The sequence below is a fragment of the Asterias amurensis genome, chromosome 4 (assembly GCF_032118995.1).
Source record: "Asterias amurensis chromosome 4, ASM3211899v1".
NCBI classification, from domain to species: Eukaryota; Metazoa; Echinodermata; class Asteroidea; order Forcipulatida; family Asteriidae; genus Asterias; species Asterias amurensis.
Genome location: NC_092651.1, coordinates 18,072,587 through 18,133,345, shown reverse-complemented (window position 1 = coordinate 18,133,345; position 60,759 = coordinate 18,072,587). Strand labels below are relative to the sequence as shown.

General features: G+C 38.9%; 2 protein-coding genes across 2 annotated transcripts; both read right to left on the bottom strand.

The window, feature by feature from the left end:
* Positions 1-18,061: 18,061 nt before the first annotated feature.
* Positions 18,062-30,122, bottom strand: LOC139936439 (palmitoyltransferase ZDHHC15B-like). Its single transcript, XM_071931257.1, has 5 exons — positions 30,095-30,122; positions 23,279-23,408; positions 21,926-22,044; positions 21,317-21,430; positions 18,062-20,537 (listed from the first exon to the last, which is right to left on the bottom strand). Exons 1-5 carry the CDS (start codon positions 30,120-30,122, stop codon positions 20,494-20,496), a joined length of 435 nt encoding a protein of 144 aa, XP_071787358.1. The 3' UTR covers positions 18,062-20,493.
* A 6,812-nt stretch (positions 30,123-36,934) lies between these two features.
* LOC139936438 (uncharacterized) lies at positions 36,935-38,338 on the bottom strand. Its single transcript, XM_071931255.1, has one exon. It carries the CDS (start codon positions 38,336-38,338, stop codon positions 36,935-36,937), a length of 1,404 nt encoding a protein of 467 aa, XP_071787356.1.
* Positions 38,339-60,759: the final 22,421 nt, after the last annotated feature.

Below are 60,759 nucleotides of genomic sequence, written 5' to 3'. Positions count from 1 at the left end.
GTTAGAGGGTTTTAAGGTTAGAGGGTTGAAGAGTTAGAGGGTTAGAGAGTTAGAGGGTTATAGGGTAGGAGGGTAAGATGGTTAGAGGGTTAGAGGGTTAAGGGGTTAGAGGGTTGCAGGGTTGGGGGTTAGGGGGTTAGAGGGTTACAGGGTTAGGGGTTAGAGGGTTAGAGGGTTAAAGGGTTAGAGGGCAGGGGTAGAGGGTTAGAGGGTAAGGGTTATAGGGTTATACGGCTAGGGGGTAGGGGTTAGGGTTAATTGGTTAGGGGGTTAGAGGGTTAGAGTGTTAGAGTTATTGGGTTGGGGGTTAGGGTGTTAAGGGGGTTAGGGGTTAGAGGGTTACAGAGTTGGAGGGTTGAGGGTTAGTGGGTTAGAGGGTTAGAGGGTTAGAGGGTTAGAGGGTTAGAGGGTTAGAGGGTTAGAGGGTTAGAGGGTTAGATGGTTAGAGGGTTAGAGGATTAGAGGGTTAGGGGGTTAGAGGGTTATAGGGTTAGGGGAATAGAGAGTTAGAGGGTTATTGGGTTGGGGGTTAGGGGGTTATGGGGTTAGGGGTAAGGGGTCAGAGTGTTAGGGGTTAGAGGGTTAGAGGGTTAGAGGGTTACAGAGTTGGAGGGTAAGAGGTTTAGTGGGTTAGAGGGTTAGAGGGTTAGAGGGTGAGAGGGCTAGAGGGTTATAGGGTTAGAGGGTGAGAGATTTAGGGGTTAGATGGTTAAATACTTAGAAACTTACATACTGTAACGGTTTCCAGTCCCGTTTTAAAACTTACATAATTACATACTTATTTATTGTAACGGTTTCCAGACCCGTTTAATACTTAAATACTTACAAACTTACATACTGTAACGGTTTCCAGCCCCGTTTAAAACTTACATAATTCGAAACCTATTTCTTGTAACGCCTTCCAGCCCCGTTTTAAACTTACATAATTACATACTTATTTATTGTAACGGTTTCCAGCCCCGTCTAATACTTAAATACTAACAAACTTACATACTGTAGCGGTTTCCAGCCCCGTTTTAAACATAATTACATACTTATTTATTGTAACGGTTTCCAGCCCCGTTTTAAACTTACATAATTACATACTTATTTATTGTAACGGTTTCCAGACCCGTTTAATACTTAAATACTTACAAACTTATACTGTAACGGTTTCCAGCCCCGTTTTAAACTTAAATACTTACAAATTTACATACTGTACGGTTTCCAGCTCCGTTTTAAAACTTACATAGTTACATACTTATTTATTGTATTAAAACTTACATAATTACATACTTATTTCTTGAACGGTTTCCAGCCCCGCTTAATACTTAAATACTTTCAAACATACATACTGTAACGGTTTCTAGCCCCGTTTTAAACTTACATAATTACATACCTATTTATTGTAACGGTTTCCAGCCCCGTTTAATACTTAAATACTTACAAACTTACATACTGTAACGGTTTCCAGCCCCGTTTTAAACTTACATAATTACATAACTATCTCTTGAAACGGTTTCCAGCCCCGTTTAATACTTGAATACTTACAAACTTACATACTGTACGGTTTCCAGCTCCGTTTTAAAACTTACATAATTACATACTTATTTATTGTAACGGTTTCCAGCCCCGTTTAATACTTAAATACTTACAAACATACATACTGTAACGGTTTCCAGCCCCGTGTTAAACTTAAACATAATTACATACCTATTTATTGTAACGGTTTCCAGCCCCGTTTAATACTTAAATACTTTCAAACATACATACTGTAACGGTTTCCAGCCCCGTTTTAAACTTACATAATTACATAACTATCTCTTGAAACGGTTTCCAGCCCCGTTTAATACTTGAATACTTACAAACTTACATACTGTACGGTTTCCAGCTCCGTTTTAAAACTTACATAATTACATACTTATTTATTGTAACGGTTTCCAGCCCCGTTTAATACTTAAATACTTACAAACATACATACTGTAACGGTTTCCAGCCCCGTGTTAAACTTACATAATTACATACCTATTTATTGTAACGGTTTCCAGCCCCGTTTAATACTTAAATACTTTCAAACATACATACTGTAATGGTTTCCAGCCCCGTTTTAAACTTACATAATTACATACCTATTTCTTGTAACGGTTTCCAGCCCCGTTTAATACTTAAATACTTACAAATTTACATACTGTACGGTTTCCAGCTCCGTTTTAAAACTTACATAATTACATACTTATTTATTGTATTAAAACTTACATAATTACATACTTATTTCTTGAACGGTTTCCAGCCCCGCTTAATACTTAAATACTTTCAAACATACATACTGTAACGGTTTCTAGCCCCGTTTTAAACTTACATAATTACATACCTATTTATTGTAACGGTTTCCAGCCCCGTTTAATACTTAAATACTTACAAACTTACATACTGTAACGGTTTCCAGCCCCGTTTTAAACTTACATAATTACATAACTATCTCTTGAAACGGTTTCCAGCTCCGTTTAATACTTGAATACTTACAAACTTACATACTGTACGGTTTCCAGCTCCGTTTTAAAACTTACATAATTACATACTTATTTATTGTAACGGTTTCCAGCCCCGTTTAATACTTAAATACTTACAAACATACATACTGTAACGGTTTCCAGCCCCGTGTTAAACTTACATAATTACATACCTATTTATTGTAACGGTTTCCAGCCCCGTTTAATACTTAAGTACTTTCAAACATACATACTGTAACGGTTTCCAGCCCCGTTTTAAACTTACATAATTACATACCTATTTATTGTAACGGTTTCCAGCCCCGTTTAATACTTAAATACTTTCAAACATACATACTGTAACGGTTTCCAGTCCCGTTTTAAACTTACATAATTATATACCTATTTATTGTAACGGTTTCCAGCCCCGTTTAATACTTAAATACTTACAAACTTACATACTGTAACGGTTTCCAGCCCCGTTTTAAACTGACATAATTACATACCTATTTATTGTAACGGTTTCCAGCCCCGTTTAATACTTAAATACTTTCAAACATACATACTTTAACGGTTTCCAGCCCCGTTTTAAACTTACATAATTATATACCTATTTATTGTAACGGTTTCCAGCCCCGTTTAATACTTAAATACTTACAAACTTACATACTGTAACGGTTTCCAGCCCCGTTTTAAACTGACATAATTACATACCTATTTATTGTAACGGTTTCCAGCCCCGTTTAATACTTAAATACTTTCAAACATACATACTTTAACGGTTTCCAGCCCCGTTTTAAACTTACATAATTACATACCTATTTATTGTAACGGTTTCCAGCCCCGTTTAATACTTAAATACTTACAAACCTATATACTGTAACGGTTTCCAGCCCCGTTTTAAAACTTACATAATTACATACCTATTTATTGTAACGGTTTCCAGCCCCGTTTAATACTTAAATACTTACAATTTTACATACTGTAACGGTTTCCAGTCCCGTTTTAAACTTACATAATTACATAGTTATTTATAGAACGGTTTCCAGCCCCGTTTAATACTTAAATACTAACAAACTTACATACTGTAACGGTTTCCAGCCCCGTTTAATACCTAAATACTTACAAACTTACATACTGTAACGGTTTCCAGCCCCGTTTTAAAACTTACATAATTGCACACTTATTTGTGGTCTCATGGCGGGACAAGCTTGCTCACTGAAGGATGGGTAATGAACATCCCCTTGATCAGTTTGCTGATGGCCCCGTTTTCCGAGACGAAAGAACCGTTCGGGAACCCGGGTTGGATTGCAGCGACGGCTGACCGGTAATTCCTTACCGTTCCCATGAAGAAGAAATACCAGGAAATCTACCAGCTCCCCTACAGACGTATTGGGAGGACGTTACGGTAAGATCACCGAGCGGTGGAACAGGAGCCTGACAAGTCGTGGAAACCACTATTGGCGGGGCCAGAACAGGGCTATGAGGAAGACCCTGAAGTCCTCCTGCTCGATCTTGGTCAGTACCCAAGAGACAAGTGAGATGGGTTGGAATGCATAGGCCAGTAGGCCATAGCATGCAGTGGGGTCTTGGCCACTTGCGCAGTAGTTGGTTGTTCGCATGAGAGAGGTACAGGGTCACCTACGGCCGGTCGATCAGGTATAAGAACGATCTGGCCACTTGTGGGAGCAGCGACCACTCTGTAGGGGCAATCCAGCCCCTTGACAGAGCGTTGGCTGTGACGTTCTCCAAGCATGGAATGTGGACTGCTGACAGTGCTGTCCCCCGCTGTGTATACACCAGTTCTGACCAGAGATCGAATGTGGACTGCTGACAGTGCTGTCCCCCGCTGTGTATACACCAGTTCTGACCAGAGATCGACTGACCATAGACTGACCATAGACTGACCATAGACTGACCATAGACTGACCATAGACTGACCATACACCGACCATAGACTGACCATAGACTGACCATAGACTGACCATAGACTGACCATTGACTGACCATAGAATGACCAAAGACTGACCAAAGACTGACCATTGACTAACTAGAGACTAACCATAGAACGACCATAGACGTGCGATCGTTGCAGCCCGTCACTAAAGGCCTGCTGAGCAGAGAGATCACATGACAGCACCCAGCACGTCAGGTGGAGATCCCCCAGAGCCGAATGGATCATCCCTGAATTGGGCTAGTACATGAGATCCGCTTGGCCCGGTAAGATCACCCAGCGGTGGACCAGTAGCCCGACAAGTTGTGGAAACCACAGTTGGCGTGGCCATAACGGGGCTATGAGGAAGCACCTGCAGTCCTGCTCGATCTTGGTCAGCACCCGACAGACGAGCGAGATGGGTGGGAATTCATAGGCCAGTAGGCCAACCCATTGCACTGATAGAGCATCGATTTTCCATGCGTTGGTGTCTGGACCCCTTGCGTAGTAGTTGGTTGTTTGCATGTGAGGGGCACAGGTCCACGTGCGGCCTGTCGATCAGGTGAAAGAACGATCTGGCCACTTGTGGGAGCAGCGACCACTCCGTTGGGGCAATCCAGCCCCTTGAGAGAGCGTCGGCTGTGACATTCTTCAAGCCTGGGATGTGGACTGCAGACAGTGCTGTCCGCCGCTGTATACATTAGTGGATGAGGTCCAAAGCCAGTGCACACAGGCTCCCCGACCAGGTGTCCCACTGGTGATTGATGTAAGCCACGACTGTGGCATTGTCGCACCTCACCAGGACCGCATGTCCCCTGCCATCCGACTGGAAATGTCGCAGTGCATTGGCGAATAATAACATCTCCAGGGCGTTGAAGTGGGATGATTGGTGCTCAGAACCCCACACACCCGTGGTCTGCCACCGCTGGAGGGTTGCCGCCCATCCAAGGTGCCAAGCGTTACTTGTGAATGTCAGCGACGGAAAGGCCTGGCGGAAAACATGGCCCTGCGAAATGTTCGTTTCGACTAGCCACCATCAAAGGTGGGGCACTAGCCAGGGCGTGGTTGGCATTAGGTGGTGGATTGGGTGCCGGATGGGCAAGATGAAGTTGAATTGGTCTCATTCTCAGCCTGCAAACCATACTGGCCAAGAAGCCCAACAGCCTGAGCCAGGCCAGAGCCGAGGCAACCACCGCTGGCAGGAAGAGGGACACGCACTGCCAAAGGTTCAGACGGGGTTCCTTTGATGGGCGGGCCAATCCCTTGCGCAGGTTGAGGGACGCACCGAGAAAGGTGGCAACCTGCGAGGGGATAGGGTGGGTTTCTCAGTGTTTATAATAAGCCCGTCCTTGTTAACAAGAGTGCCGATTCATTTCGAGGACCCACCGGTTGGAGGTAACTTGACCCCACGACCCCAAGAACTTCTGGAGGTGGCCCCCCACGGGTCCGTCGGTGAGAGAACGCCCGGAGATATACATGGTTAAGTCACTTACCCTACGCTCCGGTACAAAAGGTCATCCCTGGGCACTGGGGTACTTGCGTGTGCATTACGGCTGGGTTTCATGGTTTCATGAAGTAGACAGACTGAGAAGAAATGAGTCAAAAGCAAGATAAGGAAGAAGACAGCTGAGGGGGTAGAGGTTGCTTAAGGCCCCACTCTGGTATAGACCAGCCTCTCACACAAGATAGATCATGCTTATATTACTTATTGATACTCAAGTACTACTACATTAAGGTATCAAACTTAACATGCTTTAGTGCAGTTTCTTGACCCAAATTGTCATATTGCTTGAATTTCAATCAGACAAGAAGCACACAAAGAAAAAGGCATCGAGGACAGATGAGCCTTGCTCAAGGCAGTTGAATTATTGACTCTGAAAAAAGACCGCCGCTGTTAAAACCCACCCGTATACACAGTGCGTAATGTGTATTAACCAAATCGCACGACACGACGCCCCCTGTACAAAAGCTGTATGCGAAGGCTGTAGGCTGACAGCCTTGTAGGGTCTGTGTTGAAGCCACTGACTCGTTACTATAATACACGCGAAGAAAGAGTTCCCACTCATTACCATAATGTCAGTGAAGTTGGTGAGTGGCAGACGTGGTGAGAGAAATCGGAGAAATAACTCACTCGATGTATAGCAGCTACACCAACATCACTGGCATCAAATACCAACTTAAAAGGTTTACCGAAATCAGCAGCCAACAGTACTGGTTCAAAGATCAAGACACCCTTAAAGATCGGTCGAGTTGGTCTTTGAAAAAACCCGGTTACAAATGCTCTTTTAATACAGACCAACTCGCAGTGTTCTCCACAGACTTTTTTTAGGAGGGCGGTATGACGTAATCAAATTGCATAAACAATCCGCACGCTGTGATTGGCCGTTGATAGATTCCAACAAAATACGCACGTTCAAAAACTTATTGTGAACGTGCGTATTGTGATGCTGTAGTTTTGAAGTTGGTTTTGGCTTGTCAGTTACTCGTTTGATCTTATTAGATGCATGCATACAGTGGGTATTTCCATGCAGCGACGTCGACGGTGTGCGTGGTATGAGCCATGTGGCCATCTGTACAATCATCATGTTTTAACAATTGTTTACGATCGCATTGCTGATGTTGCAGGTTTGAAGTAGGTTTTTTGGCTTGTCAGGAACTCGTTTGATCTTATTAGATGCATGCATACAGTGGGTATTTCCATGCAGCGACGTCGACGGTGTGCGTGGTATGAGCCATGTGGCCATCTGTACAATCATCATGTTTTAACAATTGTTTACGATCGAGTTGCTGATGTTGCAGGTTTGAAGTAGGTTTTGGCTTGTCAGGAACTCGTTTGATCTTATAAGATGCATGCATACAGTGGGTATTTCCATGCAGCGACGTCGCCGGTGTGCGTGGTATGAGCCATGTGGCCATCTGTACAATCATCATGTTTTAACAATTGTTTACGATCGAGTTGCTGATGTTGCAGGTTTGAAGTAGGTTTTGGCTGGTCAGGAACTCGTTTGATCTTATTAGATGCATGCATACAGTGGGTATTTCCATGCAGCGACGTCGCCGGTGTGCGTGGTATGAGCCATGTGGCCATCTGTACAATCATCATGTTTTAACAATTGTTTACGATCGAGTTGCTGATGTTGCAGGTTTGAAGTAGGTTTTGGCTTGTCAGGAACTCGTTTGATCTTATAAGATGCATGCATACAGTGGGTATATCCATGCAGCGACGTCGCCCAGTGCGTGGTATGAGCCATGTGGCCATCTGTACAATCATCATGTTTTAACAATTGTTTACGATCGAGTTGCTGATGTTGCAGGTTTGAAGTAGGTTTTGGCTTGTCAGGAACTCGTTTGATCTTATAAGATGCATGCATACAGTGGGTATATCCATGCAGCGACGTCGCCCAGTGCGTGGTATGAGCCATGTGGCCATCTGTACAATCATCATGTTTTAACAATTGTTTACGATCGAGTTGCTGATGTTGCAGGTTTGAAGTAGGTTTTGGCTTGTCAGGAACTCGTTTGATCTTATAAGATGCATGCATACAGTGGGTATTTCCATGCAGCGACGTCGCCCAGTGCGTGGTATGAGCCATGTGGCCATCTGTACAATCATCATGTTTTAACAATTGTTTACGATCGAGTTGCTGATGTTGCAGGTTTGAAGTAGGTTTTGGCTTGTCAGGAACTCGTTTGATCTTATAAGATGCATGCATACAGTGGGTATTTCCATGCAGCGACGTCGCCGGTGTGCGTGGTATGAGCCATGTGGCCATCTGTACAATCATCATGTTTTAACAATAGTTTACGATTGCATTGCTGATGTTGCAGGTTTGAAGTAGGTGTTGGCTTGTCAGGTACTCGTTTGATCTTATTAAATGCATGCATACAGTGGGTATTTCCATGCAGCGACGTCGCCGGTGTGCGTAGTATGAGCCATGTGGCCATCTGTACATCATGTTTTAATAATTGTTTATGATCACATTTCTGATGTTGCAGTTTTGAAGTAGGTTTTGGCTTGTCAGGTTCTCGTTTGATCTTATAAGATGCATGCATACAGTGGGTATTTCCATGCAGCGACGTCGCCGGTGTGCGTAGTATGAGCCATGTGGCCATCTGTACAATCATCATGTTTTAACAATTGTTTACGATCGCATTGCTGATGTTGCAGTTTTGAAGTAGGTTTTGGCTTGTCAGGTACTCGTTTGATCTTATAAGATGCATGCATACAGTGGGTATTTCCATGCAGCGACGTCGCCGGTGTGCGTAGTATGAGCCATGTGGCCATCTGTACAATCATCATGTTTTAACAATTGTTTACGATCGAGTTGCTGATGTTGCAGGTTTGAAGTAGGTTTTGGCTTGTCAAGTACTCGTTTGTTCTTAGTATGCATGCAAACAGTGGGTATTTCCATGCAGCGACGTCGACGGTGTGCGTGGTATGAGCCATGTGGCCATCTGTACAATCATCATGTTTTAACAATTGTTTACGATCGCATTGCTGATGTTGCAGTTTTGAAGTAGGTTTTGGCTTGTCAGGTACTCGTTTGTTCTTAGTAAATGCATGCAAACAGTGGGTATTTCCATGCAGCGACGTCGCCGGTGTGCGTGGTATGAGCCATGTGGCCATCTGTACAATCATCATGTTTTAACGTTTGTTTACGATCGCATTTCTGATGCTGTATTTTTGAAGTCCGTTTTGGCTTGTCAGATACTCGTTTGATCTTTATTAAATGAAGTCTAAAAATTGTCTCTCTGTCCTTTTTTTGGCAGGGTGGCCATTAATTTTAACAGGGCGGCATAAATTTTTAGAGGGCGGTCTGCCCTGCCAATTTACGTGTGTGGAGAACACTGTATAGTATGGATACTGTTTGATCGGACTTGCACTACGAACATCATAAAATAGCTGTGAAGTTCTACCTGGTTTATCTACAATTGCAAATATCATTCGAAAGTCGCAACCGTTTTTTAAAAATCTTCTTAGGTACAAGTAAGTGACACAGTTTGGTGCTTAGATTTGCTAACACATCAGATTTTTGACTCATGATAGAACTCTTAAAACTAATCGATTCAAGGCTTATTATCCCAGTAGAATCTAACCCCACTTTGATCAACGTCGTCCTCTGTGACTTCTAGGGATGGGAATGTTACAACTATGGCTTTTATCTCCCCGGTTCTCTTATGTTGTTTCTTTAACATATTATTCATGTGACAAACCCTCCTAAATTTTCTTTTCGTAGTGAATGATGCGACTGCCTTGAGCAAGGCTAAGGACAGACAGATATCATCAGAGAGTAGGCTGTTACATACAGTAATGAAACAGCCTTCATGAAATAGAGAATGAAATCGAAGAGCGTGGTTACTTGGATTGTTCACAGAGCTAACAAGAAGAGCACAAGCACCCTAACCCACACCAGACACCAAAAGCCTCCACACACAGCCCTTCATTCCACCATCTACTATTCCAATTCGCACTGCTCAATGGCTACAAGGCCTTCAGTTTCATTCGTCTAGAGTCAGATAACTCCCACAAAGAAAAAGACAAAATATTTATGACTCTACTGGGTGATAGTGAACCTTACTACACTCACATTCAGTATCATGTCATGTTACTAAACCTCATTGAAGGCTCTGTTTCATTCAGGGGGAGGTCACTCCAAGACAGGTTATCATCCAAGGCTAACGGGCCCTGTTTACTTGAGGAAGATAAGTAATTTAACCCAAAGAGGGTTGTGGAAAACAACCCGACTTTCCTGCCAGCAGATACTCCCACTGATGTCAATGAAGTGTCGACTATTACGGGGTCCTCGCGCCTATTACGCTAACTGCGCTAAACAAAAACTAAAACTAAACTGGCAAGATGCTCATTGAGAAAAGAAAAGGGAATTGAGAATGAGCACAGTGAGAAGAAGTGAGTCAAAAGCAAGATAAGGAGGAGGACAGCTGAGGGGGTAGAGGTTGCATAAGGCCCCAATCTGGTATAGACCAGCCTCTCACACAAGATAGATCATGCTTGTAGTACATAATGATACTACAATTTACAATGTATGTAGTCATTGCCTGGCCCACTCTAAAAACTTCATGTGAATTATGATATAAATGTGCCATTCATCTTGAATGGACTTACAAAGTGATGCTGTACGACTTCTGCAGTATTATTGATACAAAATTTCAACACTATAGGCAGTGCATGTATAGAAATGGTATTTTAGAACAATCATGACTGATTTTGACAATGGGCAATATTTTTGATCGCGTAAGGGCGCTCTCAATCACTGAGTGATTCAAATACTATTGAGACTGCCCCCTCACGCGGTCAAAAATTTGGCACATTGGATCAATTTTTGGATACATTATTCCTGACCTGAATCCATTTTCTTCTTGCAAGTTGAGTGCAGATCCGACACAAATAATGACAATGCTTCATTTGATGATGATGCTTCAGCTGAGGAGCATGTGAAGATAATGGCAGGCATCTTGGTAGTTCAACCACATCTGCAAATAAAGTATGAAATTAAAAGTGAGAACTTCCACTTGAAAGGGCCAAACGTGGTTATTTTAAAATTACATCATCATGGATACATGTTCCCGCAAGTTTACCATTATTTAATAGTTTATTCATATTTTCTGTAATGAAAATGGAGAGCAGTATAACAACCACCTGATATACAAAAGTCTATTAAATGCCCTTGGGTTCTTCTATTGAGGAGGGGAATGTTGTATCCTTTTTTCTATCACTTATTCTTCGTCATTGATGAGTACACTTGAATTTTTTTAAACTACATCGCACTGTTATTTTTCCTCTTAAAAGATCTCATGATCTTTGACACTGCAAATTGCAGAAAACAGGATTCAAAATTCCCCTCCTCAATGGAAGAACCCAACTTCTGCAATTTATGTAGTGACTGCCCGGCCCATTCAAACATCATGTGAATTATGGACCATTATCTTTAATGGACTTACTTGTATTTAAGGAGATGCTGCACGACTTCTGCAGTATTATTGTCACAAAATTTCAATACTAAAGACCCTTTTGCAATTACCAATTGCGCAAGCGCAAACTGTTAAATGGGATACATGCTCGTCTAGCTAGGAATCAAACACGATCCCTATAGCTAGACCAGCATGCACCTCAGTCAATTGGCCTGTTGCGATAACATACATGTACATGTAAAGAAATAGTAGTTTTAGAACAATCATTACTGATTTTTACAACGGATCATGTGTTTGACCGGGTGAGGGCACTCTCAACCACTTTCGGGGGTATATTCATTCATACCAATAACAGTTATGAACTACTGGAACAGTTCATTACCACCCCAGACATCTACTCCGTCACGGACAATAAGACTATTGAACAAGCCATTCATTTTTAATCCACCTCTAAAGCAACTTCAAACTACTGAAACAAAAGTGATGGAACGCCTATTACAACTGTGCAGGGCTAATCGTGTTTACTTCCGAAAGTGATAAAATTACTATTAAGACTGCCTCACACGGTGACAAATTTGACGCATTGGATCCATTTCTGGATATATTCTTCCTTACCTGATTCTTGCAAGTTTCAGTGCTTGTTTCAGTTGATTTCCCATCACATGAGAAGCATCTTGGTAGTTCAACCACATCTGCAAATAAAGTATGAGAAATGAGAACTTCCATTGAATGGGCCAGATGTGGTTATTTCAAATACAACATCATGGAAACATATTGACCATTATTTTTTATAGTTTCTGTTTCTGTATTTTCTGTTATGAAAAAGGAGAGGCAGTATAACAACCACCAGATATACTTAAGTCTGTTAAATACCCTTTAGTTCTTCCATGTAGGAGGGGAATTTTTTCTCCTTTTTCTATCACTCATTGTCCTTCATTGATGTGTATATACTGGACTTTCATTTTTTTAATCAGGAAGGTTGCTTTCTATAGACCATGTTTTAACCTTGTTTACAGCAAGTGTGACCGTGTTCTGATAGGCAATATACTACACTGGTCCTATGGGAAAGTTGACATTTTGTGTCATAATTGCCACAAACATGTACATGTACAACCAAGCTAAGTTTATGATTTCCTATGTATCCTTTGTAGTCATGTTTTTTAGGCCAAAACTATTGAAATTGCATTCTTTATTAATTCTTTATTCTTTTAGTTAGACTGAAAAAGCGTCGTTAAAAAGTACGAGATCATAACCTTGGATCATTGTATTCTACTTTATTGTGCAATTCCCATCCAGTACACACGATGTTACATTAAGCCGAGGGCATCATTCTGTTGCATCGATCAGCGGTACGCCAATTAATATATATATATATATATTTTTTTTTCAAAATATTCATTTTTAAAACGTCAGTACAAATGAACATTAAGGAAGTTGTCAGTGCAACTTTAATGCAAAAATTATGTTTATAAGTGTCTCCCTGGATATTAAACCTTTTATCCAACTAAAAAATATGGAACTTAATTTTTTGGGGCCTGAAACGGAATTCATGTATTTGTTGAGACTTTTCAGCAAAGGCTGAAAATGACGGAATTCCAGAAGCCTTCTCCCTCTCAAAGAGTCTCCTCTCCCTTGATCAAAACTTAGAATCACGTAAGGCTCCACTGTGCACTTGTAAATGCAAAAAGTTTGGTATTTTAGGCATTTCTACAAGGTACAAAAATATGTCATAATGTTGAGGCCATATAAAAATATTTGCCCACCGAAAAAGTTTCATCAAACACTATTTCAATTCACAAATCATGATGATCAAACCATGTGACTGAATATTTTACTGAGCATTCTGGAAAAAAAAAATACAGAGGCTTAAAGAAGCCATGTGCCTTATATAATTTTCTAATATTTTTGGAGATTTTGTTTTAACCCTCCGATCAATATTATTATTTATATTAAAATTCAATTATCACTGTTTATTTATACGCTTTATTCTTAATTTTAAGAGCAAAAAAAACGGGGGAAAATAAATAAAAACCAGATTTGAAAGCCAATGATTATTCACACTTTTTAAAATTATTTATTTTTGTTATGTTTTACAAATTACCATGGTAATTTAAAATTTCATTAAAAAATATTTTGAATAAAACGAAGACAACTGCTGGGTATAGAGTAATACACAGAGTCTCAAAGAACACTTGTAGTCACTGTAGATGTTTCTTCCATGTATGGCTTCACCGGGATACTATGCTTTCTTGTTTGCCGTGAAAACAGGAAAAACCTCAAAACAAATGGGGCCAGTTGAAGTCATCGAAGATCGGTGTGTGCATTGGTGTGTGGTGTGAACATTTCAATGTCCATCAAGTTTTAATATATGTTTGCATACTTCATATTAACAAATGAAGATAATTAGGGCATCGGTTGATATATGGCATCATTATTTTTTCCCCAATTCAAAGAAAAAGGCATACACCGTGAAAACTGGTAAACGGAGGATACCCTTTAAGTGTAAAGAAGAACCAAATAGTACCGTTCACGGAGGTACCAGTGGTTTTACGGAAGTGCATTTCCACAGGAATTAAAAACAAAATTTAAAATGTATTACCCTTTCTTGGTGTGTTTTGGAACTTCGTCATCAGTTGTCGGCGTCCTTACCAGCTCACACAAGATGGCGACCAAACAACAAGGGGTCTCTTTGTAAAGCCCACACAACAACAGCAGCAGCATTATTGTCCATGGTGTTATTGTTGTACTGGAAACATGATGTGTCGTATTCGGTATGATCTTGTGGAAATCAACTGCCAAGCACACCACACAGAAGCTCAATACCAGACTTGAGGACATGAATCTCGCTTCTACATCACACATTGCAGAAATCAGGTATATTATGTAAAGAAAAGTTAAGTACATTAAGTAAATAATCATCGTTCTTTCCACGCACATACAGACTGGAACCGCTTGAATTCGAAGCTCACAGACATGTGTGACGAAATGGTCAACACTGAGGGCGCCGTGCGGCGCGAAAATCAAAAAACTAGTTTTTTTTGCTCGTCCCCAGCGCCTTGCTTTGATAGACTGCGGTATAGCCATGAGAAGGAGCTCGAAAGACTCACAAAACCGCAGAGTAACAAAAGAATACCGGCCTGACAATGCCCCAGTCTGACCAGTGGAAAAAGATAGGAGACGGCCGATTAACGAGCAGGATTAGATCTCTTTGTACAGAACGTGCGGTATCGCAGCTCTGCACCGTTGCTTTCGTGTAAAGTTGAATCATTGGAGACAAGAATTGTGAAAATACACGCTTTCATTTACCGTTTGTGGTGTTTCGCTGAAACATCATGGCATATTTTTACCTTTTTTTTTATCAATAGCAGTGGATCAAAATTTAGGTATAGGCACAATAGGGGGGTTGGTATTCAATTGTGTTAATCGTTAAGGTGTACAGTAGCATCCAAATTAATGTTATCGCGTCTCAAAAAAGTAGTTTTCCTCTGTTATATCATGGAGGAATAAATTAGTTTCCTCCATGGTTATATCCATACGACATACGACGCTATAGTTTGACGAAGAACCAAGTGCGCACGCGCCAATTCACAAACGCCAGAGAGGTATGTGGATGATAACGAGGTGTCGTTAAACAATGCGGTTCCACGGGTTCGACTTTTGAAGTCCATTCGTCGAGCTCCTTCTCTTCCTTCCTCCATGATTATAACACACCTCTTGCCTTTTCTGTGTTCTTGTAAGCTGAAACACATATTGACTGGCAATGAGGTAACTAGTGTATGTCTATTCCCCCGAGGGACTTTGAGTGATCATAAGAGGGACCTAGTTACCGAATTATGCCAGTCAATATATGTTTAATAACACAGCGCGCGTGTGGCCCCCGGATCCCCAGGGACCACAGCACGCACTGCTCATCGGATCCACTGACTGCAACATTTTGTAATTTCCGCCCCTCCCCACTTCACTCTTAGCCCAGACGTGGTACGATTAGCATCACCATAACATCTCCGAGTATACTTGTACATTGACAAATTGTAAGTTATGATCGAGCTGTGATAATAACCAAAACAGATTGAAACTTCAGTCCATCTATTCTCCTCCTCTAATCTCTCTCTCTCTCTGCTCCTCTGGCGACATCTACACCATAATCTACTAACTTGTCAAAGCCGAGCATCTGGACAAGGGGTGAGGCTGGCGACGACGGTGGACGGTTTGTGTGTAAAAGGGTGCTAAATAAGTACAAAAATAACGATTATTAGAGAGGTTTCGCGTGACCTCACAATCATCAGTTTTTGACACCCGCCGCAATGTTGAGTACTCTTATCAGCTGGACTGTTGCAAAAATCAAACCAAAGCAGTTCATGTTAAATGTAAATCGCAAACCAGGAGACCGTGAATATTTTTTTTCGGCAACCATCGATTATTTAGAATCAAGCAGGGCCTAGCAAAGGCTGGAAAACAATCTGAACCTGTTTAAACAGCCCCGGAGGACGACAAGGCATGGCTTAAATTAAAATGAGGATACATCGGAAATGGCTTTGGAGAGAGCATCTCGACGACAAAGAAGTTGCCTAAACACAGGACAAACAGATCGTCCACGTGTCAACATAATTATAAAAAACAATATGAATTTGAAGGAAACATTAATGAAACAATTTTCTTAGACAACCTAGTCCCCTGGTTTCTGACATTTTAAAATATAAATGAAAGAAAGGGAACATTAAATTAGACGTTATCTCCAAAGCATGGAGGAAACAAACCTTACTCATCACCTGCCCCAATGCAATTCGCTTGTTTTGTTACGGATATGTAGACACACCGGTGCATATAGCAGCCAAGATAACATTGACTTAATTTCGAGTCTTTTGAGATGACACTTGAGTTTTGAACTTCCATTCCAGTCCCAAATATGTTTTTGTTCAATACACTATAGACACTATTGGTAATTGTCAAAGACCAATCTTCTCACTTGGTGTATCTCAACATATTTTTATGCAGAAAATAACAAACCTGTGAAAAGTTGCGCTCAATTAATCGTCGAAGTTGAGAGGAAGCAATAAAAAAAGTCATGTGCTTTCAGATGCTTGATTTCGAGACCTCAAATTCTAAATCTGAGTTTTCCAAATCAAATTCCTGAAAAATTACTTCTCGAAAATTGCGTTTCTTCAGAGGGAGCCATTTCTGATGTTTTATACTATCAACAGCTCCCCATTACTCGTTACCAAGTAAAGTTTTACGATAATAATTATTTTGAGTAATTGCCAATAGTGTCCACTGCCTGTATCGTTGTTTTCTCTCTAATTTCACTCTTTTAAATTTAATTTTGACTTGCTTAAGACATCTTTGCTTTCTTCAATCTTGTCCTTGTCCTTGTGTATACTAAAGTTTTTAAATATGTACATGACATGTACAAAATGTTTTTCGGCCTCTGGCCGAGAATATTTTTGTTTTATTGTGAATAAACCATTTAAAAATAAATCAAATCCCCATGCCAATGCATTTTGTCAACGTGAATCGCCCCCTTTAGATAATTGAATCTAAAATATACCAGTGTGCCGATAAAGGCAAGCCAAATACCGCACTACCATTGCTGAAAACAAGTCATACAGTTACTTTTTTGCTAAAATCCCAGTACTGATTTGAACAAAAAAAATTTGTTTTCTTCAGTGGTGGTACCGTGATGGGGTAGGTAGTTGGTAGCCATGTCCACGTCCATACAAAATAAATAATGTTTCGCAATAAGCGCGGCCTCAAGAGTAAAACTGCAAAGTTTCTTTACTTTCACGAGCAAATTGTCCTCGATGTGCACCTTTACCTCCGTCACCCATCCAATTTCATTGTTTAGTGCATCAATGGACCTAAATGCGCTCAGAGTAACGGTATTTAATAACATCTGGCTACGACACTGCAGAGACAAGTTCAAAGTTTGGAGACCAATCGGCAGGTTTGAATTCATAATAATGTATTTTTGTTGTTTTAAAAAAAAGTTGTTTTAACGAATGAATTCGTTAGTATTTTTCTCACAGTATCGACCGGCGTTGACTTGCATTATCCGGAGTTAATATTATGTGCTTGAAGTAATTCAATTGTTTTAGCAAGTAAAATACTGAAAGAAAACCTTCACCAAATATTTGTCAATCTGAAAAAAACTAACTTTCTCGGTTACAAAGGTGCGTCTGCTGTTGCGAGCAGACGACGCGTTACCAACAGAAATAGTACTCAACATGGCCGACGGCGCGCACAACGATCTTTTTGCGGCGTGACGCAACCTCATAGACCTTTCTTTTGCGACGTCAATGCCCGAGTGTTTGCCAACCCAGATTGGAAAACTATGGAAAGCCATAGGTGCAAAACAAGAAAAGATCGCTATTTTTGGAATTTTTTTTACCAAATTTGTTGATTTTGTTTAAAACAAAACAACAGATTATTATAGGTAGCTTGCCTAATTGAAAGTGTGCAGAAAATGTTCATTTTTGTTAAAAAAATTGTTTTTACGATTTAGTGTTTTACTAACATTCGACCGGCCATGCCAACCAAGGCGGTTTGTTTATCAACAAAAGAAAGGTCTATAACAACAAAAGCTTAAATAGCGCCCTCGCCGAGGTCAAAGAAAGATCCACCACTGGCTGAGGGTTGCGTGTTGCACAAATACTGGCACATTTCCATTGTTTGACAATGATGGCCCTTGCAAGGGTCTACATTTAATAAAGAAATGCACATTATGGACAATTCATACAAACATTATGTATTACAACGCATCATCAAATACAAAATAAAACGGTACGGAGTATTTTCTTTGTCCGAGTATAATTTTTATTCTTTTAACCTTTAGATATTCCCCTAGTATGATCCTACTTTTTTTGGTCTTAACTGTTCAACACAATCCTTGCGATTCAAGCTGATTATATTAGCGACCACAAAAAATGGACAGCAAAAAAACAAAACAAAAAAAACACTCAAAATCTATCTATCAATGAAGTTGTTTTCTACAAGCCCGTATGGCCATATAGTGGGTAGTGGGTACACCAGGAGCGAACTTCATAGATCTGCTTACCTGTAAGCAAATTTTTCTGCTTAGTTGCAGGATAAATTTGCTTAAACAAAAAGACTTGCAGGGTCTTCCGTTCAAGCCACAAGGATTGTAAAGGCAATAATTCTACACTCAAAAAATATTAAGGATTTATTCCAGTTCCTTTGAGAGAGCATAGTCTAATAAAAACCAAGGACGTGACAAATTTTGCATGCAATATTCCATTGAGTCTTACGAATACAACTTTATATTAATTTTTTGTTGGAAGCTTCTTCAAAAATGGAGGATTTCTTTAACACAAATTCAACAATTGTGAAGCCAACAGGATTAATATTGCAACATTAAACATACCGGAATTTTTTGTTTCACAATTCTTTCTTATAACTATTAGACAGAATATACAAGTAAGACTAAATGACTAATCTCACTTTTAAAAACAAACATTGGTTCATTGTCTATGATTATGAATTGCACAATACAAGAAATTGTGATTCACTAACTAGATGACAATACTTATTCTTGTTTTGGTGGAATCAGCAGTTCGCTTGATGGGATTCGACCTGCAGTCTAACCACTGGACCACAGTTGCAGTGTGGTCGGTTGCAGTTTATCGTAGCAGTATAATCAGGTTGTAAAAGTTCAATTGGGTTTCTGGTCAGGCGTTTGCCCAAACACGCCCCCTGCTCCCAATTTTACCAAACTCTTCCTAACTTGGGATTAATCTTTGGACTTGGAACGATTTCAGTTACGTAACCATGTTAGGACACATTGAACCCATCCTAAGTTGCATGTAGGACCAGTTAGTCTTCCTAACTCGAGAAAGGATTAATCATAGCGTTTTGTGAAAACGGCTGCAGGTCATTCTAGCATAGGGGCAGAATTATGTATCCCTACCCTCGGAGGACAACAGTTTGCATTTTGAGTTATGGGTTTGGTTTCTGTCGAGCGAGGTAGAATATCTGGGTTTGCACATGACATGTGTGAGGTCTGAGACATCAAATAGAAAACTGCCTCCTGAGATAATTTGATCTACCAAGGCAGTAAGAACATGATAAATATACCTCAAACTCTATGATTAACAATGGAATCTTTTCATATTTACAGATAATTTGAAAAATATTGATTTTGAATTCAGTACAACAGGTTCAAATACACTACTTTAAAACAGTATATATACACACGCCAATGAGGAATTTGTTCAAAATTTGTATTAACAAGTAACTTCATTCTTTAATATTGACAGTGAACTAAACTAACGTTGCTTTGCGCATGCTGAACAAAAAAAACCATGCGATAATGGTCAACAATTATCTCTACTACAAACTCAGGTTGTTTTGTGTTGTACACAATCTGGGGTGCATTCAACTTTGACAAACAACACAAACGTTGGCTTAATTACGCGCACATTTTCAAACTGGAATGCAAAATTTTCCATGAATGTTGGACTAAGGTCACCTTGGGTCTGGGTAATTTTTGTAAGACACAAAACAAAAATATACACAGATTTACTATAAACTTACTTGGTTTAAAGACAATGATGGTAGAAAGCTTCCCTCAAAATATTACTAGCTGAGATGCTGTAGTTTTTGAGAAATGACAATTTTCTTCTCAGTGAGATGAAAATTAGTTTAGCATAGTATACGTGTACATCAGATTTATGCGAATCTCCTGAAAACATTGTTCTGTGATTTTCACGCTTTTCTCAAAAACTTGATGACTACTGAAACTTCTACGTGAAAATAGTACAAACATTTTCATTCACAGTGAGTAGGGATTCATGTCATGCCCAAAAACCTGATCTACAAAAGGTATCACAACCCTTTTAAAATAGTTTTTTCACCGGATTGTTTGTAGTAGTGTTCATTATAATATGTTTATAATTCATAACTAGTACCCTTGTTTATGTGTGTGTGTTGCCAGTTTAGCTTCAATAAAAGACTCGGCTAGAATTGAAATGTCAGGCCTATTTTTAGGCCTGAAATTTTCAGGCCTGAAAGCACACAAATGTGTGCAACAAGGGTGTTTTTCCTTTCATATTGGAACACACGAAAAGCCTTGAAATGAGTTTGAATCCTTAATCCTACTTAATCTACATACCATTAAATAAAAAGATGTTGTTGAACTCAAGGAGATGTTTATCTTTGTAATTCGCCGTCAACTCCTAAATTGATCTGTGCACCTAAAAGAGAGAAGGGTACAACAACAGTAGTAGATGAGGTTAGAAACAAGTATCAAGAAAATGTTTGTAACAGGTTAAGTAAAACTTTGAAAGGTTGATTATATATAAATTGTTGTATATATATAAATAAATATAAAGAAGGTCCAGTTTGGATCGAAAGCTGAGGCCATCTACCCTACTCATTATATAAATAAATATATAAATGTAAGTCTAAAAGTACACAACAAGAATAAATACAAATTTAAACAATATTCAAGAAAACTTGCACAACATGAAAAAAGAACAATTTCAACACAACATAAAAATAGTAAAATCACAACAAAAGGAGTACGGGTAATGCACAAATGATATCTTCATTCTCTATAGATCCAAATTCAACACCTTATAAAATATAAAAGTGAACATGAAACAAATTACAAAATAAACATTTCCACACAAGGTTTAAATAGTACACCACAACATCACAACAAGCATCATTTAAAAGAGCGGGATTGGATCTCTCCAGGGATGGTAAAACAAAAAAAGGTTGCTACTAATTTATGCAATCTCTTCAAAATTGGAGTTGAATGATCCAAAATGCCTAATGCCTACAGAGCGCTAAATGGCTCTGTACAAAAAAGTGTTCGTGATTACCGATTACACCAAGAAAAGAAAGACAAAGAAAATCGACATATATTATAATAATAATAAATTTTGCATCAGACAGTGCAGTCACCAGTGGTTGTATTTGTCTAAACAATTCAGTAACGAGAGGAATTTAACTTGACAAAATGTTGTACCTTCATCTGGATCCATATGCAGAGCAACATGATCCCCGCCTCCAGCTGCACCACCTGTAGCCATGGTAGAGTACGATGGGCTGGTCTTAATGCTATCTCTTATACCTTTCTTACCTAAACCAGGCGGGGAAAAATAAAATAAAAATAGCAATAGGAATAAAACTTTGAGATATGTATAGCAACTTCCCAGTAAATTGAGGGCTGCTCTTTCCCATTCTGAAAATCTCAACGTCAACTGATGAATGGTTTGAAAGATACACTCTGTTGGCCTGTAAAGCTCAAGTTTGTGACTCTAATATACAAAACGCAGCATCTCACGCCTACTTTTGTTTGAAAAGCTGAAAATAAAGTAAAGCGCTGGATTTCTGACTTACACCACTTGAGAAAATTAATCAATCAATCAAAAAAATCTAACATTACTATTTCATAATGTAACAACAAATAAAAAGAGTAGTCGATCAAATTTAAAACCCAGTTATCTCAACATGGTATATTATAAGACGCTCAATTTTACCGATAACAGGGCTGCAGTGTTGGAGTTTCACTGAATTGGACAGCGCCATCATCATTTACCATATACCAGATACACGATAAATAGTGTGGTCTTACCTGCTCCCTTGTCTTCAGTCTCTGGGCCGCTGCCGATGTCACTCTCAACATCTCCATCTAGAAGACGATCTGAATCTTGGTCCCTGGCTTGGATGGGATACGTCACCCCATCACCATTGCTGTAAAAAACAACATCAGCAAGAAAACGTCTGATTAAAGTTCTGCTCTACAGGGTAGGTTATCAAGAGTTCTTAAAATATTTGAAGGTACTGAAGTTCTTAGAAATGGATGCATGTATTGTAAAACGAAAAGTTTGATCCTAGATTGCAATTGACCTTCCCATTAAACAATTATAGTTAAGTATCTTGCTCTAGTGCCATGACCATAACCAGAAACCCACAATCTGACATTTTGACCCAACCTGAACTTGAGTCTGGTTAACTAGACCAAGACACATAACATGATAATATTAATTATTAATTATTTAGAAAGAGGCATAAACATTACAAAGCACTGTACAATTAAAAATCAACAAGTTCTTAAAAAATAAAGACAACAAGCAGTCAACATATAATGACATGTAGTCAAAAAGTGTACACTGCTCTCAGGAACCAGGTAGTTTACAGTCAACCAGGGCCCAATTTCATAGAGCTGCTTAAAGCGAAAAATTCATTGCTTAGTAAAATCAGATTACCGGCCAAGACTCCACTCAATTGTTATGCTAAGTAAACAACAGCTAAATACTAGTCATAAGCAATGTATATGGCATGACATTTTGGCCAGTAATATGTGTAAAATAAGCGAGCTATTTTCGTGCTTAAGCAAATTTTTTGCTTAAGCAGCTCTATGAAATTGGCCCCAGGTCTAGACCATAAAATCTTCAAGAAGAAAAGCAATTCTGGTTTCAATTTTTCTATTATTTTCTAACGGGATAGAAGAGCAGTGTTAGAAAACACATTTATTTGTGTTATCACAATCTTCCTTTTGCATGAAGTGTACATAAGTAGTTGGTTGCCTCGAAGTTGCCTGTAAAAGTTGCCTCGTGCGACAAAGAAAAAGGATACATATTTGGTTTGCAGTAACACCATGTGTGTATCTACTTGCTAGGAAGATTTTGTTATTTAGAAAACTGTCTTGCTTTTTATTCTACTACCGCGGAGTAGATATTTGGGATTTTAAGAGACTTCTCAGTTCTGAAAAGAACTATCCTGCTTTTAAACTTATACCTGGGCAAAAGGTAGAAAAATTGACTGCAACTACTACTTTAGCCTCTAGTGGTCCGTTATTAACTTCACTACCGCGGAGTCAAGGGTCTCTACGCTTCGACTAGCTTGCGCTAGTCATCGTCAGGAGACTTAAGAAAAAGGACCCAAGAATCATCCCATTCTGCCAATACAAGTAACCAAAACCTACCTGGTGAATATAGGAAGCAGCCAGTATTTCTTTTGATATCCGAAGACTTCCTTGAAGTTATTACAGAAACTTCCCCGGCTGAACCCTTCCTTGTCCGGGCCGTGACGGAAGACCGGGGGTCGGAATGACTCTACAGATATCCAGAACAATTTCAAGTTACATACAGCAATCAGGCTTTTTGAAGTATGGTGGAAACTATTACAGTGCACAGTTTGGATTGGGTGCATACAGAAAAAATGTATCCAAACCACCTAGTGCAGCAGTGATGTGTCCATCATACCTCAAAATGGTTTATTGGCTGCCACAGCTATAGCTACGACTGTTACTAAGAACACTTAAAGACACTGGACACAATTGGTAATTGTCTAAGACCAGTTATCTGGCTTAGTGTATCTCAACATATGCATAAAATAATAAACCTGTGTAATATTGAACTCAATTGGTCATCGGAGTTGCAAGATAATAATGGAAGAAAAAACACCCTGTGTGCTTTCAGATGCTTGATTTCGGGACCTACAAATCTAATTCTGAGGTTTTGAAATCAAATTAAACTAATTTAGTGGAACATTACTTCTTTCCCGAAAACTACGTTACTTTAGAGGAAGCCGTTTCTCACAATGTTGTATACTACGTATCAGTAGCTCTCCATTGCTTGTTACCAAAAGTAAGTTTTTTATGCTAACAATTATTTTGAGTAATTACCAATATTGTCCAGTGCCTTTAACACAAGACATTGTGGTGGTAACGTGCCTCTTCATGAAAACATTTATGAATTGTTTGTAAATGCTTCTAAAATAATATTACATTACATGGTGCTATGTAAAATGAGTAGATAAATAAATATCATAATTCAAACATAGTCCCACACACCTTGCAGGAAATACTGTATACTAAAAGCGCCTTAAGCGTCACTGAGTGACGGATAAGTGATGGATATACACGCTATAAATAATAAGCCACTATTATTAACTTCAACCTAAGCCATGTCCTGGGATGACTAATTTTTGGATTGTAAATTGACAGGGGTGATTAAATGAGCCTTGATTGTATGCATTTGTAGTGGCTACAACAATCCACCTGACCTTAAAGGAACACGTTGCCTTGGATCGGACGAGTTGGTCTATAAAAAGCGTTTGAAACCGTTTGTTATGAAATGTATATATATATATATGATTAGAAAGGTGTTTTAAAAGTAGAATATAATGATCCACACAAGTAGCACTCAATATTGCACGGTTTTTTTTGTACGTCGCAAACTATCACGGTCGGCCATTTATGGGAGTCAAAATTTTGACTCCCATAAATGGCCGACCGTGTTATTGGACGAGGTAAAAAGAAAACCACGCAATTTCGAGGCATATTTGTGTAGATTGTATTGTATTCTACTTTTACATCATCTTTCTAACCATATGCATTTTATAACAAACGGTCACAAAAAGCTTTTCAAAGACCAACTCGACCGATCCAAGGCAAAGTGTTCCTTTAACTTGACCTTTGTGAAAGTTAACGTCTGTCTGTTTGTTTGCATTCCCTTTTTTTGTTTTTTCCTGTCATTCTCTGAGCGCTTTGTAACCTTAAGAAAAGGCGCTATATAAATGGTATTATTATAATTATTATTGTTTGGTTAGATGATCTTCCTAGCAAGCGAACTCGGCAAGGCTCCTTTAAAGGGTCTGTGTACTTTTTGTAGGACAAAAAACACAATGTCCACAGATTAACATTAACCTTACACAGTTTGAAGATAATGATGGTAGAAAGCTTCTCTGAAAATATTACTTGCTGAGGTGCTGTAGTTTTTGAGAATGAGTAAAATCATGTCATGAAAATAACTTTTGTCTCAGTGATAATGAGACGAAAAATATTTTAGCATGTAAAAACGTATTTTCATTACATTGTTTTACTCCTTTCTCAAAAACTACAGCACCTCAGCAACTAATATTTTAAGGTACGCTTTCTACTATCATTATCTTCAAACGGTGTAAGTTTTATGTAAATCTGTGGACATTGTGTTTTGTGTTACAAAAAGTACCCAAATCCTGTTAGAGGAAATAAGCTGGCAACAGCCAATCTCTCATCTAACGTTTAATGTCTCATAATAATCTATTGCACAAATAAATAAATTATGATCCAATAATTAGAAAAACAAGTAGGCCTAATACTTATTACAGTCATTGTGAAATCATTGTAACCCAAATAAAAATTGGGTAGTTTTGACTTGTGTATGCCTTGACTGCAGGTATGATTTGTAAATCTTTTATTTGCAATTTATAGAAAAGTAATAGTTTAAAGGGAAGGTACACGTTTGGTAATTACTCAAAACAAATATTAAAGTAAAAACTGACTTGGAAACAAGCATTGAAGAGCTATTGATACATTTAGTATAAAACATTGTGGGAAACGACTCCCTCTGAAGTAACGTAGTTTTTGAGAAAGAGGAAATTTTTCACTCAAAATAATTAAAGACTTCTAGCTATAAGTCTTTTATTTTTATCTGCAAGCACACAATTTCGTCCAACAAGGGTGTTTTTTCTTTCATCATTTTCTCCCAACTTCGATGACCAATTGAGCCAAAATTTTCACAGGCTTGTTATTTTATGGTTATGATGGGATACACCAAGTGAGAAGACTGGTCTTTCACAATAACCAAAAGTGTACCTTTAAGGCTTAAAATGAAAGGCATTACAAGTTATTTTATTACAGGGCACTGATAGGGTTAAAAGACCCCTTGCATTGGCCGCCATCGTGATGAAAATTTGCTTGCATGAAAGGCTATCATTGGCTGTGAGTCATGCGCAGAACACGCGTGCACAGTTCCATTTTAACATAAATGGTAGTGGCCATTGCAAAGGCTCTATTAATAAAATGATAACTTAAAAAAATATAAAAAAATATGGTAATCCATTAGAGCTCCGTCATCGACATGGGTGTTTGAAATATCGTACCAATTATGTCTTTGAAAACATATTAGGAGAGTAACTCCTGCTACTTCCAGTTTCCCCAACCCCATATCAAATACTGTCGTCCACAGAAATCAAGTAATTCATCTTACATGTATTACAACAATGGGCAGTGCACTTCTAAAGAACTGTGTTAGCAAACTAAAGCAACAATGTTTAGTCATTACTTGCTACCACAAAGTAAAACCTGTCAGCTCAGCTCTAAAATTATTGTCAAGGTTGTTTTAAACTTTTAATGTAAACGTTATGAGAAGCAAAAAAACGAGTGAAAAAAAAAAAAAAAAATAAAATAACAGTGTTTGCATGAAGTAGGATTTGAAACTATGCATGGTGGGAGTATAATCCGGTGAGTTTTTTTCCGAAAGCTCCATGTGTAAATCTCTTTTGAGTTGTGTTGGTTCTGGAAATAGACAGTGGTTTTCAGATAAATGATATTTCAATGGGTTAAACATAGAGGTTGAACTGTATTGCTGTTACAGCATACAATGTGCAGAATTGTTTTCTGTGTTTAGAAAATAAGTGTGCTCAGTACCTCTACAAACCTGGCCCAATTTTATAGAGCTGCTACAGCATCAAAATTTGCTAAGTAAATGAAAATTATGCTTACGAGAACAAGGTTACCAGCCGAACTACCATGTCACATGTCCAACTTGTGAATGGTATCCTGCTTGTATCTACTAAGCAAACACATTTTAAGCAGTATTTTCTGCTAAAGCAGCTCTATGAAATTGGTCCCAGGGTTTTAAAAAAACCTTGCAAAACAACAACACTTAGAGCTGAGCTGACCCAAAGAGTCACTTTTCTACTAGTTTGGCTTACCGAGCGTGCTTCTATTGGTGAATGAACACAGATTTGGAAAGCTGACTTTCGGTCATCTGGATGTGTTCATGTGTGTGGTATAATGTTTACAGTACATGTACTGTGGATACATGTGGATGTACTTGCATGTTATGTTGGTGTAGAATTTGACTGCAGATCTCAATGTGAAATGAATGTAGGTTAGAGGTGAATGTACGTGCTGATTTAGAGGCCGGTCTCTGGCATTGTTCACGAGCCTCGAAGTGTGACGTCAGTAGTTCAGGCTATCAAAGCAAGGTGCCTGCTTATAGATTAAATAACAGAACAGTCTCCTAGACCCATGGTGGCGCTGTTGCCAATTCTTCTGATGGACACAACCTATCCGTCACCACATGCGCAGCGCACAGGATAGGCCAATGTGCATTTTTTGCTTTTCACCTCCAGGCAAATTAATGTACTCTACACAAATGACGTCAGTAGGATTTGAAACTTTGCATGGTGCAAGTACAAACTAAGAGAGGTTTGCGGTAACACCATGGGGATACATACATAATTCATCATTTCTCTATTAAACAGCTCTTTTTTACATCTATTAAAGCTCTTTTTTAGTTAAAGTTTTGTTGACAATAATTTGTTTTAAAGACACTGGACACTGCTGGTAATTGTCAAAGGATAGTGTTCATAGTTGGTGTACATGTATCTCAACATATGCATAAAAGAACAAACCTGTGAAAATTTGAGCTCAATTATTGGTTGTCGAAGTTGCGAGATATTAATGAAAGAAAAACATCTTTGTCGCACCATCGTCACACTTAGTTGTGTGCTTTCAGATGCTTGATTTCGAGACCTCAAATTCTAAATCTGAGGTCTCGAAATCAGATTCGTGGAACTTGATTACTCCTTTCTCGAAAACTACGTCGCTTCAGAGGGAGCTGTTTTTCCAATGTTTTATACTATCAACCACTCCCCATTACTCATAATCAACCAATTAAGGTTTTATGAAAATATTTATCTTGAGTAATAACCATTAGTGTCCACTGCCTTTCAGTTAAACATTTTCAGACAACCGGAAGTCATTGAATTAATGCATGATTCATTTTAAGGGCTTTTGCATAGTTCCTAATGAACGATTGCAATGAAACTGTTTTGATTAATTTTGCACCTTTAAGTAATAAATTGCTTACTGAACGTGTTATATGCTAAATAGGTTAATTTAAATAGGCTGGATAGATCATAATTGCTTTCAATACAAAAATAACTTCAAATTCAGTTGAGTAATTTGAAATATTATGTTATTAACGAAACAGGTATGCATTTGTGCACAAATGCAATCATGCACAAATGCAACCATGTGTCGTTAAAACTTGTTTTTAAATTCAACACATCTCAAAATTCAACAACTTCCATCACAATAATTAAATATTCATTAACAAGTTCATTAACAAATTACCTTTGGTAATTATCAACGATAGTATACAACATTATGAGAAGCAGTTCCCTCTGAAGTTATGTAGTTTTCGAGAAGTTTTTCACAAAATTTGATTTTGAGACCTCAAAAATAGAATTTGAGGTCTCAAAATCAAACAACTGAAAGCAAATTCGTGTCACAAAGGTGTTTTTTCTTTCATAATTATCTCTCAACTTCTACGACCAATTGAGATACATCAAGTGAGAAGACTGGTCTTTGACAATTACCAATAGTGTCCAGTGTCTTTAAGTGTAAGGTAATTCAACATTTGCCAATTTGGGCAACAAAAGCGTTTGTTATAATGTGAATCTGGGTGGAACATGTTCTAAGAAGTAGGGCTACAAACTATTTACACTGTGTTCAAATCTGTGTGGATTTGTTTTCACCTTGTGAACTAATGGTCTGCAAAAATTGTTCTTAAAAAAAGGGGGAAACCACACACTTTCTTGGGGGGGGGGGGGTGTTTCATAAAGCTTTACAGTTAATTTTATCTGCCAATAATCAATCTTATCTCCCAACAATTAATCTTAAACTACTCAAATTTACAATTAATCTTATCTCCGTTTTATAAAGAAAGTTCAGATCAATATCAAATTTTATTTCACTCTGAATCAATCTTGGCCTCACACGGTCCTAGATCAATTGTAGGAGTAAGACAATAAATCTTAAGTGACGTGAAAAATTCATGAACACTAAAATTAAACTTTTTGGGGAACTGTGTGTAGTGGGGTAAACAAATCATCTCGACAAAATGATGGCGTTTCAACTTCTTGAAGGGGACGAGAAGAACCCTAGTAGATGAAGTTTAGTGATTTGCAAGTGGGATTTATGGCTGCAGCATTGCGAATACACTGCATCAGGGCATGGGCGTCAATCAGGAGTAGGACAGGGGGACATGTCCCCCCCCCCAACTTTGGAGGGTGGGGGACACAATATCAAATGTTCCCCCCACCTTTTTGACCACCTTTATCATGAAGCCCAAGTTTTGCCCTGTGTAAGACGAAACCCGGTGTCCCTATATGGGCATTAATCCTGTGGACAAAGATGACACAATTCTTTCAACAGTGGGGGACACTATATCAATTGTTCCCCCTCAAAATTGGCCCTAGATTGCAAAAACTTGCTAAAACTTGGTTCAAAGACCCGCACTTGAAGATGCTGTCAACCCAAAAGGTTCTACTGCTGCTCACATTTTACAGATGTTCTGTTACATTCTGTATGCCTCTTATTGGCCTTAGATTGCACCACAGAACATCTAGAATGCAAAATTTTCCCGAGCCCTTAGGCCTGGACCCAAGGCCGTAAAAGGCTTCGTGTTCCGCTTTATAGCAGGCTCCATCTTTAATACCCACCAGGGATGAACTGCCGTCTGAGCATTAGAATGCAGAAACAAAATGGATATTACGATGCTATAATTGAGTTGTTTTTAGGTACAATAACCATGCTATAGCAAAAATAGGTGCATCATAGCTTGAAATAGGCATTAAATCTGAGAGGGAGGAACATCACCCCTCAGACTCCATAGATTGCACCAGAGAGCATCTACGGACTAAAAAATTCGGACCCCACGCCATAAATGTTATGTCCCCCCACCTTTCAAGACGGATTGATGCCGCTGCATCAGGGTAATAATAAGGACAACTTTATCATCTGAGAAATTAATAATATAATTTTCATCAAATCCAGCAGCAGAGCAAGATACACAGAGAGGTTGTTCATCAATGCAGGATAGGAGAACATTGTAGCAGCTGCAGCTGGGGATTTGGTTAGAGCAAATAATGAGTATTTGCATAATCTTTGTTTAATTCTTGAATTCATGTAAACACTGTAAGAAATACAAAAACAAACCATTTTATTTGCGATTTATTTTCTCTGAAGAAGCAACTCTTTTTCAGATGTTTATTTATAAAAAGAATTTAATGTTACAAATGCTTTTTTGAAGAGATAATTTATGTTGTACACATTAGTATTTAAGGCTTTGCATGGTGTGCATGAAATAAAATGTAACCACTGCAAGACAAACAATATTGTTGCTTCACTTTGTAAAAGCTTTATGTTAAGTTAAATAAAATTTGCAGATGCAGTTTGAGTAATTTTTTTTTACGAAGATCAGTTCACATTTGTACAAATTTATTCTCGTTTACTTGAATTAGGTGAACACATGGAAAGGCTCACAAAAGGCATATTATTGTGAAGTTCATAATGTATGCTTAAATAGATAAGCTTATTTGTCCATACTTAAAATGAAGACACTCTTAATAAATAGTAATTAAGATAAATACATTGAATGTACTGTTTAAAGGAACACGTTGCCTTGGATCGGTCGAGTTGGTCTTTGAAAAGCGTTTTGTAACCGTTTGTTATAAAATGCACATGGTTCGAAAGATGTTGTAAAAGCAGAATACAATGATCTACACAAATATGCGTGGTTTTCTTTTTACCTCATCCAATAACACGGTCGGCCATTTATGGGAGTCAAACTTTTGACTCCCATAAATGGGCGACCGTGATAGTTCGCGACGTAAAAAGTAAACCATACACTTTTGAGTGATACTTGTGTGGATCATTATATTCTACTTTAAAAACATCTTTCTAACCATATGCATTTCATAACAAACGGTTTCAAATGCTTTTTATAGACCAACTCGTCCGATCCAAGGCAACGTGTTCCTTTAAGATATTGTCAAAGTATTTTCAAACAACAATTTCTAGACCAAACAGACTACAAGTTTACTAATGCAAAGAGTTACAGACATACATGTACTATCATGCCTCTCTGGACATCCAAAGTTTCTTACATAAGCTCAAGCTGCCTCTGTTTGTTGATGTTGCTGCTGCTGCTATTCAACTGTTCACTTGGCTTGCAACTCTTGAGAAATTAAAGATTCCGAATCCTAAAAAATAAAAAATAAAAATACAAATCATAATGGTTCTGACACTTTTTATAAAATGATACAATGGTGATTGATAATTATATACATGTATATAATTTTTATATCCAGAATTTCAACTGAAGTTGAACCCTTTTTAAACTCCTCTATCTTTTAGTAATTGGTTCTTGATATCTACACTCAAAATGTGCTAAAAATACACAGCATGGAACAACATCCCTTCTTTCATTAAAGCCGCTAAATCCACAGACCAATTTCTGAAAACACATTTTTCCCTATTTGAGCTTTCTCTTTTTCTCATTCTTTTCAAACATTGTGTATGTAGCTTTTCCGATAAGATTTTGTTGTTTATTGTGCATTTCAGTTTTTGTAAGCGCTGTGATAAAGTTTTCTATGGGGAACGTCTCTAAATACCTGTTATTATTATTATTATTGCTATTACAATGAAAAGTTAACAAAATAAAATGAAGTGAAACTGACACTTAAACATTTTCACCTAATATCACCAGTGTAAACTTGACTTGAAGTAACTGGGTCTTACCTTCTGCACTTTCAGATGCCAACGGGTCTGTGTTTGACTCATGTCAATAGATTCCAAATTTGGTTTGAGGAGACAGGGCATCTAGGAAATGTTCAAGAAGAGTGTCATCAACAGGGCTTGAACCACCTTCTAAAAATATAAAGAACATTCATATGTTTATAAATTCAAATAGTAAAATAAACTTATGGAGGGAATTTAAATTTGGAAGTAACATCATAGTATTATGGTTTGCCTACTATAACAACAGGCATACACTGAACTGTGCACATAATATGCCTCACATAGTAGGCATACGTACATCTTTTGCTTGCCAGTATGGCTGTAACATTTGAGTATAAGGCAAAAAATTGTAAGCAATGCACTTGTAGGGACTACTGTTTTTCAACTACCAAGTTGATCGTGCCGCTATGACTACTAAAAACATAGTCATGACTACTTCAAATAATTATAGGCTGTGACTACCTGAACCAATTGTGTTGTTTACGACTACTCACGACAACATAATTTACTCAGACTTAAGTGGCACAATCCTTCAATCCTTTCAACTTGAACTTGACTACGTTACGCCTGCGGCAAACATTGCCACAATCAACACATGCTGCTTGAGAATTAAAAATTAGTCTCAACTAGTGTCGTAGTCGCAACTTGCGACTTGTCGAGTACAGTAGTACATTTAACTAGTCGCCCAGCCTACAGTGTACAACAAAATTAGTGGCAAACTTACTTGCTTACGACCAAAATATAATTAACAAATGAATTAAAAACAAATTTACCATGAGTGAGCAGTGTGCTGACTTTTCAAAGAGTATTTTTGTTATTTCCCGTCACAAACCCAGCAGGAACGCGTTTTTCAGCTGTACAATTTTATTTCCTGGTTTTCACATATCTTTCCCTGCTGAATGAAACAAAATATTTGTTATCATTGAAGGCTTTAGTTTTAGTACTTTAAAAAAATAGTAATTACTTGCAAGTATCTTTGAAATATCCATGTATAATTAATTCACACCTACAGACAATTCTGATCACTGAAAATTCGAATATATTGGCATTTGAAATTAATTATGAGTTGACTGGCTTTCATTATTTTATATATAGGGCCTAGCTAGAGTACTACTACTAGATAGTAAAATAGTATACAAATACTAATTAAGTTAACCCACTTGTCACAAGTCCTCACAATATAACACCTTTTATAAAAATAATCAACAAGGAGACACATCAATTGATCATTATCCCATCATTATCAAAAGTATCGTTTGTCAGACATCCACAATAAATAAATATTTTTTTTCTCCAGAACAAATAGAATAAAATATACCAATTCATTTTAAAGTCATTGGACCCTTTCGGTAAACAGTGTTTTCCAAGGCCCACACTTTGTGTACCACAACTTCTATATCAAATAACAAACCTGTGAAAATTTAGGCTCAATTGGTCATCGGAGTCGGGAGAAAACAACGAAAAAACCCACCCTTGTTTCCACGCGTTTCGCCGTGTCATGACATGTGTTTCAAATAAATCCGTAATTCTCGTAACGAGAATTAATAATGTTTTGCTGTTTTCTCAAAAACTAAAGCATTTCATTGAATAATAATTCAAGAGAAGTCTTTCACCACTGCCTTCTGTAAACCCTGTAAGTTATTTGTAAATCTGTGAACCTTTTTATTTTTGTCTGAACCGAAAGGGTCCAATGGCTTTAACAACTATACATACAACAACAAACAACCTCATCAATATTCTATTACTGCCTGAAAATCAATATAATGAAGTCAAACCAACTAAACAAACTTCATAGCTATAAAACTACAGCCACATCCCCCTATATTGTGTGCACCGTAATTAGCAGAACGTGTTTTGATGGGTCACTATGCAACAATTGCAACAATAGCCCCCACGCCGTCACTGGCGATTCACGCTGAAAAACAGCAGTTTTTAAGTCGGTAAAAACCACACATGTGCTTGGTTTATCTTCATTCAAGAACACAAACTGTAGTAACTTCAATTACTGACTTAACTCACTGGATTAGGTTAACGAAACCATGTGTACATGACTTTAATACACAACAAGATGGATGCCAACACAACTACAAAACACCTTTTCTCCAACCAGTCAATAGAGGGCGCTAACACAATAATCAACTACAGGTTATCACAACTCCTCCTCCTTTAGATAATACTTAACACAACAACTTTAAGGAAACAACAACTTGAACACTAGAACATTAAATCCAAGAGAATTAGTTTCAGAACCAACATCCACGGGTCTGTAGGAAAACATACATTAACCTATTGGCTGGTTCCATTGTTACATGAGGAACTATTATTAATCAACAACTGTTTCCATGGTAACAAAAGAAGAACTGTGTTTTTTAGAGTCACAGATCTGGAAATCCATAGAGTTCAGGTTTGGTGCGAACGCGTGTGGATCTGCAAAGTTCAATGTCTGGTTCTGTGTTCTGTGAGCCTGTCTGCTCTGCTGGCATTGGACTTGGCTCTTCCACTGATGGTGTACTGTCAATCTGTACAAGTGGTTGTTCACCAACCATTTCCTCCCTCTCCGATGAAGGAATGGGCCAATTTGGCTCCAAACTGGGTGTGGTTGACACATCTCGGAAACGCATTTGATCAACATGGCGTCTCCACACACGACCATCCTCAAGTAGGACTGTGTACATAAGATGGCCACACAATGATACTACACGCCCTGCCATCCATCTAGGGCCAGGCGCATAATTATGCACATAAACGGTGTCGTTCACATTAAACGAGCGAGGTTTTGCGTGTTTATCATGATGTTCCTTCTGTGCACATTGCTTGTTGGTTACTCGACGTCGTAGATCCGGACGGACCAAATCAAGTCTTGTCTGCGGTCGACGATTCATCAACAATTGAGCTAGGGAAATTCCTGTCGTGGCATGTGGCGTGGTGCGATATGTGAACAAGAATCGTGACAACTTTGTCTCAACAGTACCCTCATTCATACGCCTCATCGCGGCCTTAAAAGACTGAACTGCACGCTCAGCCAACCCGTTGGATGATGGGTGGAATGGCGCGGACCGGACATGTTTAATGCCATTCCTTCTCAAGAATTCCTGAAACTCTGCACTGGTGAAATTACTGCCATTATCGGAAACAATAATATCTGGCAATCCATGTGTCGCGAAGGTCTGACGCAGCTTCTCTACTGTAGCCAGTGACGTTGCACTATGCATAGCATGTATATCTAGCCATTTGCTATGTGCATCAACAATTATGAGAAACATTCGTCCCATAAACGGACCTGCATAATCCACGTGAAGGCGTGACCATGGACGCTGGGGCCACTCCCATGGGTGCAGTGGTGCAACTGGTGGCGATTGACGTGAGGTTTGGCATGGCGAACACTGACTTTACTCTCAATGTCTTTGTCCATGCAGGGCCACCATACATAACTGCGACCCAACGATTTCATGCGTGACACTCCAGGGTGCGATTCATGTAACTCCTCCACAAGACGCTGGCGACCCTGTGGGGGGATGACAACATGTGACCCCCACATTATGCAGCCGTCTTGGATGCTTAATTCTGTTTTACGACAGATGTATGGCTGCAATGCTGAATTTGCACATTCTGCTGGCCAACCATTCATCACAAATGATCGCACCTGTGACAGTACCGGGTCTCGGCCTGTCCAAAGGCGAATTTTCTCTGGGCTGACTGGTGTTGACTCCATGTGATCCATGACCATGACATAATCCGCTGGAACTGGTACATGCGAAGGTATATGGGGTAATGGTAATCTGCTCAGTGCATCGGCATTACCATTTAATGACCCTGGTTTGTAGACCAACTGGTAATCATAAGCGGAAAGTGTAAGTGCCCACCGCTGAATTCTGGATGATGCCATGGGGGGTATCATTCGCCCTTCACCTAATAAACCGAGCAACGGCTTATGATCAGTAGATATCTCAAACTTCCTACCGTACACATACTGATGGAACTTTTTTACTCCAAAGACCATTGCTAATCCTTCCTTGTCTAGTTGCGAATAATTACGCTCTGGTGGAGACAGGGAACGTGATGCGTACGCAATTGGATGTTCTGTCCCATCGGACATTCGGTTGGCCAGCACTGCGCCCACACCATATGGACTAGCATCACATGATAGCACTAACTCCTTCTCTGGGTTGTAATGCACCAGAACTTGAGCTGAAACTAACAATTCCTTAGATTCACGGAAGGCTTTATCCTGGGCTGTGTCCCATGACCAGCGGGTGTCCTTCCTCAACAAACAGTGCAAAGGGGCTATGAGCGACGACAAGTTGGGCAAAAACTTTGCGTAGTAGTTGAGAATACCCAGGTAGGATTTTAACTCAGTTACATTACGGGGGACTGGCGCATCCTTTATCGCTTGCACCTTCTCCATTGTGGGATGCAAGCCTGTTGCATTTATGCGATGTCCGAGGTAAACTACCTCTGGTGCGAAGAACTTGCATTTCTCCTGTTTCAGTCGGAGGCCTGCACTTTGTAGTCTGGTAAGTACTCGATCAAGATTAGCAATGTGCTCTGATTCAGATTTACCTGTAACAAGGATATCATCGAGAAATGCCACTGCTTGGGGAATGTCAGCTAACAAACTTTCAATGGTCCGTTGGAAAATGGCGGGTGCAGCTGAAATTCCAAAAGGCATTCTCGTATACTGGAACAGTCCACGGTGAGTGTTAATTGTCGCAAGTTCACGCGATGGTTCATCGAGCACAAGTTGCAAGTAAGCATGACTGAGATCGAGCTTGCTAAATGTCCGACCACCAGACATTGCAGCGAACAATTCCTCCACTCGAGGAAGGGGGTATGAGTCAACATTAGCAGCCTGATTTACTGTGGCCTTGTAATCTCCACAGATTCTGATTTACCCATTTTCTTTAATCACTGGAACAATGGGTGCTGCCCAACGCGAGAATGTTACTGGTTCAATGACACCACTCTTTTGGAGTCTATCGAGTTCATCTTCCACTTGTTTTTTCATGGAGAAGGGCACGGTTCCGCCTTACAGAACTTGGGCTTTGCATCTGTTTTGATATTTATTTTTACAGGTTGTCCTTTTAGTTTACCCAAGTCATCCCGAAATAACTCTTCATAATGATTCATAATCTCAGCAGTCGAATCAGTGTGCCTGACATGGTGAATTTCTTGCCACGCTAACTTAAGATGGCGCAGCCAATCTCGTCCGAGAAGATTTGGTCCTTGACCCGACACAATGAGAAGTGAGAGTTGAGTCTTCTGATCGTTGTGTTCTACTGTGACTGAACACGTACCAACCACAGGTATTTTCTGGCCTGTATAAGTTCGTAACTCGACGTGTTCCCCGGTACGAAGTGAAAGTTTCTTGTGCTTAAATATGGAATCATAAGTGGTCTCACTCATGATGGAGACAGAAGCACCAGTGTCAATTTCCATTGAGACCTTACATTTGTTTATCAGTACATTTGCGATAAGCGGTGGCTCTTTGTTTTGTGCCGAGGTTTTATACATTGTATAGTTAGCTTCTGCATTCACAGGGTTTTCGAAGTCAGGTTCCATGCAGTACGCTTTATCCTTGTGGACTTTTGACTCTACTGGGGTGGAAGACGATTTACCACCCCGACAAACTTTGGCTAGATGTCCCTGTTTTCCACAGTTATGACAAATATACGAACGTACTCTGCAATCATTTGCAGAGTGATCCGTGCGTCCACATCGATAACATTTAGTGAAGTGTGTACCTTGTTTGTGGGGCTGTGCTTGTTGTGGATATGGCCTTGTTTGGTTAGGCCCCCTGGCGCTGGTACTACTAGCAACTTTATTGGCTTGCTGCAGGGGTCCAGCGGCCACTGGTACGGGCAAAGACTCGAGGTTTCTTTGAAGGTCTTTGGCATTCTTCATGGCTAGCTCCATGGCTTGTGAAATTTCCCACGCTTTCTTGAATTTAAGGGAGGGCTCTGATAACAGCCTTCGTTGCACTCGCTCATCCTTTAAGCCACATACTAAGCGATCACGCAACATATCCTCTAGTGTAGACCCATACTCACAGTGTCGTGCGAGACGGCGTAATTCAGCAACAAATTCTGCAGTTGTTTCTCCTTGTTGCTGAATGCGTGTGTTAAACTTATATCGCTGAACGATTACCGAGGGTAGTGGGTTGAAATGATCCTTAGCAATCGATATTAGTTCATCAAAAGTCTTTTCTCCTGGTTTTGCTGGTGCTACAAGGCTTGATATCAACTTATATGTGTCAGCACCACAAACACTTAACAAAATAGCTCTCTGCTTACCAGCATCCTCTACATCGTTTGCTTCAAAAAACTGCCTCAATCGTTCCACATACAGAGGCCATGCTTCACTGTCCTTTTCATCTTGAAATTCACCGATATTCCCAAAGGTATTCATACTGAGATTTCTTCTGGATGTTCTCCCTGTTTAGCAGGATCCCATCCTCGTCGCCAAAATGTAGTAACTTCAATTACTGACTTAACTCACTGGATTAGGTTAACGAAACCATGTGTACATGACTTTAATACACAACAAGATGGATGCCAACACAACTACAAAACACCTTTTCTCCAACCAGTCAATAGAGGGCGCTAACACAATAATCAACTACAGGTTATCACACAAACTATAAAATAGCAAACTATCAACGTTCTTATCCAAAAACCAATCATAAAATAATCCCATTATTGCCTCAACAAAATGCCACTGTCGCGGACCATGTTAGTTCACAAAGTAAATGTAAAAACCACACATTTTTGAGTGAATAATTTTAATCTACTTTTAAAGGATCTTTCCAACAATATTCATTGCAAAACAACTGCTCGTTGCCCAAAGCCCACAATCCAAATGCAATGTGTCTCTTAAAGCATGTGAGGTAATTCAACATAAAAATGTCAAAACCTTCTTAAAGAAACGCATTGATTTAAGATTGGGTGATTTGGGCTTTGAAATCTTGTTGGAAACATAATCTAAAAGTAGTGCCTCAATACTGTGTGGTTTTCCTCTTACTTTGTGAACTAAATTTAATGGTTCATAATTTTGTGGTGTCCACAAATTGTCTCAACAAAATGCAAAACTGTTATGTAGAATTGGCAAAGTGTTGAAATGACATAAATCTTGTTGGAAACATTATCTAAAAGTAGTGCCTCAAACTGTGTGGTTTTCCTCTTACTTTGTGAACTAAAATAGTTTACAATTTTGTGGTGTCCACAAATTGTCTCAACAAAATGCAAAACTGTTAGAACTATAGTTGACAAAGTTAAAGATAAATCACACAATTTTGAAGCATCAATGAGTGAATCATTTAACAACTGCTTGTTTTAAGGCCAAAAGTGCTCATTCCAAAAGCAATGTGTCTCTTTAAAAACAATGGACACTGTTGGTTATTCACAGTTGTTGTATCTCACCATGTGCATAAAATAGCTCAATTGGTCGTCGAAGTTGCGTGATGTATTAATAAAAGAAATAACACCCTTGTCACACGAAGTTGTGTGCTTTCAGATGCTTGCTTTCGAGACCTCAAATTCTAAATCTGAGGTGCCTCGAAATCAAATTCGTGGAAAATACTTCTTTCTCGAAACTATGTCACTTCAGAGGGAGCTGTTTCTCACAATATTTTATACTATCCATCTCTTCCCATTACTCGTTACAAAGTAAGGGTTTTTAGCTCATAATAATTTTGAGCAATTACCAACGTGTCCACTGCCTTTAAGAAACACATTGCTTTTAGGGTTGGTGATTTGGGCTAGGAACTTTTTTTGAAAGACTTAAATCTGGTTGAAAACACAATTTAAAGGCAGTGGGCACTATTGGTAATTACTCAAAATAATTGTTAGCATAAAACCTTACTTGGTAACAAGTAATGGAGAGAGATTGGTAGTATAAAACACTGTGAGAAACGGCTCCCTCTGAAGTAACGTAGTTTTCGAGAAAGAAGTAAATTTTCCACGAGTTTGATTTTGAGACCTCAGATTCAGAATTTGAGGTCTCGAAATCAAGCATCTGAAAGCACACAACTTCGTGTGACAAGCGTGTTTTTTTTTCATTATTGTCTCGCAACTTTGATGACCGATTTGGCTCAAATTGTCACAGGTTTGTTATTTTATGCATATGTTGAGATACACCAAGTGAGAAGACTAGTCTTTGACCAATAGTGTCCATTGCCTTTAAAAGTAGTTCATATTTATTTACAGTGGTTTATCATCAAAAGTATGTGGTGTTCCTTTTATTGTGTAAACTTAAATGGTCCACCATTTTGAGAAGTGCCAAATTTGCTTTGACAAAATTGGTGTTAGTTCAAGAGTAAGGAAAGACAAAATTTCCATGTATTTTTGTGTGCATCGTCATTTTTAATTTTGCTGCTTCGCTCAAAAGCATTTGTGAATTGCATTTGGCAAAAGTTGACACAAATATTTGAGTAACATGAAAACTGTTGATGGTAATGTCTCTAAAGGCACTGGACCCTATGTAAATGTCAAAGACCAGTTGTCTCACTTGGTGCATAAAGTAACAAACCTGTGAAAATTTGAGTTCAATTGGTCGTAAAAGTTGCAAGAGAATAATGGAAAAAAAAGTGCCCTTGTCGCACAACTTGTGTGCTTTCAGATGCTTGATTTCGCTCTGAAAATCAAATTCAAATATTCCAGTGAGAAATTACATCTTTCTCAAAAACTACTTTCTTTCAGCAGGAGCTGTTTCTCTCAAGGCTTTGTACTATCAAACAGCTCTCCATTACTAAGTAAGGCTTTATGCTAATACTTACTTTAAGTAATTACTTACCGTGTCCAGTGCCTTTATAGAGACATTACCAACATGAACTAATTTTGACCCAACATTAAATAACTTACTATTAAACTGTGTTGGAAGATCGATCCAGGTTAACTTTTGGCCATCAATGCCTGGTCTCTCCCACCACCATCCGGCGTATACTTGCGTCCATGGCCGCCTCATCCTCAAATTGCTATTTAAGCCATCTCTATAGTAGAGTCGCACACCCTCACTTGTCCTCTTTCAGTCTCTTCCAATGAGGAGGCAATCCATTGCCAGCTTTCTCATGAATTCAGGAGTTATAAACTAGAGGATGTTATCAAAGTTCTGCAAAAATCAAAGTTAAAAAAAAAAAAATCAAAAGTAAATAAAGACTGAAAAAAACAGTAAATTTTCAGGTATAATTGTGTGGCTCACCATTTTCTAATGTTGAATCATCCCAACCAAATTCATTCCATAGAGAGCACATTCTAAAGCCCAAATTACCCACTCCAAAAGCAAAAAGTGCAATCCAAAAGCAATGTCCCTTTAAAGGCAGTGGACACTATTGGTAATTACTCAAAGTAATTAATAGCGTAACACCCTAACTTGGTTATGAGTAATGGGGAGAGGTTGATAGTATAGAACATTATGAGAAACGGCTCCCTCTGAAGTGATGTTGTTTTCGAGATGTTTTTTACAAGTTTGGTTTTGAGACCTCAAAAATAGAATTTTGAGGTCTCAAATCAAACAACTGAAAGCAAATACGTGTCACAAGGGTGTTTTTTCTTTCATAATTATCTCTCAACTTCTACGACTAATTGAGATACATCAAGTGAGAAGACTGGTCTTTGACAATTACCAATAGTGTCCAGTGTCTTTAAGTGTAAGGTAATTCACATTTAATTTGCCAATTTGGGCAACAAAAGCGTTTGTTATAATGTGAATCTGGGTGGAACATGTTCTAAGAAGTAGGGCTACAAACTATTTACACTAATGTGCTCAAATCTGTGTGGATTTCTTTTTACCTTGTGAACCAATGGTCTGCAAAAATTGTTCTTCAAAACTAAAAAAAGGTAACCACACAGATTCCTGGTATATTTGTGTGGTTTATTAATAGTGCTTGCTAGGAAATCAGAAATTAAAATTTCTAGTTTTCTAGCAAGCACTATCTAAAGCCCAAATGCCCCTTCCAAATGCAATGCGTCTTTGAGCTTTCCGCATTGCTTTTAGAATTGGCAAAGTGTTGAAATGACACAAATCTTGTTGGAAACATTATCTTAAAGTAGTGCCTCAAACTGTGTGGTTTTCCTCTTACTTTGTGAACTAAAATAGTTTACAATTTTGTGGTGTCCACAAATTGTCACAACTAAATGCAAAACTGTTAGAGCTATAGTTGACAAAGTTAAAGATAAATCACACAATTTTGAGGCATCAATGAGTGAATCATTTAACAACTGCTTGTTTTAAGGCCAAAAATGCTCATTCCAAAAGCAATGTATCTCTTTAAAAACAATGGACACTGTTAATATTCACAGTTGTTGTATCTCACCATGTGCATAAAATAGCTCAATTGGTCGTCGAAGTTGCGTGATGTATTAATAAAAAAATAACACCCTTGTCACACGAAGTTGTGTGCTTTCAGATGCTTGCTTTCGAGACCTCAAATTCTAAATCTGAGGTGCCTCGAAATCAAATTCGTGGAAAACTACTTCTTTCTCGAAACTACATCACTTCAGAGGAAGCTGTTTCTCACAATATTTTATACTATCTACCTCTTCCCATTACTCGTTACAAAGTAAGGGTTTTTAGCTCATAATAATTTTGAGTAATTACCAACGTGTCCACTGCCTTTAAGAAACACATTGCTTTTAAGGTTGGTGATTTGGGCTAGGAACGTTTTTTTAAAGACATAAATCTGGTTGAAAACACAATTTAAAGGCAGTGGGCACTATTGGTAAATACTCAAAATAATTGTTAGCATAAAACCTTACTTGGTAACAAGTAATGGAGAGAGATTGGTAGTATAAAACACTGTGAGAAACGGCTCCCTCTGAAGTAACGTAGTTTTCGAGAAAGAAGTAATTTTCCACGAGATTGATTTTGAGACCTCAGATTCAGAATTTGATGTCTCGAAATCAAGCATCTGAAAGCACACAACTTCGTGTGACAAGCGTGTTTTTTTTTCATTATAATCTCGCAACTTTGATGACCGATTTGGCTCAAAATGTCACAGGTTTGTTATTTTATGCATATGTTGAGATACACCAAGTGAGAAGACTAGTCTTTGACCAATAGTGTCCATTGCCTTTAAAAGTAGTTCATATTTATTGACAGTGGTTTATCATCAAAAGTATGTGGTGTTCCTTTTATTGTGTAAACTTAAATGGTCCGCCATTTTGAGAAGTACCAAATTTGCTTTGACAAATTTGGTGTTAGTTCAAGAGTAAGGAAAAACAAAATTTCCATGTATTTTTGTGTGCATCGTCATTTTTAATTTTGCTGCTTCGCTCAAAAGCATTTGTGAATTGCATTTGGCAAAAGTTGACACAAATATTTGTGTAACATGAAAACTGATGATGGTAATGTCTCTAAAGGCACTGGACCCTATGTAAATGTCAAAGACCAGTTGTCTCACTTGGTGCATAAAGTAACAAACCTGTGAAAATTTGAGTTCAATTGGTCGTAAAAGTTGCGAGAGAATAATGGAAGAAAAAAGTGCCCTTGTTGCACAATTTGTGTGCTTTCAGATGCTTGATTTCCCCCTGAAAATCAAATTCAAATATTCCAGTGAGAAATTACATCTTTCTCAAAAACTTCTTTCTTTCAGCAGGAGCTGTTTCTCACAACGCTTTGTACTATCAAACAGCTCTCCATTACTAAGTAAGGCTTTATGCTAATAATTACTTTGAGTAATTACTTACAGTGTCCAGTGCCTTTATAGAGACATTACCAACATGAACTAATTTTGACCCAACAACTTACTATTAAACTGTGTTGGAAGATCCATCCAAGTTTACTTTTGGCCATCAATGCCTGGTCTCTCCCTCCAACATCCGGCGTATACTTGCGTCCATGGCCGCCTCATCCTCAAATTGCTATTTAAGCCATCTCTATAGTGGAGTCGCACACCCTCACTTGTTCTCTTTCAGTCTCATCCAATGAGGAGGCAAACCATTGCCAGCTTTCTCATGAATTCAGGAGTTATAAACTAGAGGATGTTATCAAAGTTCTGCAAAAATCAAAGTTTAAAAAAAAAAAAATCAAAAGTAAACAAAGACTGAAAACACCAGTAAATTTTCAGGTATAATTGTGTGGCTCACCATTTTCTAATGTTGAATCATCCCAACCAAATTCATTCCATAGAGAGCACATTCTAAAGCCCAAATTACCCACTCCAAAAGCAAAAAGCGCAATCCAAAAGCAATGTCCCTTTAAAGGCAGTGGACACTATTGGTAATTACTCAAAGTAATTAATAGCGTAACACCCTAACTTGGTTATGAGTAATGGGGAGAGGTTGATAGTATAGAACATTATGAGAAACGGCTCCCTCTGAAGTGACGTTGTTTTCGAGATGTTTTTTACAAGTTTGGTTTTGAGACCTCAAAAATAGAATTTTGAGGTCTCAAATCAAACAACTGAAAGCAAATTCGTGTCACAAGGGTGTTTTTTCTTTCATAATTATCTCTCAACTTCTACGACTAATTGAGATACATCAAGTGAGAAGACTGGTCTTTGACAATTACCAATAGTGTCCAGTGTCTTTAAGTGTAAGGTAATTCAACATTTGCCAATTTGGGCAACAAAAGCGTTTGTTATAATGTGAATCTGGGTGGAACATGTTCTAAGAAGTAGGGCTACAAACTATTTACACCCATGTGCTCAAATCTGTGTGAATTTCTTTTTACCTTGAGAACTAATGGTCTGCAAAAATTGTTCTTCAAAACTAAAAAAAGGTAACCACACAGATGCCTGGTATATTTGTGTAGTTTATTAATAGTGCTTGCTAGCAAATCAGAAATTAAAATTTCTAGTTTCCTAGCAAGCACTATCTAAAGCCCAAACACCCCTTCCAAATGCAATGCGTCTTTGAGCTATCCACATTGCATTTAGTATTGGCAAAGTGTTGAAATGACATAAATCTTGTTGGAAACATTATCTTAAAGTAGTGCCTCAAACTGTGTGGTTTTCCTCTTACTTTGTGAACTAAAATAGTTTACAATTTTGTGGTGTCCACAAACTGTCTCAACAAAATGCAAAACTGTTAGAACTATAGTTGACAAAGTTAAAGATAAATCACACAATTCTGAGGCATCAATGAGTGATTCATTTAACAACTGCTTGTTTTAAGGCCAAAAGTGCGCATTCCAAAAGCAATGTGTCTCTTTAAAAACAATGGACACTGTTGATATTCACAGTTGTTGTATCTCACCATGTGCATAAAATAGCTCAATTGGTTGTCGAAGTTGCGTGATGTATTAATAAAAAAATAACACCCTTGCCACACGAAGTTGTGTGCTTTCAGATGCTTGCTTTCGAGACCTCAAACTCTAAATCTGAGGTGCCTCAAAATCAAATTTGTGGAAAACTACTTCTTTCTCGAAACTACATCACTTCAGAGGGAGCTGTTTCTCACAATATTTTATACTATCCACCTCTTCCCATTACTCGTTACAAAGTAAGGGTTTTTAGCTCATGATAATTTTGAGTAATTACCAACGTGTCCACTGCCTTTAAGAAACACATTGCCTTTAGGGTTGGTGATTTGGGCTAGGAACGTTTTTTTAAAGACATAAATCTGGTTGAAAACACAATTTAAAGGCAGTGGGCACTATTGGTAATTACTCAAAATAATTGTTAGCATAAAACCTTACTTGGTAACAAGTAATGGGGAGAGATTGGTAGTATAAAACACTGTGAGAAACGGCTCCCTCTGAAGTAACGTAGTTTTCGAGAAAGAAGTAATTTTCCACGAGTTTGATTTTGAGACCTCAGATTCAGAATTTGAGGTCTCGAAATCAAGCATCTGAAAGCACACAACTTCGTGTGGCAAGCGTGTTTTTTTTTCATTATAATCTCGCAGCTTTGATGACCGATTTGGCTCAAATTGTCACAGGTTTGTTATTTTATGCATATGTTGAGATACACAAAGTTAGAAAACTAGTCTTTGACCAATAATGTCCATTGCCTTTAAAAGTTGTGTATATTTATTTACAGTGGTTTATCATCAAAAGTATGTGGTGTTCCTTTCATTGTGTAAACTTAAATGGTCCACCATTTTGAGTACCAAATTTGCTTTGACAAAATTGGTGTTAGTTCAAGAGTAAGGAAAAACAAAATTTCCATGTATTTTTGTGTGCATCGTCATTTTTAATTTTGCTGCTTCGCTCAAAAGCATTTGTGAATTGCATTTGGCAAAAGTTGACACAAATATTTGAGTAACATGAAAACTGTTGATGGTAATGTCTCTAAAGGCACTGGACCCTATGTAAATGTCAAAGACCAGTTGTCTCACTTGGTGCATAAAGTAACAAACCTGTGAAAATTTGAGTTCAATTGGTCGTAAAAGTTGCAAGAGAATAATGGAAGAAAAAAGTGCTCTTGTTGCACAACTTGTGTGCTTTCAGATGCTTGATTCAAATATTCCAGTGAGAAATTACATCTTTCTCAAAAACTACTTTCTTTCAGCAGGAACTGTTTCTCACAATGCTTTGTACTATCAAACAGCTCTCCATACTCATTAAAGGCTTTATGCTAATAATTACTTTGAGTAATTACTTACAGTGTCCAGTGCCTTTAGAGAGACATTACCAACATGAACTAATTTTGACCCAACAACTTACTATTAAACTGTGTTGGAAGATCGATCCAGGTTAACTTTTGGCCATCAATGCCTGGTCTCTCCCACCACCATCCGGCGTATACTTGCGTCCATGGCCGCCTCATCCTCAAATTGCTATTTAAGCCATCACTATAGTGGAGTCGCACACCCTCACTTGTTCTCTTTCAGTCTCTTCCAATGAGGAGGCAATCCATTGCCAGCTTTCTCATGAATTCAGGAGTTATAAACTAGAGGATGTTATCAAAGTACTGCAAAAATCAAAGTTTCAAAAAAAAAATCATAAGTAAACAAAAACTGAAAAAACAACAAATTTTCAGGTATAATTGTGTGGCTCACCATTTTCTAATGTTGAATCATCCCAACCAAATTCATTCCATAGAGAGCACATTCTAAAGCCCACATTACCCACTCCAAAAGCAAAAAGCGCAATCCAAAAGCAATGTCCCTTTAAAGGCAGTGGACACTATTGGTAATTACTCAAAGTAATTAATAGCGTAACACCCTAACTTGGTTATGAGTAATGGGGAGAGGTTGATAGTATAGAACATCATGAGAAACGGCTCCCTCTGAAGTGACGTTGTTTTCGAGATGTTTTTTACAAGTTTGGTTTTGAGACCTCAAAAATAGAATTTTGAGGTCTCAAATCAAACAACTGAAAGCAAATTCGTGTCACAAGGGTGTTTTTTCTTTCATAATTATCTCTCAACTTCTACGACTAATTGAGATACATCAAGTGAGAAGACTGGTCTTTGACAATTACCAATAGTGTCCAGTGTCTTTAAGTGTAAGTTAATTCAACATTTGCCAATTTAGGCAACAAAAGCGTTTGTTATAATGTGAATCTGGGTGGAACATGTTCTAAGAAGTAGGGCTACAAACTATTTACACCCATGTGCTCAAATCTGTGTGAATTTCTTTTCACCTTGAGAACTGATGGTCTGCAAAAATTGTTCTTCAAAACTAGAAAAAGGTAACCACACAGATGCCTGGTATATTTGTGTAGTTTATTAATAGTGCTTGCTAGCAAATCAGAAATTAAAATTTCTAGTTTCCTAGCAAGCACTATCTAAAGCCCAAACGCCCCTTCCAAATGCAATGCGTCTTTGAGCTATCCACATTGCATTTAGTATTGGCAAAGTGTTAAAATGACATAAATCTTGTTGGAAACATTATCTAAAAGTAGTGCCTCAAACTGTGTGGTTTTCCTCTTACTTCGTGAACTAAAATAGTTTACAATTTTGTGGTGTCCACAAACTGTCTCAACAAAATGCAAAACTGTTAGAACTATAGTTGACAAAGTTAAAGATAAATCACACAATTCTGAGGCATCAATGAGTGATTCATTTAACAACTGCTTGTTTTAAGGCCAAAAGTGCGCATTCCAAAAGCAATGTGTCTCTTTAAAAACAATGGACACTGTTGATATTCACAGTTGTTGTATCTCACCATGTGCATAAAATAGCTCAATTGGTCGTCGAAGTTGCGTGATGTATTAATAAAAAAATAACACCCTTGCCACACGAAGTTGTGTGCGTTCAGATGCTTGCTTTCGAGACCTCAAATTCTAAATCTGAGGTGCCTCGAAATCAAATTTGTGGAAAACTACTTCTTTCTCGAAACTACATCACTTCAGAGGGAGCTGTTTCTCACAATATTTTATACTATCCACCTCTTCCCATTACTCGTTACAAAGTAAGGGTTTTTAGCTCATGATAATTTTGAGTAATTACCAACGTGTCCACTGCCTTTAAGAAACACATTGCCTTTAGGGTTGGTGATTTGGGCTAGGAACGTTTTTTTAAAGACATAAATCTGGTTGAAAACACAATTTAAAGGCAGTGGGCACTATTGGTAATTACTCAAAATAATTGTTAGCATAAAACCTTACTTGGTAACAAGTAATGGAGAGAGATTGGTAGTATAAAACACTGTGAAAAACGGCTCCCTCTGAAGTAACGTAGTTTTCGAGAAAGAAGTAATTTTCCACGAGTTTGATTTTGAGACCTCAGATTCAGAATTTGAGGTCTCGAAATCAAGCATCTGAAAGCACACAACTTCGTGTGGCAAGCGTGTTTTTTTTTCATTATAATCTCGCAGCTTTGATGACCGATTTGGCTCAAATTGTCACAGGTTTGTTATTTTATGCATATGTTGAGATACACAAAGTTAGAAAACTAGTCTTTGACCAATAATGTCCATTGCCTTTAAAAGTTGTGTATATTTATTTACAGTGGTTTATCATCAAAAGTATGTGGTGTTCCTTTCATTGTGTAAACTTAAATGGTCCACCATTTTGAGTACCAAATTTGCTTTGACAAAATTGGTGTTAGTTCAAGAGTAAGGAAAAACAAAATTTCCATGTATTTTTTGTGTGCATCGTCATTTTTAATTTTGCTGCTTCGCTCAAAAGCATTTGTGAATTGCATTTGGCAAAAGTTGACACAAATATTTGAGTAACATGAAAACTGTTGATGGTAATGTCTCTAAAGGCACTGGACCCTATGTAAATGTCAAAGACCAGTTGTCTCACTTGGTGCATAAAGTAACAAACCTGTGAAAATTTGAGTTCAATTGGTCGTAAAAGTTGCAAGAGAATAATGGAAGAAAAAAGTGCCCTTGTCGCACAACTTGTGTGCTTTCAGATGCTTGATTCAAATATTCCAGTGAGAAATTACATCTTTCTCAAAAACTACTTTCTTTCAGCAGGAACTGTTTCTCACAATGCTTTGTACTATCAAACAGCTCTCCATACTCATTAAAGGCTTTATGCTAATAATTACTTTGAGTAATTACTTACAGTGTCCAGTGCCTTTAGAGAGACATTACCAACATGAACTAATTTTGACCCAACAACTTACTATTAAACTGTGTTGGAAGATCGATCCAGGTTAACTTTTGGCCATCAATGACTTGTCTCCCCCACCACCATCCGGCGTATACTTGCGTCCATGGCCGCCTCATCCTCAAATTGTTATTTAAGCCATCGCTATAGTGGAGTCGCACACCCTCACTTGTTCTCTTTCAGTCTCTTCCAATGAGGAGGCAATCCATTGCCAGCTTTCTCATGAATTCAGGAGTTATAAACTAGAGGATGTTATCAAAGTACTGCAAAAATCAAAGTTTCAAAAAAAAAATCATAAGTAAACAAAAACTGAAAAAAAACCAACAAATTTTCAGGTATAATTGTGTGGCTCACCATTTTCTAATGTTGAATCATCCCAACCAAATTCATTCCATAGAGAGCACATTCTAAAGCCCAAATTACCCACTCCAAAAGCAAAAAGCGCAATCCAAAAGCAATGTCCTTTTAAAGGCAGTGGACACTATTGGTAATTACTCAAAGTAATTAATAGCGTAACACCCTAACTTGGTTATGAGTAATGGGGAGAGGTTGATAGTATAGAACATTATGAGAAATGGCTCCCTCTGAAGTGATGTTGTTTTCGAGATGTTTTTTACAAGTTGGGTTTTGAGACCTCAAAAATAGAATTTTGAGGTCTCAAATCAAACAACTGAAAGCAAATTCGTGTCACAAGGGTGTTTTTTTTTTCATAATCATCTCTCAACTTCTACGACTAATTGAGATACATCAAGTGAGAAGACTGGTCTTTGACAATTACCAACAGTGTCCAGTGTCTTTAAGTGTAAGGTAATTCAACATTTGCCAAATTTGGGCAACAAAAGCGTTTGTTATAATGTGAATCTGGGTGGAACCTGTTCAAAGAAGTAGGGCTACAAACTATTTACACTAATGTGCTCAAATCTGTGTGGATTTCTTTTTACCTTGTGAACTAATGGTCTGCAAAAATTGTTCTTCAAAACTAAAAAAAGTTAACCACACAGATGCCTGGTATATTTGTGTAGTTTATTAATAGTGCTTGCTAGCAAATCAGAAATTAAAATTTCTAGTTTCCTAGCAAGCACTATCTAAAGCCCAAATGCCCCTTCCAAATGCAATGCGTCTTTGAGCTATCCACATTGCTTTTAGAATTGGCAAAGTGTTGAAATGACATAAATCTTGTTGGAAACATTATCTAAAAGTAGTGCCTCAAACTGTGTGGTTTTCCTCTTACTTTGTGAACTAAAATAGTTTACAATTTTGTGGTGTCCACAAATTGTCACAACTAAATGCAAAACTGTTAGAGCTATAGTTGACAAAGTTAAAGATAAATCACACAATTTTGAGGCATCAATGAGTGAATCATTTAACAACTGCTTGTTTTAAGGCCAAAAGTGCTCATTCCAAATGCAATGTGTCTCTTTAAAGACAATGGACACTGTTGGTTATTCACACTTGTTGTATCTCACCATATGCATAAAATAGCTCAATTGGTCGTCGAAATTGCGTGATGTATTAATAAAAGAAATAACACCCTTGTCACACGAAGTTGTGTGCTTTCAGATGCTTGCTTTCGAGACCTCAAATTCTAAATCTGAGGTGCCTCGAAATCAAATTCGTGGAAAATTACTTCTTTCTCGAAACTACATCACTTCAGAGGGAGCTGTTTCTCACAATATTTTATACTATCCACCTCTTCCCATTACTCGTTACAAAGTAAGGGTTTATGCTCATTATAATTTTGAGTAATTACCAACGTGTCCACTGCCTTTAAGAAACATATTGCTTTTAGGGTTGGTGATTTGGGCTAGGAACGTTTTTTGAAAGACATAAATCTGGTTGAAAACACAATTTAAAGGCAGTGGGCACTATTGGTAATTACTCAAAATAATTGTTAGCATAAAACCTTACTTGGTAACAAGTAATGGAGAGAGATTGGTAGTATAAAACACTGTGAGAAACGGCTCCCTCTGAAGTAACGTAGTTTTCAGGAAAGAAGTAAATTTTCCACGAGTTTGATTTTGAGACCTCAGATTCAGAATTTGAGGTCTCGAAATCAAGCATCTGAAAGCACACAACTTCGTGTGACAAGCGTGTTTTTTTTTCATTATTGTCTCGCAACTTTGATGACCGATTTGGCTCAAATTGTCACAGGTTTGTTATTTTATGCATATGTTGAGATACACCAAGTGAGAAGACTAGTCTTTGACCAATAGTGTCCATTGCCTTTAAAAGTAATTCATATTTATTTACAGTGGTTTATCATCAAAAGTATGTGGTGTTCCTTTTATTGTGTAAACTTAAATGGTCCGCCATTTAGAGAAGTACCAAATTTGCTTTGACAAAATTGGTGTTAGTTCAAGAGTAAGGAAAGACAAAATTTCCATGTATTTTTGTGTGCATCGTCATTTTTAATTTTGCTGCTTCGCTCAAAAGCATTTGTGAATTGCATTTGGCAAAAGTTGACACAAATATTTGAGTAACATGAAAACTGATGATGGTAATGTCTCTAAAGGCACTGGACCCTATTGGTAAATGTCAAAGACCAGTCGTCTCACTTGGTGCATAAAGTAACAAACCTGTGCAAAATTTGAGTTCAATTGGTCGTAAAAGTTTCAAGAGAATAATGGAAGAAAAAAGTGCCCTTGTCGCACAACTTGTGTGCTTTCAGATGCTTGATTTCGCCCTGAAAATCAAATTCAAATATTCCAGTGAGAAATTACATCTTTCTCAAAAACTACTTTCTTTCAGCAGGAGCTGTTTCTCACAACGCTTTGTACTATCAAACAGCTCTCCATTACTAAGTAAGGCTTTATGCTAATACTTACTTTGAGTAATTACTTACAGTGTCCAGTGCCTTTATAGAGACATTACCAATATTAACTAATTTTGACCCAACAACTTACTATTAAACTGTGTTGGAAGATCGATCCAGGTTAACTTTTGGCCATCAATGACTTGTCTCCCCCACCACCATCCGGCGTATACTTGCGTCCATGTCCGCCTCATCCTCAAATTGCTATTTAAGCCATCTTTATAGTGAGTCCCACACCCTCACTTGTTCTCTTTCAGTCTCATCCAATGAGGAGGCAATCCATTGCCAGCTTTCTCATGAATTCAGGAGTTATAAACTAGAGGATGTTATCAAAGTTCTGCAAAAATCAAAGTAAAAAAAAAAAAAATCAAAAGTAAATAAAGACTGAAAAAACCAGTAAATTTTCAGGTATAATTGTGTGGCTCACCACTTTCTAATGTTGAATCATCCCAACCAAATTCATTCCATAGAGAGCACATTCTAAAGCCCAAATTACCCACTCCAAAAGCAAAAAGCGCAATCCAAAAGCAATGTCCCTTTAAAGGCAGTGGACACTATTGGTAATTACTCAAAGTAATTAATAGCGTAACACCCTAACTTGGTTATGAGTAATGGGGAGAGGTTGATAGTATAGAACATTATGAGAAATGGCTCCCTCTGAAGTGACGTTGTTTTCGAGATGTTTTTTACAAGTTTGGTTTTGAGACCTCAAAAATAGAATTTTGAGGTCTCAAATCAAACAACTGAAAGCAAATTCGTGTCACAAGGGTGTTTTTTTTTCATAATCATCTCTCAACTTCTACGACTAATTGAGATACATCAAGTGAGAAGACTGGTCTTTGACAATTACCAACAGTGTCCAGTGTCTTTAAGTGTAAGGTAATTCAACATTTGCCAATTTGGGCAACAAAAGCGTTTGTTATAATGTGAATCTGGGTGGAACCTGTTCAAAGAAGTAGGGCTACAAACTATTTACACTAATGTGCTCAAATCTGTGTGGATTTCTTTTTACCTTGTGAACTAATGGTCTGCAAAAATTGTTCTTCAAAACTAAAAAAAAGTTAACCACACAGATGCCTGGTATATTTGTGTAGTTTATTAATAGTGCTTGCTAGCAAATCAGAAATTAAAATTTCTAGTTTCCTAGCAAGCACTATCTAAAGCCCAAACGCCCCTTCCAAATGCAATGCGTCTTTGAGCTATCCACATTGCTTTTAGAATTGGCAAAGTGTTGAAATGACATAAATCTTGTTGGAAACATTATCTAAAAGTAGTGCCTCAAACTGTGTGGTTTTCCTCTTACTTTGTGAACTAAAATAGTTTACAATTTTGTGGTGTCCACAAATTGTCACAACTAAATGCAAAACTGTTAGAGCTATAGTTGACAAAGTTAAAGATAAATCACACAATTTTGAGGCATCAATGAGTGAATCATTTAACAACTGCTTGTTTTAAGGCCAAAAGTGCTCATTCCAAATGCAATGTGTCTCTTTAAAGACAATGGACACTGTTGGTTATTCACACTTGTTGTATCTCACCATATGCATAAAATAGCTCAATTGGTCGTCGAAATTGCGTGATGTATTAATAAAAGAAATAACACCCTCGTCACACGAAGTTGTGTGCTTTCAGATGCTTGCTTTCGAGACCTCAAATTCTAAATCTGAGGTGCCTCGAAATCAAATTCGTGGAAAATTACTTCTTTCTCGAAACTACATCACTTCAGAGGGAGCTGTTTCTCACAATATTTTATACTATCCACCTCTTCCCATTACTCGTTACAAAGTAAGGTTTTATGCTCATAATAATTTTGAGTAATTACCAACGTGTCCACTGCCTTTAAGAAACACATTGCTTTTAGGGTTGGTGATTTGGGCTAGGAACGTTTTTTGAAAGACATAAATCTGGTTGAAAACACAATTTAAAGGCAGTGGGCACTATTGGTAATTACTCAAAATAATTGTTAGCATAAAACCTTACTTGGTAACAAGTAATGGAGAGAGATTGGTAGTATAAAACACTGTGAGAAACGGCCTCTCTGAAGTAACGTAGTTTTCGAGAAAGAAGTAAATTTTCCACGAGTTTGATTTTGAGACCTCAGATTCAGAATTTGAGGTCTCGAAATCAAGCATCTGAAAGCACACAACTTCGTGTGACAAGCGTGTTTTTTTTCATTATTGTCTCGCAACTTTGATGACCGATTTGGCTCAAATTGTCATAGGTTTGTTATTTTATTCATATGTTGAGATACACCAAGTGAGAAGACTAGTCTTTGACCGATAGTGTCCATTGCCTTTAAAAGTAGTATATATTTATTTAAAGTGGTTTATCATCAAAAGTATGTGGTGTTCCTTTTATTGTGTAAACTTAAATGGTCCGCCATTTTGAGAAGTACCAAAGTTGCTTTGACAAATTTGGTGTTAGTTCAAGAGTAAGGAAAGACAAAATTTCCATGTATTTTTGTGTGCATCGTCAATTTTAATTTTGCTGCTTCGCTCAAAAGCATTTGTGAATTGCATTTGGCAAAAGTTGACACAAATATTTGAGTAACATGAAAACTGATGATGGTAATGTCTCTAAAGGTACTGGACCCTATTGGTAAATGTCAAAGACCGGTTGTCTCACTTGGTGCATAAAGTAACAAACCTGTGAAAATTTGAGTTCAATTGGTCGTAAAAGTTGCAAGAGAATAATGGAAGAAAAAAGTGCCCTTGTTGCACAATTTGTGTGCTTTCAGATGCTTGATTTCGCCCTCATAATCAAATTCAAATATTCCAGTGAGAAATTACATCTTTCTCAAAAACTTACTTTCTTTCAGCAGGAACTGTTTCTGACAATGCTTTGTACTATCAAACAGCTCTCCATACTCATTAAAGGCTTTATGCTAATAATTACTTTGAGTAATTACTTACAGTGTCCAGTGCCTTTAGAGAGACATTACCAATATGAACTAATTTTGACCCAACAACTTACTATTAAACTGTGTTGGAAGATCGATCCAGGTTAACTTTTGGCCATCAATGCCTGGTCTCCCCCACCACCATCCGGCGTATACTTGCGTCCATGGCCGCCTCATCCTCAAATTGCTATTTAAGCCATCGCTATAGTGGAGTCGCACACCCTCACTTGTTCTCTTTCAGTCTCATCCAATGAGGAGGCAATCCATTGCCAGCTTTCTCATGAATTCAGCAGTTATAAACTAGAAGATGTTATCAAAGTACTGCAAAAAACAAAGTTAAAAAAAAATAATAATAATAAGTAAACAAAAACTGAAAAGTTTTCCAAAATACTAAGAAGTAGTATACAACTCATGAATTAAAAGATGGAATGTTCTATTCAACGATGCGGAGCCGAGTTGAATGGAACATTCCATCTTTAAATGAATGAAAGTATTTGCATTATTGCACGAATGAAAAACATTCATTACTTGTTTTACATAACATCCAAGTAGACCTTTGTCATTTTGATTGAAGAACACAACATTCAAAACAAATAAAGCGAAGGCCTACAATTTCTAATTGTGACATAACAACCATTTCTTTTGGTTCGGCCTGTTGGATTCAACCAACAGCTTGTGCGTTCTTACAGCTTTTTTTGTGATTAAAGCAGACGGCAAATGTATTATGTGCCTTGCAGTAACACAGCTGCATTACACAAGACACGCGCACGCAGTGATGTTTTAGGCACAGTACAATATTACTAGTTGGTTGGATAGAAAAATGTACAGTGAATGGAATGAAACGTGCATGATGAGTGACGTAGCGTGCGAAAGTACTTTCATCTTAGTTCCACTGTTGACTTTGTGTATTTCACCAAACATGAAATGGTTCAATACAGACAAGATTACAATAGTTTTGGCCTTGAGCACTTTCATGTTAGTGTAGGATCAACACGTAGATGTGACATTGCTGTAAATACAAACAAAATGAAAACAGTTTTTACATAAACACCATGATTACCTTTTCTAAAGCTTCTTCATAGACAAGTATGTAATTCCCCTGTTCCACCAGCACTAATGTCCACATACTGTTGCGCTTTTAAAAATTTGTTTGACCTTTCACTTGTGATTTTGTTTTATTAATACTTCTTAGCAGTATTACCAGAGCATATTCCACTGTCGCTAGGCAAAGTTTGAGCAGAAAGCAAACAGTTGAAGAGGTTTTTAATCATCTCATTCTCCTATGTGTTTGTCATGCCATGTCTCTAATGTAGACCTGTATAAAGGAAACAGCATTATTTTAGAACTTCAAAAGTTTCTCAGACAGGGTTTCAACATTGATAGAAACAAAATTTTGAATTTTGGATTCACTTATACCAAGGTCATACTGCTACATACTGTATCGGTTTGCAGCCTGTTCTAACATGTAGAGTGTCGCGGCCGAGTGGTTAAGAGCATCGAACTCAAGTTCTGGTGCTAATTCACCGGAGTGTGGGTTCGAATCCCGGTCGTGACACTTGTGTCCTTGAGCAAGATACTTTACTATAATTGCTTCTCTTCACCCAGGGGTATAAATGGGTACCTGCGAGGGTAGAGGTTGATATTGTGAATGAAAAGCTTTCGGAGCGCCACGGCAGCTCGGGGCTGTATACTCCCTAAATGGGAGTTGAGAAAGATTAAAGGGATGTTTATTGGCCCAATGACCAGGGGACTAATGTAAAGCGCATTGATACGGTTTATTGTGAAATGCGCTATATAAGAACTTGTTATTATTATTATTGTTATTACATACTTACATCCACAGTAGGTTGTCATCAGGCGAGCAAATGACGCAGCTGCAGCCTTAACCCTGCCATTGAGCTCTGCATCTAGGGTGTTTCCAACTGCGAGAGTGGAGCCAAGGTACTTGATTGTTTGGACGACGTCGAGTGGGCTCCCTACCAGCAGAATGTCAGGCTTCATGGGGGTTTGACCAGGAGCAGGTTGATATAGCATCTCTGTCTTCTTGATGTTGATTTACAGCCCGAAGGCACTTGCTGATTGTGCAAAGGGGCACAGGATTTCTTGAATGTCAGGATGTGCGTGAGCTACCAGTGCAGTGACGTCGGCATACAGGAGATTGAGAGACATCTCTCAAGGGTTCTTCGGTGAGAATGCAGCCGTGATAGGTTTAACAGGCCACCGTCTGATCTGGTGCGGATGTACATGCCATTGGTGAGGTCTTGACATATGTCCTTGATCACTGCTTAGCGGGGACGCCAACTGCGACACAAGCTTTTCCTGAGCTGGTGTTCTTGATAGCTTTGACAAGCTCATCCATGGTCGGTGGGTGGTCTAGCTCGCTGGTCTAGCTCTATACGGTCAATCGCTTCATCATCAGCACGAGATGATTGGTTGAGTAAATTAAAAAAATGGTCTTTTCACCGTCGCAGTAGGCCTATGTCTTCTGGTTGACGTGTACAGCTGTTCACTGTCCGGGCTCAGAACAGGATTTGTTCCGCACTGTGTCGGGCCATAGATTTCCTTTAGACAGTCATAAAAGGCCTTAGCGTTGTTAGTGTTCGCAAAGCTTTGCTTTCCACCAGTTGTTTTTCATATCCCGAGTTGCTGCTTGTACCTTTGCCTTGGCTGCTTTGCAACTTGATGGTTATGCTACGGGTAGCTCTGCCTGACAGTACTTGTTGACGGCATATTCTAACCTCACCTACTCAGGTTTGAATTCAGAGTTTTCCTTCTCCTAGATGGGCTGCCTTCCTAGGCTTACGAGCCCCATCTGCTCGGAGCAATCTGGTTTTAAGGCGCCAGTAAATCGCCTACACACCTCTGCCCACAGTACGCAACAGGGATCGGCACGTGAAGCCGGGCAGTAGGAGTTTGACTAGGAGAGGCTGTTGGAGACGCTGACCATCTGGGACATTTCATAGGTGTGAAGTGGCTCAGTACATGCACACATTCCCGGTCAATCCTAGCCCTTAGACCCCCGGGGTTAGTAGAAGGTAAGAGGGTTAGAGGGTTAAAGGGTTAGAGGGTTAGAGAGTTAGAGGGTTAGATGGTAGGAGGGTTAGAGTGTTAGCGGGTTAGAGGTTTAGGGGTTTGGGGGTTAAGGGGTTATGGGATTATGGGACTAGAGGATTAGAGGGTTAGAGGGTTAGACGGTTAGAGGGTTAGAGGGTTAGACGGTTAGAGGGTAAGGATTAGGGGGTTAGAGTGTTAGGGGGTTAGGGGGTTAGGGGTTAAAAAGGTTAGAGGGTTACAGAGTAAGCGGGTAGGAGGGTTGGAGGGTTAAAGGTAAGGGGACTAGGGGTTAGTGGTTTATGGGTATAGGGTTATTGGGTTAGGGGGTTAGAGCGTTAGGAGGTTAGGGGGTTAGGGGGTAAGGGGTTAAAAGGGTTAGAGGGTTGGAGGGTTAGAGGGTTAGAGGGTTAGAGGGTTAGAGGGTTAGAGGGTTAGAGGGTTAGAGGGCAGGGTTAGAGGGTTAGAGGGTTATATAGGGTTATAGGGTTAGGGGGTTAGGGGGTAAAAAGGTTAGAGGGTTATAGGGTTAGAGAGTTAGAGAGTTAGTGGGTAGGAGGGTTGGAGGGTTAAGGGGTTAGGGGGCTAGGGGTTAGTGGTTTAGGGGTGTAGGGTTATTGGGTTATAGGGTTAGGGGGTTAGAGCGTTAGGAGGTTAGGGGGTAAGGAGTCAAAAGGGTTAGAGGGTTTGGAGGGTTAGAGGGTTAGATGGTTAGAGGGTTAGAGAGTTAGAGGGTTATAGGGTAGGAGGGTTAGAAGGTCAGAGGGTTAGAGGTTTAGAAGTTTAGGGGTTAGGGGGTTAGGGGTTTTTAATTAGGGGGTTAAGGGGTTAAGGGTTAGGGGATTAGGGGGTTAGACGGTTAGAGGGTTAGAGGTTTAGGGGGTTAGAGGGCAGGGTTAGAGGGTTAGAGGGTGGGGGGTTAGGGTTATAGGGTTATAGGGTTAAGGGATAGGGGGTTATGGTTTTAGGGTTATAGGGTGAGGGGGTTAGGTGGTTAGAGTGTTAGGGGGTTAGGGGGTAAAAGGGTAAGAGGGTTAGAGGGTTAGAGGGTTAGAGGGTAAGGGGTTAGATGGTGAGAGGGTTAGGGGGTTAGAGAGTTAGAGGGTTAAAGGGTAGGCGGGTTAGAAGGTTATAGGGTTAGAGGTTTAGAGGTTTGGGGTTAGGGGGTTTGGGGTTATAATTAGCGGTTTAGGGGGTTAAGGGGTTTGGGGATTAGGGGGTTAGAGAGTTAGAGGGTTAAAGGGTTAGAGGGCAGGGTTAGAGGGTAAGAGTGTTAGAGGGTTATTGGGTTATTGGGTTATAGGGGGTTAGGGGGTAGGGGGTTAGGGGTTATTTAGTTAGGGGGTAAGGGTTATTGGGTTAGGGGGTTAGGGGGTTAATGGGTTAGGGGTTAGAGGTTTAGAGGGTTAGAGAGTTAGAGGGTTATAGGGTGGGAAGGTTAGAGCGTTGGAGGGTTAGAGAGTTAGAGAGTTAGAGGGTTATAGGGTAGGAGGGGTAGAAGGTTAGAGGGCTAGATGTTTAGAAGTTTGGGGGTTAGGGGGTTAGGGGGTTATAATTAGGGGGTTAGGGGTTGAGGGGTTATGGGATTAGGGGGTTAGAGGGTTAGAGGGTTGGAGGGTTGGAGGGTTGGAGGGTTAGAGGGTTCAGAGGGTTAGAGGGTTAGAGGGCAGGGTTAGAGGGTTAGAGTGTTAGAGGGTTATTGGTCTAGGGGGTTAGGGGGTTAGGGGGTAAGGGGGTTAGGGGTAGGAGGGTTAGGGTTATTGGGTTAGGGGGTTAGGGAGTTAAGGGGGTTAGGGGGTTAGGGGTTAGAGGGTTAGGGTTATTGGGTTAGACGGTTAGGGAGTTAAGGGGGTAAGGGGTTAGAGTGTAAGGGTTATTGGGTTAGGGGGATAGGGAGTTAAGGGGGTTAGGGGTACTAGGGTTAGAGAGTTAGAGAGTTAGAGGGTTATAGGGTAGGAGAGGTAGAAGGTTAGAGGGCTAGATGTTTAGAAGTTTGGGGGTTAGGGGGTTAGGGGGTTATAATTAGGGGGTTAGGGGTTGAGGGGTTATGGGATTAGGGGGTTAGAGGGTTAGAGGGTTGGAGGGTTGGAGGGTTGGAGGGTTAGAGGGTTCAGAGGGTTAGAGGGTTAGAGGGCAGGGTTAGAGGGTTAGAGTGTTAGAGGGTTATTGGTCTAGGGGGTTAGGGGGTTAGGGGGTAAGGGGGTTAGGGGTAGGAGGGTTAGGGTTATTGGGTTAGGGGGTTAGGGAGTTAAGGGGGTTAGGGGGTTAGGGGTTAGAGGGTTAGGGTTATTGGGTTAGACGGTTAGGGAGTTAAGGGGGTAAGGGGTTAGAGTGTAAGGGTTATTGGGTTAGGGGGATAGGGAGTTAAGGGGGTTAGGGGTACTAGGGTTAGAGAGTTAGAGGGTTAGAGGGTTACACGGTTAGAGAGTTAGAGGGTAAGAGGGTTAGAGGGTTAGGGGGTTAGAGGGTTAGAGGGTTAGAGAGTTAGAGGGTTATAGGGTAGGAGGCTTAGAAGATTAGAGGGTTAGATGTTTAGAAGTTTGGGGGTTAGGGGGTTAGGGGGTTATAATTAGGGGGTTAGGGAGTTGAGGGGTTAGGGGATTAGGTGGTTAGAGGGTTAGACGG

What these genes read in the sequence shown, in the direction of transcription:
- LOC139936439 (XM_071931257.1), bottom strand. Translation starts at nt 30,122, where the DNA reads ATGCAGCGGCATCAATCCGTCTTGAAAG. An exon ending in GCATCAATCCGTCTTGAAAG is followed by an intron (nt 23,409 to 30,094) that starts GTGGGGGGACAT and finishes GGATATCTGTAG; the next exon opens with AGTCATTCCGACCCCCGGTC. An exon ending in GACTGAAGACAAGGGAGCAG is followed by an intron (nt 21,431 to 21,925) that starts GTAAGACCACAC and finishes CGCCTGGTTTAG; the next exon opens with GTAAGAAAGGTATAAGAGAT.
- LOC139936438 (XM_071931255.1), bottom strand. Translation starts at nt 38,338, where the DNA reads ATGAATACCTTTGGGAATATCGGTGAATTTCAAGATGAAAAGGACAGT.